Raw genomic sequence first — 66,258 nt, forward strand, 5'->3', positions numbered from 1 at the left:
TGAGGTAAAGTAATTAATTGTCGGACTGTCTGCCATTAGTCATGATTTGTAATGTGTGGCGGAGTCGGAAAAATAATGAAGTCTTAGTGACCCTACTCCCATTAAAATAATAAATTATTGAAAATATGAAATGTTTTCTGGCAGGTCCTGAACCCGTTTTATGGGAGGTAAATGTCTGTAGTTTAGGGGAGGTCCTGGACCCTAGGGTTAATTGTCAAATGTTTCAATGTTATTGATTAAATTGTTTTTCATGATTAGATAATTTGTCAGTTCGGCTCGCTCCACCCGCATCATAGCAGAGCTAGGAGGTCATCAGAACTATGAGTTAAAGTCATATATCTATTTACCTGTCATGCTAAGATCTTACATGATAGTTCTGATTAAATAATTTAATATTTTATTTATTTATTTAATCACTATTCATATATGTTTTATTTACTGCATTATGGTTTTGTATTTTCGTGTTGACTCGAATTGAGACGGCTGTAGAACATGCTACTTGATGAGTTGCATCAGGACCGTGTATGCACCGGTAGGAATCTGAGACATATAGTAAAAAGGGTAAATTTTAAAAGGTAAATTTAAGACTTGCCCTGGTCGAGCATTGCTCTCTGGGCTGAGTAGAGTGAGTTTGCCGGAGTAAAGGTCCCTGGTCGAGCATTGCTCTCTGTGCGCCAGCTTATTTGGAAATCTAAGTGACCAGACTAGACTTAAGGACTCTGGTCGAGCTTCGCTCTCTAGGCGCCAGTCTTATTAGAGTAAGAGAGCCGAAAGGCTAAGACTAATAGTGGTAATTAAGTGACCGGACTGGAGTTAAAGACCCTGGTCGAGCTTCGCTCTTTGGGCGCTAGTTCTGTTAGAATGAGAAAGTCGAGATGTGAGTGTTGGGTTTAGAGTTCTGTTGAGATACACTGTCCCGTGGTATGAAATAAGAATCTATTTTATTTTATTTTGCAGAAGCATAGCATGACATGTATATTTACTTTTAAATTAAGTAAATATTTTATTGAAATGTTTATATTCATTTTTGGGATATATGATTTTAACTCACTCTCGAAACTGACAGTCTCAATTTCATTGTTTTTCAGGTGATTGTTAGTCTTCCCGCAGTTCTTATCTAGCAACCCGCCTTCTTCATCATCGCGTTGATATAATTAATTTTGGTATGTTTGATTTGTAAAATTTTAGATTCTCTACAATATAAATTTTAGACTTATAAGTTGTAATTTTATATAAATTTGGGTCTTGCCTAATTATACTGGCAGATCGAATTAAATATGTAGAATTTGATGGTTAAGGTTAATTGTGAACTAGTGCTTTGGATTGAGTCCGAATTTTAACTTGATTGAATTAGTGAATAGTCAGGCTTACTACGGAATTTGGTAGTCTTAAGCCTACCCATTCCCTAGTGCCAATTACGGGCCCACAGATCGGGTTGACCTAAAATTATATATATAAATTATACGTCATTATCTACCTGTTTCAATTTTGACCAACACTACGAATTGGCCCAAATAGCTCTCAATTGAAAAATTTATAGCTAAATTGACAATATTAAAAGCTTTGGCTAAAATAGCAAAATGTCATAAATGTTTAGATTTTTTAGACCATTAGGCTCAAAATAAAAGTGCAAAATTTAGTAATCATTTATGTTATTATTCCTTTTCCTCCTCTTTTTTCAAATCTAATCAATTCTTCAACTCTCTATCTAATAAATAAGATTTTCTGACTACTCTCGGTGTACTGTACTCTATAGTTGGATGCATAATATATATATATATATATATATATATAATAATTATATAGAACTTTAAATATGTGTTCCCCTTTTATTATCTAAGTGTAAAGTTACATATTACTTATCTAGTGCAATACACTTAGAGTATCAAATAACTTTTAATAATAATAATAATAATAATAATAATAATTAAATAAATAAACCAAACAAATTCTAAGAAACATGTGCAATCAAAACTCTGCCTATGCACTTCTTTAAAGTTGTTTTTGCCATCAAATTTGGGGGTTTTTCTTTAATTAGAGTATTTAGGAAAAAAATTCTCAATTTAAGGTAAAGGCTAAGAAAATTGTATTTTTTGAGTAGTTTGAGAAGTAATTTTCAATTTGGGGTAGAATTTTGAACACTTGGACACTGTCCACAAGTGAAAGTGGCGGAGAGGGGCAATCTCTACTTGAACCGATGGACAATTTAAGACAAAAATTCAAAAAAAAAACATGTCCACTGATTCAAGTGGCGGACATGGTTCAAATATATATATAAAAAAAAAAAACCATAAACCAATTCAAGTGATGAATATATTTCAAATGTAGAAAATAAACTATGGTTTAAAAAAAACCTTATCTACCAATTCAACTGGTGGATAGGTAACAATAATTTAATTTTAATAAATTTTAAGAATTTTCTTCATAAAATTATATTATAATACGTGATTAAAATTATTATAAGTAATGAAGATATAAATTTAAAAAGAGAAAAAATATATATATAATAAATTACTATTACGACATGGTTAAATACTGTAAGATAACTATTAAATTAAAATTAATTATTACAAAAATTACTTATTTATAAAGATTCTAAAATATGATTAAATTTAATTTAACTATTACATAAAATGGTCAAGTACATACATAATAACAATATTTATATATCACAATTTTTTATGTGGATATTTGATCTTGGTCCTTTGGCTTTCTAAGCATTCAGACGTCTAGTATCCATCTCAATAAAAGAAGGATCGCATGATTGAATCGGATAAAGACCATCATGAATAAGTTCAACATCATCGACAATATTTCAACCATTTACATCAGTGGGATCTATATATTTATCAACTACGACCATGGTATGAAACTCTTTTTTACTGGTGCTACTTCCTTCGCCTTTCTTTCATTTCATTATAAAAATATAACTTACTAATTAATTGCAATAATAGTATGAGTTAAATATTCAGTTTACAAATATAAAATTAACTTAGCAATACAAAGTAAGATATATAAAATAATATAACAATACTCAAACAAATAGAAAATAAATTAAGATCTACGACATATCCTAACATTATGCCTAGTTTGACCATATTTGCTACAAAAACTAGTCCTTGCATCTTTCGCATTTTTTCAATCTATTTATTAAGAATCCTTTTTCTTTTTAGTCTCCCTTTCTTTCTCTTCCATTCAGGGTTAGGCACTGAAGGGAGTTTACTAGATTTTTTCCAGTAATCTTAGTGCCCAAGGCATATGAAATCAATGGACCAACATTAAAGTGCCTCTTATAGATTGTACCATTTTCCAATGAACATCTTGTAATCAATTCCAAGTTTCATACATGCGACAATTGCATATGAACATGGTATTCGAATTTGTTTAAATTTGCCCGCAAGTACAAGTTTGTTCTAATAGGTTAATTGTTTGATTATATTCGTCTTTCCTTTGCGCATTATTATAAGCAGTAGTAATCGAGCAGACCTGAGTCTCCCTATTAAATGTTCTAACATGACAACCATTTGCCTTTTACACATGATGCTCTAATACCTCGAGGCAATAATCGGTGTATATACAGCCTTAGCAATTGTGTCACGACCCGATCTATGGGCCCGTGACCGGCACTAGGAAATGGGTAGGCGTAAGACCAACGAAACCCGTAGCAAGCCTAAGTCAATCAAAGTATAATCCAAATTATGTACTTTATAATACTATTTCATAACTAATTTTTAACCATAATATATTATTCAGTCTGCCAGTATAAATAGGCATCACTTGAATTTACATGCCATTGCAAAATGCTAAGCTTTGAAAATACTACTGCAGAGAATCTAGAATTTTAAAAATCAAACACACCAATAAAATCAGTTACAATAAACCCGAAGTCGGGCTGCTAGAGAAAAAGAATTGCAGAAACTAACAAACACCTGAAAAATAGTTAAATTTGAGACTGTCAGTCTCGAGAGTGAGTTAAAATCATATGTCCAAAAATGAATACAACCACTTCAATAAAATATTTTTTTAATCAAATAAATATTAGGTCATGTAAAACGCGTGTCATGCCATATGATTCAATATAATATATTTTTCATGCTACGGGATAAGTACTTCAGCAAAACCCTAACCCCAATACTAACAGCGTTAGCCTTTCGGCTCTCTCACTCCAACAGAACTGGCGCCCAGAAAGTAAAGCTCGACCGGGTTCCTTAACTCCAGTCTGGTCACTTAATTTCTAATAAAGCCAACGCCTAGAGAGCAATGCTCGGCCAGGAACCTTTAATCCGCACTCAAACTCTACACAGCCCAGAGAGTTGAACTCGACCAAGGAAGTCTTAAATTATTCTTTTACTACATGTCTCATATTTATACCGGTGCGCATGCGGTCCCGATACAACTCATTAAGTGACATGTTCTACCGTCGTTTCATCCCGAGTCAACATACAATTACAAAAATAATGTTGTAGAGAATAATATATATGAATAGTAAATAAATAGATAATTTAAATCTTTAAATCATTCAATCAGAATTGCTACATAAAATTTTAGCATGACACATATATAGCAGAGTAAAGCAGAAATATGATCTTAACTCATAGTTCTAACGACCCCTTGCTCTGCTCCTATGTCTCGGGTGGAGCGAGTAGAAATGATGGATTATCTATTTATGGGAATAATTTTTAATCAATAAAAAAATATAACATTTAACAAATAACCCTAGGCCTAGATTTCTATAACTGATTGTGTAAGAATTTCGGCTCAGATAAATTCTACCAAAAATTCAACAGAACCTCCCCTAATTTACGGGCGTTTACCCCCCGTATAATGAATCCAGGACCTGCCAGAAACACTTCTAATATTCATCAATTAATTAATAGAAGTTGGGCCACCAAAACTACATTATTTTTCCTGACTCCGCAACACATCACTGGTCACAATTATTGGGAGACGGTCCAACACACTATTATTTGGACAATCAATCCTCACATAATTTTTTCTGGTATACAACACAATAATTAATCAAATAATTTTTAATTAACAATCTCTAAAAATCAACAGCTAGAGAATTACCGAGACACTTGATAAGTCGGTCGACTCGCCTTCAGCCGTAGGAGTTGGATCGATGGTCCAAGTGCGCCTATGGACTTGAGACAACACGCAGACGATGATTCTAGCACCTGATTCTCCGATCCAGTTCCCGATCATCCGGAGAAAATCATAGACAATATCTACCGTTGATTTTCAAACGGAGTCCGATCGTGGTAAAATTAGTGTCGTTGGAAAGCTTAAGATGATGGGAGTTCATCCATGAACTCTGATCAACAATATCTCATCGGAACTTACTGGAAAAGCCTAAAATCCCGACTGCCTGTATAAAATTTTCTTCACCGGACAAGCTTTCCTCCGGCCACCAATGCCGTTGCTGTTGCCCCCAATAGAAAGCTCACGCCTAGATGAATTGATCGCCACCCCACTCCGCTGCCATTACCGCCAAAGACGCCATGCACGGTGTAATACTCGAAATCTTTATTTAATAGTGTTATTATTAATAATAGTTAATAAATGAGTTTTTATTTAAATTAATTTTAGCTTTATTTTTGTTCGGTTTAATTGGGATGATTTAAATACAATTTTAAATTTTAATATTAGACAAATCAATGAGTTATTTCTCTATACCCAATTAGTTAAAATTTTAAGAAATTAATTAAGTAAAACTATTTTAAGAGTAAATTATATTTTTGGTTATTCCAATTTTTTCCTAAATATATATATAATTATATATATTGGGAGAATTTGTAAATGATGTTATTATAAAGGAAATTTTTGGAAAAATTGGTATTTTAATTAACTAGTGGTATTAAATTTTAAGTTGGAAAATATTTAGTAAATTGATTATTTAATTTAATTGTGTTAGGACTAAATTGGAAAATTATTTTTGGATGAGGATTAAAATTATAATTTTATTAATTTGGGTTTTAATGAAAATTTGCATGTTTGGTATTTTTGTAATTAAATATGTCTGCAAGGGCATTTTAGTAATTTTATATTTAAAAGCAATGATATATATGTAATTATGTATTTTCAATAATTCTAATTGGGCTCAAATTAAATAGTTAAGGGCTTAATTGAAAGGCTAAAAGAAGTTTAGGGGTTAAATTAAAATTCTGCAGGGTGAAATTGTAAGTAATTAAAAAGTTGAGGGATCTAATTGTAAGGAGGAAAAGTTCAGGGGCCTAATGTTGATATGGAAGGAAAAAGAAAGAAAAGAAAGAAGAAGAAGAAGAAGAGAAGAGAGAGATGTCGGGGGGCCGCCGGGAAGAGAGAGAGAGATAGAGAGTCGTTGTATCCTTCGTGGATGACCCATGAGGCGCAGTAGTGGCAGGCTCGGCCCAAAGACGTCGTTAGGCGAGGGAGCAAGGAAGCAAACCGCCTCCGTCGTCGGTTGTCGCTGATTTTATTGGCGATCGACTCCTCTTGAGGAGAGCTTCCTTTTGGAAGTGGCGGTGTCGATAATGGTAGCCGGAAATGGAAGTTCGCGATGGAGAGAGAAAGTAGGGGCAGCCGGCATTTTCCGGCTTTTCCGGCGAGCTTCGACGGAAGATGGACGATTGGAGGATGAATCCCGACTCTGCTCAGCTGAAGCTTCACAATGGCACCGATTTCGTGGCGATCGAACTTCATTTGCAAATCGACAGCCGAGATCGTCCACAAATCTCTCAGGATGATCGAGGGTCGGATCAAAAAATCAGAGCGGGGATCGTGATCAGCACGTTGGTCCGAGTCCGATAGTGTGTTCGGATCGTCGATCGGACTCCGGCGGCCGGAGGCGAGTCAACCGAGCGATCAAGCATCTCGGTAATTTTCTCTGGCCCTTCAATTTAAGAATTCTTTGGTTTAACTTATGCTTATTAATTTGTGTTGAGTATTAGATGATATTTGTGAGTTAAAAATAATTGTTTGACTGACTGCCTACCATAGTCGTGATTTTGTGCTGTGTGGCGGAGTCAGAAAAATAGTAGTCTAGGGACCCGACTCCCGTTGTTTTGAATTGTTGGATATTTGAAGTGTTTTTGTGGCAGACCTTGGACCCGTTTTACGGGAGGTAAATGTCCGTATTATAGGGGAGGTTCTGCCGAATTTTCGGTAGAATTCTCCCGAGTAGAGATTCTTAGACAGTTAGTCCTAGGAATCTAGACCTAGGATTAATGATCGATTGTTTCAGCGTTTTGATAAATTATTTTTCGTGATTAGATAATCCGTTTGTTCGGCTCGCTCCAATCGAGGCACTAGAGCAGAGCTAGGAGGTCGCCAAACCTGTGAGTTAAAGTCATATATCGGCTATGCACGTGTCATGCATAAAATTTTAATTTGCTATCGTGATTATTTTATTGCAACTTTAATTATTCATTTAATTAATATTCATATGCATGATGCTTTTTAATTACTCTTTATATATGTTCTTCCTTTATCATCAATTTTATTATTGCACGATGACACGGGATGGGACGACAGTATAACATATTAGTTTGATGAGTGTTCCGGTGTAAATCCGAGAGTGATAGAAAAGGGTAATTAGGTAAAACTTTAAAGAAAGAAAGGTTAGGACTTGCCCTGGTCGAACATCGCTCTCTAGGCTTAGTAGAGTGTGGATGTCGGAGTAAAGGTCCCTCGTCGAGCATTGCTCTCTGGGCGCCGACTTATTTGGAAATCTAAGTGACCAGACTGGAGGTAAGGTCCCTGGTCGAGCTTTGCTCTTTGGGCGCTAGTCTTATCGGATAAGAGAGTCGAAAGGCTAAGGCTGAAAGTGATAATTAAGTGACCAGACTACAGGTAAGGTCCCTGATCAAGCTTGCTCTCAAGGCGCCAGTTCTGTTGGAATGAGAGAGTCGAGATGTTAGAGTTGAGGTTAGTCGAGACGTAAGTGTTGAAATTGATCGAGATGTTAGAGTTGGGATTAGAGTTCTACTGATGTACTCCGTCCCGTTGTGTGTGAAATTATTTTATTTAGGCATGGCATGACACTTATGTTTTGACATGATTTATGTTTATTTCAATTAAATAATTGTATGATCGAAGTATATGCAAATTTTTTTAGATATATGATTTTAACTCATTCTCGATACTGACAGTCTCAATTTTACTGCTTTTCAGATCCGTGACTGTTAGTCTTCCCGCGACTCTCATCCAGTAAACCCGACTCCTTCATCATCGGGTGATATATTTTAATCTGGTATGTTAAATTGAAAAAAGAAATGTTAGATTCTCTGCAGTAGTATCAATAGGGGTCTCAGTGATAATTTTCTATAGTTTCGGATCTCGCCTAATTCTTCTGGCAGACCGATTTATTTGTGTAAATTTAATGTTATGATAAATTGTGGCTTTAATAATAGAAAAATTTGAGATGAGAATTAATTGAGTTAGTGAGTGTCAGGCTTACTAGGGATTCGGTGGCCTTAACCTACCCATTCTCTAGTGCTGGTCACGGGCCCACGGATGGGGTCGTGACAAAGTTGGTATCAGGGCTTAGGTTTAGTTTTCCTTCGACCTAGGTTAAGATTGTTTTTCTTGGTACTGCGGAGCTAGGATCAAGTCTATCTTGTTATTTTCTTTGACTCCAGTGTATCAGCTTAGAAAATCTGTCATTCTTTTTCCGTGAGCTTATTTTTGATGTTGTGTTAAGGATGAGCCTTGTAGCGATGGGAAGATCTGAAGCGCGATAGACTAGTGCCGTTTTCTTTTAGTAATTAGTGCAGTCTGGCCTTGGATGTTTCGAATGTTGTGTCGATGGTGGGTACCGCAGTCATAATTAGTACAAAGCGTGGTGGCAAATGTGTCATGAACTACATCATCATTGCATCAAGCATCGCCTTAATGAGTAGCGCCAAAGTTAGTGTGTGGGAAGTCGAGCAGAGGTCAGGGCTTTTATGGTTGAGTTTTATGGTTGTAAGAAGCTTAAGAAAGGTGGTAGAAGTGTTTTCGGACGCTCAGAATCCAGAGGAAACCTAAGCGAACACTGTTATTTTTCTAAGTAGAACAAGGGTTTTTAAATACAATGTTGCGCCCAGTCCCGAAAGAATTCATTATGGCATTTCACCATTAGGCATGCACAAATTCATTTTAGGGCATGCATCATACATCGTGCATTGCAATCCTTGGTGATAGGGGCATCATCACCCTAGTGCGCGATATTGTAGAATTTTATATAAAGAAAATGACTAGAGATTTTACGATTTTATAAAAGTATTTTTCAAGATAATAAAACTTTTACCAGTAATGATAATAAATAAATCTTTCAAGTAAATTGTGTTAGCTTGGGAATTCTCTGGATGACGAGCTGAATTATTGTAGGAGCGAATCTGTAGGCCCCATGTTTGATTATAAAGGAGGCTTCTGGATTCTTGTCGAGGAGGAATCTCGTGTTAGGATAGCATGGTTTTATGTCGGTTATCGCGGCCAGATGGGTGATATGATGTGGATGATGTGATGTGGATGTTAAGGATTTTCTGTACGTGCAAGAGGCACGTCATTAGGAAGTAAGTTGGTGAATGGATTTTTGGCAGGACCAAAGTTAGTCCAGATCTTTTAAAGGAGGTTCTTTTTTCTTGCAAGCGGCTGAAGACAGCTTTCAGGAAGCAGAGGGTTGTGCGAACCTAGAGTGGGAGCACGTGGAGATTGTAATAGAGAAGTATGTAATCCTAAAGCGTCTTTTATGCCAATGCAGTTTGGTAAGGAAGTAAAATTATGGGGACCCTTGGATTTGTTGGCAGGTTGGTGAGGTGGCACGTAAGTTGGACTTGCCGCCAAGTAATGTTCTCCGAGGTCAAATCCAGTTGTTCGTAGGTCTGAGTTGAGGAAGTGCATTTTCGATCTTTTGCTCGTGTTGGACCCTCAGTGTGTAGAGGTAAGCGAAGGTTTGATTTCCAAGGAGTAGTCAGTCAGGATAGTGAACTCTCAGGTTCGCCAGTTTTGCTTAAGGGTTTTATCGACAGGTCTTGTGATTGAGTTTATTTTCTGCCGAGGAAAGTTTCTGAGAAGCCGAGTTGGAGATAAGAGATTCTTATTCTCTTTAGTTTCAGTCTTAGTGTGAGCCCCTTTTTCTTTTAAAATTCGAGGACAAATTTTTGTTAAGGGGGAGAGCATGTAATACCCGAAATTTTTATTTAATAGTGTTATTATTAATAATAGTTAATAAATGAGTCTTTTTTAAAATTAATTTTAGCTTTATTTTTGTTCGGTTTAATTGGGATGATTTAAATGCAATTTTGAATTTTAATATTAGACAAATCAATGAGTTATTTCTCTATACCCAATTAGTTGAAATTTTAAGAAATTAATTAAGTAAATTATTTGAAGAGTAAGTTATATTTTTGGTTATTCCAATTTTTTTCCAAATATATATATATATAATTATATATATTGGGAGAATTTGTAAATGATGTTTTTATAAAGAAAATTTTTGGAAAATTGGTATTTTAATTAACTAGTGGTATTAAATTTTAAGTTGAAAAATATTTAGTAAATTGATTATTTAATTAATTGTATGTTATGACTAAATTGGAAAATTATTTTTGGATGAGGATTAAAAGTATAATTTTATTAATTTCGGGTTTTAATGGAAATTTGCATGTTTGGTATTTTTATAATTAAATATGTCGGCAAGGGCTTTTTGATAATTTTACATTTAAAACCAAGAGTATATATGTAATTAATTATTTTCAATAATTCTAATTTGGCCCAAATTAAATAGTTAAGCGCTTAATTGAAAGGCTAAAAAGAAGTTTAGGGATTAAATTGAAATTCTGCAAGGCGAAATTGTAAGTAATTAAAAAGTTGAGGGACCTAATTATAAGGAGGAAAAGTTCAAGGGCCTAATGTTGATATGGAAGGAAAAAGAAAGAAAAGAAAAAAGAAGAAGAAGAGAAGAGAAAGATGTCGGGGAGCGCAGGGAAGAGAGAGAGAGTGCTAGCTACTTGTCCTTCCGTGCACGACCGGTGAGGCGTGGCAAGGCTAGCTGGATTCTTAGTCAGTCAGTCCTAGAAATCTAGATCTAGGATTAATGATCGATTGTTTCAGCGTTTTGATAAATTATTTTCCGTGATTAGATAATCCGTCTGTCAGCTCGCTCCAACAGAGGCACCGGAGCAGAGCTAAGAGGTTGCTAAACCTGTGAGTTAAAGTCATATATCGGCTATGCACGTGTCATGCATAAAATTTTGATTTGCTATCGTGATTATTTTATTACAATTTTAATTATTCATTTAATTAATATTCATATGCATGATGCTTTTTAATTACTATTTATATATGTTCTTCCTTTATCATCAATTTTATTATTGCATGATGACACAGGATGGGACGACAGTAGAACATATTAGTTTGATGAGTGTTCTAATGTAAATCCGAGAGTGATAGAAAAGGGTAATTAGATAAAATTTTAAAGAAAGAAAGGTTAGGACTTGCCCTGGTCGAACATCGCTCTCTAGGCTTAGTAGAGTGTGGATGCCGGAGTAAAGGTCCCTCGTCGAGCATTGCTCTCTAGGCGCCGGCTTATTTGGAAATCTAAGTGACCAGACTAGAGGTAAGGTCCCTGGTCGAGCTTTGCTCTTTGGGCGCTAGTCTTATCGGATAAGAGAGTCGAAAGGCTAAGGCTGAGAGTGATAATTAAGTGACCAGACTGGAGGTAAGGTTCCTGATCGAGTTTGCTCTCTAGGCACCAGTTCTGTTGGAATGACAGAGTCAAGATGTTATAGTTGAGGTTAGTCGAGACGTAAGTGTTGAAATTGATCGAGATGTTAGAGTTGGGATTAGGGTTCTATTGATGTACTCCGTCCCGTTGTGTGTGAAATTATTTTATTTAATCATGGCATGACACGTACGTCTTGACATGATTTATATTTATTTCAATTAAATAAATGTATGATCGAAGTATATGCATATTTTTTTAGATATATAATTTTAACTCACTCGGCTTTTCGGATCGTTAGTCTTCCCACGACTCTCATCCAGTAAACCCGACTCCTTCATCATCGGGTGATATATTTTAATTTGGTATTGCTAAATTGAAAAAAAATCTTAGATTCTCCGCAGTAGGGGTATCAGTGGTAATTTTCTGTAGTTTCGGGTCTTACCTAATTCTTTTGGCAAACCGATTTATTTGTGTAAACTTAATGTTATGCTAAATTGTGGCTTTAATAATAGAAAAATTTGAGATGAGATTTAATTGAGTTAGTGAGTGTCAGGCTTACTACGGGATTCGGTAGCCTTACGCCTACCCATTCTCTAGTGCCGGTCACGAGCCCACAGATGGGATCATGACACACGGTGTCAAACAACTCATAGTTATCCTTGCTATTCTTTTCAACAATAGCAAAGGCAGCTGGTAATATCTTGTTAATACCATCTATTGTTTTAACGGTCAATAATATACTCCTGTATTTCCAAACAAGAATGTACTGTCAATATATAATACAAGCTTATGATGCTTGAATCCTTCAATGCAAGGCTTGTATGACCAAAATATTCTCTTAAAGTGTTTGACGCTATGAATGAGTTAATTATTGACGCATTACTCCTCTCTTTCAATGTCCTATACATACCCCCTATTCAAGGTTACTACAGCGTGCATGAAGTCATAGAGTTGCTTGCATAACTCATCCCAGTCTCCGAAATCATTAGCAATAGCCTTTTGCTTCGCTTTCCATAACTTCTAATATATTGCTCTTATACTAAATATTTATGCTAAATGTGCCAATATAGCTTTCACCTTGATATATGGTTGTTTGACTAACATATTTTGATTATATCCTGATATTAAAGTTGAGTCAAAATTTCTGTGATTTTATGATTCAATAGGAGAACTACATGTGTGTGGCCATTATATCTAGTAATCTCCCAAAATCCACTTAGTTTCTTTACTGTTACATGTAATTTTCTTGTGTAGCTTTTTAGACAATTGTAAATTATTATAATGGTGTTGTTTTTCGCTTTTGCACTTTGAAATTGTCGACGTATTCTAATTGAGTATATTTTTGTTGCTGCTTTAACAGTATCTCTTGATTCAAAGAACATCCCAATATGAAATTCAGAAGACGAATTCCACAACACGCCATCTATATCCGATTCATCACAAGGGACAATCATCTCTTCTATATTGGCACTTTTAAACCAATTCGGAAAAGTATGTTCACTCATAGTTTCGAAGCTTGGTGAACTTGTAATGTTATTGCCGTATTATCATCATCTTCTTCATCCTCATCATAGTAGTCTTCTTCATCGTTCTTATTTGCAGTTTCATTTTTATAATTACCATCATCCTTTTCCTCCTTATTATCCACGTTACATTCAGTATTAAAATTTTGATCATTATCAAAATCGTCATCTACGTCCTCACCCTTATTATCATTCTCATTCTTAGTTAAGCTCTGACTATAACCGCCCATTTCACGCAAATTACGACATGGAGGTTCAGCTGGTTGTACTGCTTGTTTTGTAGATCTACCACCATTATATTCGACAGATAACTCCACAAACTGTAACTCCGAAAATTGATTAGCAGTGTGATGGATAATCGCAAAATCATCTTCCCCCTAGATTTGATATGTTGTAAATATCATATTCTCACCATAATTAAAAATTGGTGCTCTAAATAAAATATTAGTTATTTCAGCATTGCAAGTGAGTTACAAAGTATTTTTTATGTTGTATAGTAATACAATAAAATTTAGCTCTTCATTCAGCATTACCATTTTTGAATATCCATTAACAAAATATGTATTCATTGGAGTATAAATGATATCACCATCCTAATAAATAAGTAATGACGATATATTGGACATTATTTCTGTTATGTAAACTTTTATAAATATAACTATACTTTAAAATATGCTTCAAATATAAATACTTTCAAACATAATAAACTTTATTAACATGAAAATTATTACAAATCCATCCTATAGATAGGAATTAATTTTTTTTTTAATCTTTCCTTATCTTTCTCGAGCAACTCATAATTCACCTTTGGTAATATAGGATATTGTGATATATTTCGCTTGCCAATAGAATAACTAAATGTCTTCCTTGCTACCCAATTTACACACTCTTTAATAAATTCTTTAACAAGTCTTCTATAAATTCATCTATCTTCATAGATAAATTTATATTTTTCACTGTCCGCCCTTAAACTTCCTTTCTAAACAATCTCTTATATACAATTATTATTTTCTATAATATAATTAACTAAACGAGTCAAATGATTATTATTGTCCTCAAGATTTTAATATTTTCTAACATAATAATTCTTGCACTTTTCTTCGTAGTTCACTAGTACGTATAACCATAGGAACTCCAGTAAGCCATATTATAATTTTCTATATCAATAATATAAATATAATTAATAACATAATAAATAAATAAATAAATTATTAAATAAAATCTAGACTAATTATTAATTAATTGCAACAAATAAAAAATTCAACTTACACATAATTCTAATATGATTTATGTTATAATAATCCATTTTAATATAATTTTTAAACACAAATTAAACTACTCATTCAATAAGAACATTAAAATATCAAATATAACAACATAATATCTAAAGAACATACTAAGTAAAATCTCATACCATATATGACTATTTCTTTTAGAACTAACAAAGACCTACAAAAATTACAAATATTATTTAAACTTGCGTAATTTCTTATTCAATTATATCACAAAATTATTATATAATAACATACTAAAAATTAATAAAAAAATTTCTATACAAATTTTAAATATCATCATACTTATTCATAATTGCTTACTCATCTATTTTTAAATATTATTACGAAAGATAATACATTTAAATTTGACTGCAAACATTGTACATTTTATCATACTGACAAAATATTTTATTCATTCATATCCAAATATCATTATATAATAATAATAAAAATAATGCAGTAATAATTATCCTTATAAAACTTCAATATTATTATACTGCAAAAATATTATATATGAATTAATTTATCTATATTTAAGATAATTTATCATTATTTTATTGTATATAAATAAAATATTTAAATTATATTATTTGACTTTAAATATATAATATATATTATATTATTATTATTATTATTATTATTAGTTTTATATCGTTACTTTAGCTTTATAAAATTACAATAAAACATAGAAAAAGTTATATAACATAATATATAATAATACACAACAATTTATAGTTATTTCTACCACAAAAGATTTATAAAATTACAGTAAAATATTAAAAATTTATAAATGACAAATTATATAGTATACACAAATATAAACATAATAAATAAAAATAATAAATTTAATTTAAAAAATTATAAGTATAACTTTTTACCTTATATGACAACTTCTTGTATATCTTCAATAGTACTTTCAAAATTATAAATATTATGAGTAGAATGATATACTAAAAATTTTAAAATAAAAAAATTTAAATATTTATAAAAATATTAATACTTACAATTATTATCTTCCTAAAGCAATAAATATAAAAAAATTTCTTCAACTCCACTAAAAGAAAGAAATAAAAAAAAAAAAGAAACTTTAAAGAAGAATGAAGAAAATTTTCATTCTTCACCAACCAAAGAAATAAATTAGAGTAGGAGAATTTATGGGTTGAACATTAACTTTTATTTTTAAAGTTTAAATAGAGTGTTGCATGCATAGACACTAGCTGGAATACTATTTTTCTATATCACTAACATTTAACATACACACTGCACAACTACACGACGCCGCCTGCACTTATACACACCTACACACTGAAAAAAAAAAAAAAGATTGAGGGATTAAATTGAAATTCTGCAAGGCGAAATTGTAAGTAATTAAAAAGTTGAGGGACCTAATTATAAGGAGGAAAAGTTCAAGGGCCTAATGTTGATATGGAAGGAAAAAGAAAGAAAAGAAAAAAGAAGAAGAAGAGAAGAGAAAGATGTCGGGGAGCGCAGGGAAGAGAGAGAGAGTGCTAGCCGCGGCTGTGTCCTTCCGTGCACGACCGGTGAGGCGTGGCAAGGCCAGCTGGATTCTTAGTCAGTCAGTCCTAGAAATCTAGATCTAGGATTAATGATCGATTGTTTCAGCGTTTTGATAAATTATTTTCCGTGATTAGATAATCCGTCTGTCAGCTCGCTCCAACAGAGGCACCGGAGCAGAGCTAAGAGGTTGCTAAACCTGTGAGTTAAAGTCATATATCGGCTATGCACGTGTCATGCATAAAATTTTGATTTGCTATCGTGATTATTTTATTGCAATTTTAATTATTCATTTAATTAATATTCATATGCATGATGCTTTTTAATTACTATTTATATATGTTCTTCCTTTATCATCAATTTTATTATTGCACTTATACGACGCCGCCTGCACTTATACACACCTACACACTGAATCCTCAAATTTGAGTAATGTTATGGTTGTTTGGTATCATGTTGTGTTTTATGTTTATTTCAATTGTGAAATTCTAGTTCATTTTTATTTTCTAATTGAGATAAACAATTGCCGCAATGAAGGCAAAGTATAAAATATAATTTGATTTCTTTTGTAAATTTTTCAGAATAATTTATTAACCATTTCTGCAAAACTGATCCTACAGTTAAAAATGTTCTAGATTATTGAAGGAAGCCAAGCTTTAAAACACATTGTAAGTAGATTTATTTCATTTTCAATTCTGTAATTTATTTGTTTTGTTTGTTTGTTTGGTGTGGACTGGAAAAATTCTCTGTTTATTTCTTTGTTGGACAATTAAAACATGTGCTTATTTCTGTGCCACAAGTTATTGGTCTTTAATTCTTTCTTTTATTATTATTATTATTATTATTGGTTCTCCCGCTTCTGTTGCTAGGATAAATATAGTTGGAGCAGTGTCAAGTTTCAGCATGAACAAAATGTCGGCTCAAACTTTGGCAATTTCGAATTTAAACCCCAATACTACTCGTCACTTGGCGAGTTTTCATCCGAATATTTGGGGAGATCGCTTTCTTTCATGTGCTGCTGAATCCACGGTAAAGCTTATTTTCTTATATATATATATATATTTGTTTTAAAACTGTTTCCTCATGAGCATTTACAGGCTTATAATCCGGCTTGAGCAAGATCACGGATTCCCATTTCCTCCTTTATAATAATAATAATAATAATAATAAAATATTTCCGATCATGGGATGATAGTTGGACGGGTATTTTTAGTATCCAATCCGACTAAATCCTAATAGAACGAATTCAAATAATAAATAATAAATTTGAGATGATTTGAAATTTAAATTTACTAACTGTATTAAGTTTAGTTCGAATTTAGATTTAAATCCATGGTACTCATTACGTGAATATAATTATATTAAAATTTATTATATTATATTATATATTTTTATTATTTAGAATATTATTTTATATTTTTACTAAATTTATGTTCGGATAGTATTAATATATTGAATGTTTAATGTTGAATATTTAAATTTGATTAGTCTATATTTTTATTTCTTATTTACATTGATTTTTGTTAATATATTCTAAAATTTATTTATTGTAAACGGATTCAGAACGGATATATATTTAATTATCCAAATATTTATATAAATAAATAGCGTACCACTATCTATTTAAATATTTATAAATATCTTTACTAATAAATTAATTTAAATAGATTTTAATTGGATTCATATAGCATGCGGGTATTTTTATTCGAGTTTGGAATGGGTTCGGATGACAAAGACAATTTCTTAAACGGGTTTGAGATGGATCCAGATATATATATATATATATATATATATATATATATATATATATATATTAATCAGATTCGAGTTCGGATATTTTTAAATGAATGGATATCCTGTCCATTACCAATCCTATTCCCATGCACATTGATGTATCATTCAGAGGTGTTCTTATAACTAAGGTCTCTACATTTTACATGCTTTTAGAGATTGTTTTGATAAATTAATAATGTTTCTATAATTCCGAAATATGATATAAATCATTTAATTTTACATTTAATTTTATTTTTGTATAAAATTTAATTTAATTTAATTTTAATTATTTAATTTAAATTTGATTATAATTCTATTAGATATTAATACGACGTGATGATTTCATTTATGAAGATAATTGAATTAAAATAGAATAATTTTAAAAAGTAAATTAATATTTTTTGACAAACCAAATTAATGAAAATTTTAATTACCATTCGTATAATTCTCTCATAATTGGGTTTGCATAGGATATTTGTCACGACCCCACCCGTGGGCCCGTGACCGGCACTAGGGAATGGGTAGGCTTAAGGCCACCAAAACCCGTAGTAAGCCTGACACTCACTGATTTAAACAAATCTCATCTCAAATTAATATTAATAAAGCCACAAATTATCTTAAATGCTACATTTTACATAATTTAATCGGTCTGCCAGAAGAACTAGGTGAGACCTGAAACTCAGAAAATTTACAACTGACACATCTACTATTACTACTGCGGAGAATCTAAGATTTACCAGTTTACATACCAAATCAAATACATCACCCGATGATGAAGGAGTCGGGTTACTGAATAAGAGTCGCGAGAGGACTAACAGTCACGGAAAACAATTTATCAAAACGCTGAAACAATCGATCATTAATCCTAGGTCTAGACTCCTAGGACTGACTGTCTAAGAATCTCGACTCGGGAGAATTCTACCGAAAATCCGGCAGAACCTCCCCTACAACACAAACATTACCCCCCGTAAAAACGGGTCCAGGACCTGCCAGAAAAACACTCCAAATATCCAACAATTAAAACAACGGGAGTCGGGTCCCCAAACTTCACTATTTCCCGACTCCGCCACACAGCACAAAATACGAGGCAGGCAAACTGACAGACAAATATTTTTGACTCACAAAATCATCAAATACTCAATATAATCCAATAGACACAATTAAACCAAGAATTTCTAAAATTAACGGGCCAAAGAAAATTACCGAAACGCTTGATCGCTCGGTCGACTAGCCTCCAGCCGCGGAGTCCGATCGATGATCCGAACACACCATCGGACTCACAACGACGCGCTGATGACGATCCCCGCTTCCGATTTTTTGATCTGACACCCGATTATCCGGAGAGAAACGGAGCCCAATCGCCACCAAACTGGTGCCATCGCGAAGCTGGAGCTGAGGAGAGTCGGGATATGTCCTCCGATCGTCCATCCTCCGCCGGAGCTCGCCGGAAAAACTAGAAAATCTCGGCTGCCTCCTTTTTCTCTCTCCACCGGATCTTCCGTCTCCGGCCACCACAGGCCGCTAAAGAAAGCTCGCCGAGAGCCGATCGCCACCCGACTCGGCCGCCAACAACGCCGCTTCGCTCTTCCGCCGCTCCCCCCTGCTGCTGCCGCCGCCCGCCACCCGCTGCATCCCCATCTCTCTCTTCCGGCTCTCTCTCTCTTGCCTCTCTCTCTCTTCCTTTCTTCTTCCCCGATTTCTTTCCCTTCAATATCGACATTTGACCCCTGAACTTTTTCTTATTGCAATTTGGTCCCTCAACTTCCTTAATTACTTACAATTTCATCCCGCAGAATTCCAATTTGACCCCCAAACTTCTTTTTAGCCTTCAATTAAGCCCCTAACTATTTAATTTGGGCCAAATCCAAATTATTGAAAATACACAATTACAAAAATACCCCTGACCGACATATTTATTTACGAAAATACCAAACTCACAAATTTTCATTAAACCCTCACAAAAATAAAATTATACTTTTAATCCTTATTCCAAAATAATCCTCCAATTAAATCCTATACACAATTAAATTAAATAATCAATTTCCAACTCAAAATTTAATACTACTAATCAATTATAATACCAATTTTCTCAAAATTCTTTTATAAAAACATCCTTTATAATTTCTTCCAAAATTTTCCAATATATAATTTTACTTATATAAATATGCATTTGGAAAAAAATTTGAATAACCAAAATATAATCATTTCTCAAATAGTTTACTTAATTACTCCTTAAAAATCAAACTAATTGGATATGGAAAATAACTCATTTATTTATCTAACATGAACATTCAAAATTTGTATTTAAATCATTCCAATTAAACCGAATAAAAATAAAGCTAAAATTAACTTAAATAAAAACTCATTATTAAATATATAAAAAAAATTCCGGGTGTTACATTCTCCCCCCTTAAAAAAAAAATCATCCTCGAATTTTTAAAAGAAAGGGGCTACACTCAAAGACTGAAACTAATTAGGAACCTCTCATCTCCACTCGTCTTCTCGAGAACTTTTCTCGGCAAAAACAAACCACAAGACTCATTGACAAAACCCTTAAATAAAACTAGCGAACCTGAAAATCCACGATCCTCACTTACTACTCCTCGGAAACCAAATCTTCACTTGCTTCCACACACTAAGGGTCCAACACGAGCAAAGATCGAAAATATACTTCCTCAACTTAGACTTACAAACAACTGGATTTGACCTCAGAGAACATTACTTGGCGGCAAGTCCAACTTACATTCCACCTCACCAACCTGCCGACAAAACCAAGGGTTTCCACACAAGAAGGGCCAATTCTGATCCTTCCAAAAATCCACTCACCAAGTTTCCTTCCTAATGACGTGCCCCTTGCACGTATAGAAAAATCCTTAACATCTACATCACATCATCCTCGACATAACATCCATCTGATCGCATCAACCGATATAAACCATGCCATCCTGACACAAGATTCCCCCTTGACTAAAATCCAAAAGCCTCCTTATAATCCAACGTGGGACTTACAGCATGTTACATAGATGGAAGCATTGGTGTCCATTCAATTGTCAATGGATTCTTGAACATATGAACGATGATATTTCAAACCATAATTAAAAAATAAAATAAAAATAAACCAAACAAAGTCTAAGAAACGTGTGCATTCAAAACCTCTTTCTAAGCAAAGACTAAAATATTTTTGTAGATTTCTAGGTTCGTTTCTGTTGTTTTGTCGCTAACTCTGTCCGAACCTCAATCCAAAAGCAACAATGGTTAACGAGTGCAGTCTAAAAAAGTATGAAAAGAGATAGATAAAAATAAAACAGAAATAAAAATTATTTATTTTTAAAATAAAATTGAAAAAGTGTATAAAAATTTGTACTAAGAGTCTGAATTTTCAATTCTTGCTATTTTTATATTACTACAATTTGTAATTCTATTTTTTTAAAAAAGTTAATATATCTATAAAAAATCTTAAAACAATAAAATTATATATACTTTTTTATACTCGCCCCTTTTTAAAATAAGAATTTTAATTTTAAAAAGTTAGATTTTGCTACTCGTTTATCCATATATTATATGGCCGTTATTATTATTTTGATTATAGGATTAAATTTATAAATATAATTTAATAAATTTTTTAATATTTAATATTGATTTATAATATTTTTAAAAAATAATAAACTAACTACTTTTAAATGTCCTTAATTCTATTTTTAAATTTTTTTAGTGCAATAATATAAAATTTATTTTTAAAATATTTATTTTATTAATTCTAAAATTATATAAATTATATTATCGATATAATTGATATTATTTTTTAAATAAAAGTTTTTAAAATTATTAGTAAATATAATATTTAAAAATATTAGTTTCTATAATTATAATCATCATTTAATTAGAAAACTAATTGTTAGTTAATATAATATTAAAATATAATAATTAATGTTATTATTAGAATAATCATTATCTAATTAGAAAATTAATTATTATCTAATTAGAGAATTAATATATTATTTTTTAGGATTAGAATGAATATTTAATTAGGAATGTAATTTATTAATAAATAAATTAATAAAAATTATAAAATTATATATAAGTCTGAACTTTATGTGTCAAAAAAATAAATACGTATATCAAGACAATAATTTTATTTTATAAAAAAAGTTAATACATATATAAAAAAATATTTAAATATCAGAAATCATTATATATTTATAGTAGAACATACACGGGAATATTTTGGGTCCCATATCTCCTGATGCGGCTCTTCATGTCAAATTTCAGGTTTGCAAGTGTTTTAATTTGATAAAGACATCTTAGATCATTTCACTTTTTTAACATCTTCCATAACAAAAGAAATTAGAATTAATACCCACCTCTCCACTCTCTTTTTTCTTTATTATACTTCACCAAGATTTTGTTTTTGGACACCGCCGATTTTCTTTTTTATCCGGCGATTCAGTTGTCATTTTATTTATATTTTTATATTTTATCAATAAATTGATATTTTTTTAAATATGTTGTCTTATTATTATAATTTGCAGAAATTCTGAGCCTTACATTAATGGTAGTTGAAAAATCTTTTATCATTTTGCTATCTTGAAACGTGCTTTATATGTTGATTTTGGTTGTTTGGCTATTTAACATATGTGGCTTATATTATCTTAGCTTTATTTGTGGATATTCAATAATAACTTAGGTTTTCTAGCTTTACATCTCCTTGTTTGTTTTTGTTTGAGATTAAAAAATTCTTTTGCATGAGCATGTCAAAAAAATTATATTAGATTTTTGGCAAACTCATTATTAAACTTTTGAATTTATTTTATTAAAATTTTAGATCTGATTTTGATTTATTAAGTTTTTATATTTTTATTAAAAATTATTTAAATTTTAATTAAAATAAATAAAAATAGAAAAACTTACTAAAATAAATTTTAAAAGTTTAATAAAATTGAAAAACTCAAGAATTTAATAATACATTTTGTTAAAAATATTCTTTTAAAGAATTTTTATGGTCTTGGCAAGGCTGAGTTATAATTTATATGTGATGAATTTAAACTAATACCGGCAAGTGTACCAATCAAAATATAATAAAAGTGGTAAAACACTCTGAAAAAATTTGGCCTTGTCCGCCTTAGGAATAGCGGACTATTTCTTTTTTTTATTTTTATTTTGACCATAAGTGAGAAATTTTCTTTTTCAATGACATTAAATTAAGAAAAGAATCCTCAAATTTGAGTAATGTTATGGCTGTTTGGTATCATGTTGTGTTTTATGTTTATTTCAATTGTGAAATTCTAGTTCATTTTTATTTTCTAATTGAGATAAACAATTGCCGCAATGAAGGCAAAGTATAAAATATAATTTGATTTCTTTTGTAAATTTTTCAGAATAATTTATTAACCATTTCTGCAAAACTGATCCTACAGTTAAAAATGTTCTAGATTATTGAAGGAAGCCAAGCTTTAAAACACATTGTAAGTAGATTTATTTCATTTTCAATTCTGTAATTTATTTGTTTTGTTTGTTTGTTTGGTGTGGACTGGAAAAATTCTCTGTTTATTTCTTTGTTGGACAATTAAAACATGTGCTTATTTCTGTGCCACAAGTTATTGGTCTTTAATTCTTTCTTTTATTATTATTATTATTATTATTGGTTCTCCCGCTTCTGTTGCTAGGATAAATATAGTTGGAGCAGTGTCAAGTTTCAGCATGAACAAAATGTCGGCTCAAACTTTGGCAATTTCGAATTTAAACCCCAATACTACTCGTCACTTGGCGAGTTTTCATCCGAATATTTGGGGAGATCGCTTTCTTTCATGTGCTGCTGAATCCACGGTAAAGCTTATTTTCTTATATATATATATATATTTGTTTTAAAACTGTTTCCTCATGAGCATTTACAGGCTTATAATCCGGCTTGAGCAAGATCACGGATTCCCATTTCCTCCTTTATAATAATAATAATAATAATAATAAAATATTTCCGATCATGGGATGATAGTTGGACGGGTATTTTTAGTATCCAATCCGACTAAATCCTAATAGAACGAATTCAAATAATAAATAATAAATTTGAGACAGATTTGAAATTTAAATTTACTAATCATATTAAGTTTAGTTCGAATTTAGATTTAAATCCATGGTACTCATTACGTGAATATAATTATATTAAAATTTATTATATTATATTATATATTTTTATTATTTAGAATATTATTTTATATTTTTTACTAAATTTATGTTCGGATAGTATTAATATATTGAATGTTTAATGTTGAATATTTAAATTTGATTAGTCTATATTTTTATTTCTTATTTACATTGATTTTTGTTAATATATTCTAAAATTTATTTATTGTAAACGGATTCAGTAAACGGATATATATTTAATTATCCAAATATTTATATAAATAAATAGCGTACCACTATCTATTTAAATATTTATAAATATCTTTACTAATAAATTAATTTAAATAGATTTTAATTGGATTCAGATAGCATGGGTATTTTTATTCGAGTTTGGAATGGGTTCGGGTGACAAAGACAATTTCTTAAACGGGTTTGAGATGGATCCAGGATATATATATATATATATATATATATATATATATATATATATATATATATATATATATTAATCAGATTCGAGTTCGGAAATTTTTAAATGAATGGATATCCTGTCCATTACCAATCCTATTCCCATACACATTGGTGTATCATTCAGAGGTGTCCTTATAACTAAGGTCTCTACATTTTACATGCTTTTAGAGATTGTTTTGATAAATTAATAATGTTTCTATAATTCTGAAAATATGATATAAATCATTTAATTTTACATTTAATTTTATTTTTGTATAAAATTTAATTTAATTTAATTTTAATTATTTAATTTAAATTTGATTATAATTCTATTAGATATTAATACGACGTGACAGTATTTCATTTATGAAGATAATTGAATTAAAATAGAATAATTTTAAAAAAATAAATTAATATTTTTTGACAAACCAAATTAATGAAAATTTTAATTACCATTCGTATAATTCTCTCATAATTGGGTTTGCATAGGATATTGAGGATGATATGGAGCAACAAGTTGAGAGATTAAAGGAGGAAGTGAAAAAGATGATTGCTTCTGCTGATGAACCCTCACAAATTCTCAATCTGATTGATCTTCTCCAACGATTAGGTGTGTCTTACCATTTTGAAAAAGAGATTGAGGAAGCATTGCAGCAAGTGTTGAATATGAACAGTGATTCTGACAAGGATGATGACCTTCATAGTGTCGCTCTCCGATTTCGATTACTTAGAGAACAAGGCCTCAATGTCTCTTGTGGTATGTTCTTTCCTAGGAAACAGGTCTCAATGACCTTTACAGTTATTACATCAGTAACATGTGCTTATGTCGAATGGTGAAACAGATGTTTTTAACAAGTTCAGGGATCGAAATGGGCACTTCATTCAGACGCTCAAGACTGATCTCCAGGGAATGTTGAGCTTGTATGAAGCTGCACATTTCAGAGTCCATGGAGAAGGCATCCTTGACGACGCACTTGCTTTCACTACCACTTATCTGGAGTCCATAGTCCCCAATTTAAGCCCTCCTCTTGCAGCCCAAATCAGTCGCACCTTAAGGCAACCGCTGAGAAAGAGCTTGGCGAGAGTGGAGGCAAGACATTTTATCTCCATTTACCAAGAAGATACTTCCCACAATGAAGTACTACTAACCTTTGCAAAGTTGGACTTCAACCTGTTGCAGAAACTGCACCAGAAGGAGCTAAAATATATCTCATTGTAGGTTCCTTGTCTCTCTGGTTCAATCTCTCTGCCTAAAACATTGTCCCCTGTCAGGTTGGGAGGGTTAATTATTATTCTTCTCGGTACCATCATCTAACTTTGGCTTTTGTTTTAAGGTAAATTTGTGACTTTTCAATAAATTCTAGATTAATTTATCTAATTGGTTTTTACATAAAAATATTTTTATATTATATAAAAGTTATTTATGTAAATCTAATTCAGATTTTATAAATTTTTATAAATAAATAAATAAAAATATTAAAAAATTATTGTAATTGCAACATTTTAAATTTTATTTTATTTTAAATTATTTTTGTTTTATATGGTAGGCTAAAACATTTTTGCTGATATGGCACTAGATGAAAGATACTTTAATAATATGTTTTATGTCAAACCTCATATTAACATGCACATAAGAGATATTTTATAAATGTGTTTTTTCATTAAAAATCCCGTCCCATTCCACGTAAGAAAATCTTTTAAATGGGCGTTAAAGTGGTGTTTGACATGGAGTATATTTTTAGAATATCTTAAGTCACAAAAATAAATCATGATTCTAAAAGTGATTTTTGCCTCAAATAAAAATAAATCTTTATTTACTAAAAAAATAATTAAGAAAATAGTATCATTTTAAAACAAAAGTTCAAAATTAGATAAGGGTGGGCAAAATCAAACCGAAATTGAAAAACCAAATGAACCGATTAGTTTGATTTGGATCGGTTATTTGGATTTAGTTCGGTTAAAATGGGACGAACTAAATAATATATTAGTTTGTTTCGATTTTTATTCAAAAAAATTTAGTTATAACTGAATAAACTGAAATATCTATTAATATCTAAAAATATAATTTACTTGTTTTTATATAAAGAAAAATAATTTATTTCAACTTCAAAAAATAAAACATTTAGGTTTGATTCAGTTTTTAAAAAATAAAAAGAAAATCAGTTTAATACAAACATTCTGTATAAAAAATAAAATAAAAAAACTCAAAAAGTCTAAACTGATTAACCGGACTTCCAGTTTTTATGGGGTGGATGATTACTGATTTATGTTGCATCATGTCAATTTTAGGTGGTGGAAAGATTTAGATTTTGTAAACAAGCTCCCTTTTACACGAGACAGGGTCGTGGAGGGTTACTTTTGGATATTGGGAGTGTATTTTGAGTCTCAGTACCATCGTGCCAGAATGTTTTTAACTAAAGTAATCAATGTAGTATCAGTAATAGATGATATATATGACGCGTACGGCACACTGGAAGAACTTGTAGTCTTTACTGATGCAATTAACAGGTTTGCTTTACTTATCTAATTTATAAAAGATTAGATTACAAGAAAACTTCTAAAGAAGCAGCGTTTTTATATTGGATATGTTTCGGACATCAAAATTTTTTAAAAAAAAACTTTTCTGAAATAAAAAAGAGTTTTTAATTTTTTATTTTTTTTGAAATTCTTAAGAAACTTTTAGAAAGCTTTTGAGAAATTTTCAAGAAGAGAAAAATAAATAATGAAGAATATTGAATGAAGTTTTAACATAATTCAAAAAGTTATTAAATACTGGATTTGATTCAAGATATCACATAACATTTGGAAATTCATCTTCTAGGTGGGATATTGATTGCATAGACCAACTCCCCGAGTACATGAAAGTGTGCTACAAAGCACTCTTAAATGTGTATGAAGAAATCGAAAGGGCATTATCAGAGCAAGGAAGATCTTACCGCCTTCATTATGCCAAAGAAGCAGTACTCATGTCTTCCTTTGTTGAAATTTCACATACTTATTAGCATAAAAAGTAAAAGTGCTTATGAATTGTTTGATAAATTTTCCCCCAGATGAAGAAGCTTGTCCAAGCATACTTGGTTGAAGCCAATTGGATGAACAAAAATTATGTACCAACAATGGATGAGTATATGAGCATTGCTTTGGTATCTTGTGGCTACCCTCTGCTTACAATTACATCTTTTGTTGGCATGGGTGATATTGCAACAAAGGAGGTCTTTGAGTGGGCTTCTAATGACCCTAAAATCGTGAGAGCTGCATCTATCATTTGTAGGTTGATGGATGACATTGTATCCCATGAGGTATGTGGTAATTCATTAATCTAACATATGTGCATGAAGATGTATTTTATGCAGTCGCGAAAGTAGAACTTTAATTTAGAAAGTCGAATTTAAATATTTTAAGAAATTTATTAGAGCAAAAACCGAAATATGAATAAATAAGAAAATTTTTAAGAAATTTAGAGGGCGAATAAAGAATTTTAGAAATGATATTTAATTTTTTGTTTTTAGAAGTTTAAGGGGACGGCGGCTCCGTTTTCTCCTCTATGTTCACCACTGATTTTGAGGTATTTATATTTATAGGATAGTTGCCAAATAAATTATATATTTTGAACTTATTTCTAAATTTAACATGTAATAATTGTAAAAATAATATGTAAAAATTATTAAAATTTGACAATTAAATACCTAAATTTTTAAAAGTTACAATCTGATGTGTAAAACTGAAAATTATTAACATTTAAGTGTCTGGAATCGGTCACCTATATAAAAGAAGCTGGATAATTAAAATTGATATGTGCTCTTATTTAAATTTGATAATTAAGTCTTTAAATTTTTAAAAGTTACAATTTGATGTATAAATCTAGTAAATATTTTACTTTAGTCATTTTTATTATGATTTATAAGAAGATACTAACAATTTAATCTCTTATCCATCTCTATTCCTTTGTTTTCTCTTTGTCGTCAGTTGTAACGGTGGAAACTTGAAGGCATTTCAAGCATTAGCTTTTTAAGATTTCAAACACAAATAGTAGGGAAGAAATTTCCTATGAAATGTCTAGAGATGAGTTAGAACTCTAGCACTATTCAATTTTATTTCCTATTACCAAAATTATAGCCAAATCGACGATTTTAATTAATAATTTCGCCAGAAGCTAAAATTAGAATTAATGTCACAGGAGATTTCTAATATTTAAAAATTAAAAAAAAAAACATGTGCTAGTTTTAAAGTAAATGAATAATACTTGATTTACTTAGTAATTAAGCCTTATATGTGTCCATGTAAATTTAAAAAGGAAAAATGAAATATCTTCTTAAGAAGAGAGAAATAAGACTTATATATTATAAGCAGATACATTATACTGAATAGATGAGTGCCATGTAATTTGAGTATTTTTACTTGAAGTTTGAATGATTAACACATATCTCAATCAAATGTATTATTAATTATCAGTTTGGTATATAGTTAAGACAAAATCATTTTGTCAATTTTATTATCCAAGTTGTCTTTCCTTTTAATACAAAAAAAGTGTATCAATTTTTGCAGTTCGAGCAGAAAAGAGGGCATGTTGCATCTAGTGTTGAATGCTATATGAAGCAAAATGGTGTCTCAGAGGAAGCAATAAGAAATGAATTCAATAAACAAATAGTTGATGCTTGGAAGGATATAAATGAGGAACATCTTCAACCAAACAATGTACCAATGCCTTTCCTTACAGGTGTGGCTAATTTTGCTCGTGTTATTGATTACTTATACAAGGATGGAGATGAATACACGCATGTAGGAGAACTGATGAAAGGTTCCGTTGCGGCTCTATTGATTGATCCGGCATAGATGTGAGCTTGATCACTCCCAGGTTTAATCTAAAAATTTATACATATCCCAATTTGAATAAAATCTCTTTCACCTTGTAACATTTAGTAGGAGTGAAGATGCATCCTATGTTATTCAAGGTTTGTTTTTTCTATTTTTTTCCTTTTAAAGTTGTCTCTTGGGTCTCTGCATCTTTGTAATCAATGGGCTTTGGGTGTTGGGTATCAAATCAATAAAACATAATGAAATTTGTTACTTAAAGGGGTTTTATATATATATATATATGTATATCTGCTTCAAATATTGAGCTGCTTGATCAAAACATCTTCCCATGATTAATCTTAATGGCAGCAGCGTTGAATTGTGACTATTGTAGATTAGATTCGTGTTTCTTTTTTTTACGTCAGCTTCGTCTTTCTTTAAGTTAGTTATATTTGATAATATATTATCAAAGCTTCATAAGATCAAACGCATGATTTCTTTCATATTTTAGAGGAAATTGAATTAAAATTGAGACTTTTTTTTTTAATTCACAGTAAGTTTAATGGGAATATGCTATACAATAGGGAGTTACTATCTCCTTACACTCGCCATAAATGTAAACATTCATCTAGTGTTGAAGTAAAGATTTAAACTCAAAAATCTATACCTCTCAAAAGCACTACTTTACCATACGTAAAGGTCCTGCCCAATACATTTAAAATTAGCTAGATTAACTCTGAAAAAAGATATATATGAAATTTGATTTGTTACGGTAGTTGTAAATTGATGGTGGTTATTATAGTGGTGGTAGGTAAAGAGGATTTTAGCAAAGATAAAATCTCATTCCTTAATCCAAATGGAGAAGGATTCTCCTATAAATACATATACACAATAGAGATATTTTAGGAAAAGAAAAACTAAAAGGAAAAGAAAAGAGCCGGTTAATAAACGGTGACCATGATTCTAGGACCACTAATATGAAATGAAATAAAAAAAAAAACTAGTTGTTGGTGATATATATGAAATTAATTGTTTGTAATTGTGTCAATTTCTAATCTTGTACCATTGTCTTGATTTTTGAATCATTATGGAAGGAGATCATGAACTCCAAGCTTGTCACACAAATTCTGAGATGTAGCTTTGGCTAATAGTTTAATAAAAATGTTGGTTATTTGCTGAGAAGATCGAATAAATCTTGTAACTAAATTTCTATAAGCAACTTTATCAATTACAAAATGGTATTCAATGACAATATGCTTAGATCGAGGATGGAAAATCAAATTTATAGTCATAGATAATACATTTAAATTGCTCGAGAATAATTGCAAAAGTTGATTCAATCTAACCCAAATATCTAGTAGAATGAATATAATCCAAAAAAGTTCTTCTGTAGCTACTACTATAACCCTATATTCTGCTTCTGAATTAGACTTAGAAACTATTGGTTGCCTCTCTAAAGACTAAGAAACACAATTGCTTCTAAGATAAATATAGTAACCAGAAGTACTTTTCTTGTTGTAGGACATCCACCCCAGTCAGCATCACAAAATTATATAGTTTGAGAGAGCTTTATAGAGTGAACTAGAGACTGAAATGTAGTCTGCCTTTAACATATCAAAGAATATTCTTGATTGCTTTGAAATCATCTACCATTGGATTTTGAAACTTTAGGTATATCTTGTGCAAAGCATGAATACTGTCTGGCCGGGTGTGAGTTAGATAGAGGAAAACTTCGGCTAGACTTTCTACATGACCGGTTTATTGTACTTTCATAGCCATAGGAGTATGGAAGTGAGAACTTGCTCCTAAACTGTAATACCCGAGATTTTTTTTTAATAATAATAATATTAGTAATAGTTAATAAATGAATTTTTATTTAAGTTTATTTTACTTTATTTTTATTTTTATTTGATTTAATTGGAATAATTTAAATAGAATTTTAATGCTAGACAACATAAGGGAGTTATTTTGTATATCTAATTTGTTTGATTTTTAAGAAATTAGTTAAAGTAAATTCTTTGAAAAATGAATTATATTTTCGATCATTCAATTTTTTCCAATGTGAATATAGAAATTAATTTATATATTTAAAAATTATGAAAGAATTAGTAAAGAATATTTTATAAGGAATTATTAGGGAAATGGCATTTTAATTAGCTAATGATGTTAATTTTAATTGAAAAATATTTAGCAAATTAATTAATTAGATTAATTGTGTGTTAGAATTAAATTAAAAATTTATCTTGGAATAAGGATTTAGAATATAATTTTATTAATATGGGGTTTTAATGAAAATTTGTGTGTTTGGTATTTCTATAATTAATTATGTCGGTAAGGGTATTTTGATAATTTCACTTTTAAAAGTAAGGGCAATTAAGTAATTTTCTATTTTCAATAATTCTAATCTGGCCCAAATTAAGTAATTAGGGGTTTAATTGAAAAGCCAAAGAAAAATTTAGGGGTTAATCGAAAATTTTATAGAGTGAAATTGTTGGTAATTAAAAAAGTTGAGGGACTAAATGGTAAAGAAGAAAAGTTCAGGGACTAAATATCGATAAGGAAGAAAAGAAAGAAAAGAAAGAGAAGAGGAAGAAGAAAAAAAAAAGAAGAGAGAGGAGGGCATCGGCCATCGTTGGCGGCAATGATGGAAGTGGCATTTCCTTTTATAAGGTCTGTATAACTTCTAACCAAAAGATTCATTCTTTATGAAAAGACGCAATGGAAGCAATTTAAATTTTTTCTTAATTTCTACCGAGGATCTTATTGATTAAATAGACATAACATACAAAACAAGCAAAAGATGGAGAAGGCTTACAAAGGGACTTTTCAGCCAATCCAATGGGTGCTTCTTGCTTTATTGATTCTTGATTCTTCAAGGATGGTTGATGCACTTTAAAGCTACTCAAGTGATCAGCCTCTTTTGGTGATCCACACAAGCTTCTAAGTAAAGGTCTCACTGAACTATTTTTAGAAGATTGAGAAGAGATATTGGAGATTGAATGCTACACCAACCTTCTTCCTTAACCCTTTTTTATATCGCCCCACATGCATCCTTTTCTATATGCCTTTAATCAAAGTTCTTATAGGTTTAGGATTTTTACAAAATTTTAACTTACTTTAAGTTGGGCTTTGTTATCCTAAATGGACTTTAATTAATATAAGAGCTAATTCATGAATAATAACCCATCAGAGGCCCTTTATACAAAGCTCATTAACTCTTAATTAATTAATCTTTGATTAGGCCAAATATATATGAGCTTAAGTCCAATGCTTAAAGCCTCACTTAATCCTCACTTAAAGCCTATTTGTGCATGACTAAAAAGGCTTCTAATATGTTGACAATAAATATGGATTATGAATTAAACTCCTTTAATTCAATGTTAATTCTCTAATGTAATTTAATCCATATTCATATATCAAGATTGGCATCTAACAATGCATAATGACCACCCAAATATGTAACAATGATTAAAGTTCTTTAAGCAACCTTTGCAATGAATAATCTTATAATGTAATTTAATCCTTTCATTGTACTTTTGTACCAATTGATACATATAGCATGGATGCAAGTGTCAACTCTATAATTGAACCAATCATATTTGTTCTTGATAATTGCATATAACATCGTGAATAAGATTTATGAAATAATTTTCTTAATCTTCATTCATATAACCTTGGCCAAGGATTTTCATAAGCATATCAAAAGTCATCAAGATAAGGTCCTATGACATACTATTTTCACAAGAGTATAGTCCATAGACACTTAGGGTAAATTTCATTTGGACTACTCAGTGGGGTCATGTTAATGAACTTATTCTTGTAACAAGCACCCATATGCTTATCTCAGAATTCATATTCCTCAATCTTTTGAAACAAATTGCTTACTTCATAAGTAAGTGATAACGCATTATGGTAGTCTCGAGTGTTTGATCAATATCCAATGATCAATATCTAATTCTTGATCAAACATCAAATATAAATTAAATTTAAGAACATATGTAATAAGAACCTCATCATATAAACTCATTTTATAATTTTTCTTATAGTTGTGTTTATATTCTGTTATGAACCTATATGAATAGATTATACGAACCACTTTTCAGTTACAAATCCGTATAACATTAATATACAAACTCTATAGCAAATTGAATTCAAACCCTAGAATCAACTCTATATCATATTATAAATGATAATTAGGAATTAGAACTTAAAGAAAATCAAGCCTTTAAACCCTAATCCTAGCACGCCACAAAGATGGATCAAATCTTTGATGAGTGTTAAATGCATTCAACAAGAATACAAGAATTCAAGCAAGATTGAATAAACAAACATCAATTTAATTATTATCTAAAAAAATCTTAGAATGAATTCAGCTAGGGTCTATTTTTATAGACTAAAACAAAACCCTAGAAGACAACTTAAACATGAAAAGACTAAAATATCCCTTCATTAAACAAAGTTCATTCTATTCTTAAGTTCATGGGCCATAGATTTCGTCCTTGCCTTGTTCTCTTTGGATTTGGACCTTAATAAGATTTTATAAGGTCTAATCTTGATGCTCTTCAATAGTTATTGATGATAACCCATGTAGCACAAGGAATCCTACTTCAACAAAAAATCTTAATTCCACTAAAGATCCTAATCCAGCAAGGAGTCCTGATGACATCTATTTAGGAGTTATTTGTTTCCTTGTTTATTTAGGAATCTTGACCATATCTTATTCCCTTTCTTTAAGGAGTTATTTGTTTCCTTGTTGATTTAGGAATCTTGGCTGTATATCCTAGTCATTCTAGGATTAGGATTATTTTGTTTAAACTCTATAAATAGAGCTATGTAATTCGGCAAAAGCATATGATTAATTGAATAAAAAAAATTTGTTTTTACTTAAAGAGTTTCTTTAAGTGTTCTTGAGATTAAAGCTTATTGTTTAAGTTTTGATTTCACTTCTACCTTAATTTAATTCTATTAACTTGTTATTTTTAGGATTAATTAAGTCATCTCATTATAGCTATTGATCTTATTTCTTTATAAATAAGGGTGATAGTTCCGCAAATAACTTTTGACAAACCTTATAAGTATTAATCTTGGCATGTAATCTTCTCTTCCATAGAAGGTTTACATCATTTGGTATCAGAGCTAGCTTACAAGGTTTGGTTACGTATCCTATTTGTTATCTTCGTTGTTCTTCTACTCACATACTCTTTTATTTTCAGATTTCTCTTCATCTTATTCTCTTCGTCAATTTGTTTGTTTAAAGTCTTCGAGATGTTCTAGATAAATTGGTATGTGATATCTTTATTTTGTTATTTCATTTTCTTTAGTTTGCTTGATTAAAGTTTTCGAGATGTTTCAATCAAATTAAGCTCTATGTATTTTGTTCTTGTTTTGTTAAAAAAAAAAGTTTATGTGTGGATCTAAATTATTAATCTGAAGTAAGACTTAAAAAAAAGAGTATAGAAAGCAAGATTTGAAGCTTATTAAAAAAAAAATTGACTTAATCAAGGTCAAAATTCAAAGAAAATAAGGTTTGAAGATATCACATAACCTTCTCTTTTCAATTCCTTTTCCTATTCTACTTTTCCTTAATTTTTTCCTATTCAGTTTCTTATATTCTTCTTTATCATTCCATTATTCTTTATTTCTTCTACTTCCATCCTTATTCTTAGTTCGTTATTTTATTATCATTTTCCTCTAATTCATCTTTAGCTTAATTAATTTATGTTCTAGCTTGTTAATTGTGTTTTATTAAGTTGGTTGTGTTTTTAACTTTTACAATTTGAGTTAATTTTGAAGGGCACAAAGATAAACTCTTTCTTTAATTGAGTGAAACACGAGGGTAAATGTCTTTACTTTGAGTGTTAAACACGTGAGGTTGTGTGTAAGATATGTTTTGTCAGGAGGAGTTTGCTAGAGGACGTCGAGATCTTCTTTATCAATCTTATGATAGATTGTGGGGATGAAAGAATGATGATTATTATGAAAAGTGTTTGCAAAATTTTATAATCCTAAACCTAAGCCAAAGAAGATAGAAAGACAATCACGTCAAGATTTCATTGATGAACTTTCAAAGGATATAAAATCTTTAAGGAGTATCCTTAAAAATAATTTTAAAGATTTAAAGGGATTGGAGCATCTTGAAGATAAAGCTGAGTCTAAGCCATCTTTAGAAACTAAAATTTGATGATATAGAAAAGGTAAATTGCTCTACTGAAGTCAATAAAGATACAAAAAGCATAATGAATGAAGATGGTGAAAAAGATAGTAATTTGCAACTTTTGAGCGAAATCCAAAATGAAGAGATCATTATTGAAGATGAAGCAAAAGTTAAGCTTGTGAATGATGAAAATGTTTTACTTGATGCCATTGAGCCAATGGAACATGTTGATTTTATTGGCATTGAAAGTATTATTTGTTCTAAAGTTCCTCTAACAACTTTTGTGAAAGACCTGCATGTTGATAATGAGTTAGTATTGTTCTTTGAGATTATACGTTTGCTTTTTTCACAATATTCGAGCAAGATTTGAGGATGAATCTTTTCAAAGAAAGAGGAAATAATGAGAACCCATGTAGCACAAAGAATCCTACTTCAACAAAGAATCCTAATTCCATTAAAGATCCTAATCCAGCAAGGGGTCCTGATGATGAGAGCCCATGTAGCACAAGGAATCCTATTTCAACAAAGAATCATAATTCCACTAAAGATCCTAATCCAGCAAGGAGTCCTGATGACATGTATTTAGGAGTTATTTGTTTCCTTGTTTAGACCATATCTTTTTTTCTTTCATTAAGGAGTTATTTGTTTCCTTGTTGATTTGAGAATCTTGGCCGCATATCCTAGTCATTCTAGGATTAGGATTATTTTTTTTTTAACTCTATAAATAGAGCTATGTAATTCGGCAAAAGCATATGATTGATTGAATAAAAAAATTTTATTTTTGCTTAAAGAGTTTCTTTAAGTGTTCTTGAGATTAAAGCTTATTGTTTAAGTTTTGATTTCACTTCTACCTTAATTTAATTCTATTAACTTGTTAGTTTCTAGGATTAATTAAGTCATCTCATTATAGCTATTGATCTTATTTCTTTATAAATAAGGGTGATAGTTCCACAAATAACTTTTGGCAAAACTTGTATCTTGGCATGTAATCTTCTCTTCCATAGAAAGTTTACATCAGTTGTGGACCTTGTACCTTCAAATGGATTTTCTTTGTTGGCTTATGCTTGGAAGAAGCCATTTAAGGCTTGTTGTAGTTTCTTGGCTCAAAATCTTGTTATTGGACCTTATGGCAAGTTTGACAATCCTAGCCTTTCTTATTTATTGGTCCTTTTCATTAAGCCCATTATCTTTATGCTTTAAGCTTGATCTATTCATAACACATTTCATAGTATTCATCTCTAATGGTTTGAATTATTCCTTGATAATACCTGACTACTCGTACTATTAGAGTCGAACAATGCGTTTAGTATAATTGCATGCCTTCAGTTGTGATGTATAAATTAATAAAGATCATCTAAAGACTCTTTGTCTTTTGGACATACTCTCATAAGCTAAAAATAATTTACTAATAATATTTTCTTATACTCACAAATGCACAAAAAAAATTAATTACAAGTTTTGAATTTAATTTTAAAAAGGTCCTCGTAGAAAAATGAAATTTAAATGAGCATTTAGTGAATTGTTTTGAGCAAACAATCCCAACATACAGAGACTTCTAGGTTTAATAAAAATATTATTTGAATAATCTTTTTTCCTACTGGTAAATATAATTGTTGTCAGTTTAGGTATTTATCAAATAATTAGTAAGTACAATTACTGTTAGTTTAAGTTTTTATCAAATAGGTGATGCTTGAGTTGGTTTAATTAATATCAAGGATTGTAAATAGGTTTAAAGAAGATGAAAAGCTTGCAAAACTATATAATGAGGATTAAGACTAATTAATGGAAAAAAAATAAATGAAGAATTTAGAGGTGTAAAAAAATTCAAATTTAGATCTTGTTGAGGAGCTTGTTGGGTGTAGGAATGGACCTCTTCTGTAGCATTCCATTCTTCATCAAAGGTGTGAAAGAGAACTTTAGAATTGAAATTTTTATGTTTGGCTCTGATGTGGTTTTCATTTACAGAGAAAGAAAATTATTCTTTAGGCTTAAGAATTGTTGGATGTATATAAGTTTGGCTTTTAGCGAAGTTATACACATACAAGAGGGGACATTTGTTTACACTATAATTTTTTAGTAGATAAATAATTAATAAGTCCAGTTCAAAATTAGGTCCAATTCTTAATAAAAGAATTTAATTAAAATACTGGATAATAATTATTTTAGATAGCAGTTTCTTGACACGTAGGAAAAGAGATTCAAATGGAAAGTTGTTTAAAATTCCTTTTATAACAGTTATGGAATTTAGCTTCATGGTACGCACATGTGTTATATGGGTTGCTGATTTCAAGTTACAATTTTGTCCTTGATGGGAGTTATGGAAATATAGGAAATAAAAAAAAAAAAAAAGAAATACGATGACAAGGAAAACCAACACAATACAAACAAAAATCAGATAAATTCAAGAATAATAATTTTCTTTTATATTTTCTTTATGCAATCAAATTATCTTTATATCCAAGTAATATTATTCCAGTAATTTTTATTTATAATTTACAGTAATTTTATAGCCATTAAATAAATCATCAAACAAATTGTGGCTAAAGGTATTTGAAATTGATAATTATTTTTAGAAAAAAGTCAAAAAGTATATTCAAACAAAGATTGTGTAACACACGTGGCGCACTCACAAATCCAAATCTGCAGTCTTAGGAAACAAAAATTTACTTTAAATCTAATTATTCTTATCCTAATCAGTATAAAAGTAAAACATGCACTATTTTAATATAATTAATTAATAAAATTCTTAAAGAAATAGATAAGATTTAAAAAAAGAATTATAATTAAAAAGAAATAGACATTATTTTAAAAATATTTTAACTTCAAAAAGGAAATGCTCATACTAGAAAATTGTTATATATCAGTAAATTAAGAATGGGTAATAATTTTAAAAAATAAATAATTGATATAAATTTTATTATATAATTATTTTTATTTTATTGTACAATTATTTTTTATTTTATTTTAAACTATTAATATAGTATAATGAGATTTTCTTAATTTATTAATTATTACTATGCAGATATTTTTTAAAATGAAACTTATAATATTATAATTATAATTTAATATTATTTTTAATTCACCCAAATTAGAATTAAAATTTTGTATAACTACAAAAAGTTTAGTATCAAACATTTAAAAATACAATTGAAATAGAAAGAGAAAGAGGTGGGCCTTAGGCTAACTCATTGAGGTTTTTTAATTACTTATAAATAATTTTATGCAACTTCAACAGTTTGAATGTTTTGACATCTTATTGACTGGATTGGCTTTTCTACTAGAAAAATGTCGGCCACATTCTAAAATTGATCACTTTTTAACGTCTTTTAACTTTCAGTTGATCAACTTTTAACGTTTTAAATGTAATTTGATAGTTTGTATTTTTCATAAAATTTATATTTTTTTATATATGTAACTACATTTTTATATGTTATATATCTAGTATTAGTATTAAGTATTTTAATATTATAAAAAAAAATAAATAAATTAAATTAAATTGCTATTAAGAATATAGAATAATTTTAATTTTAGTATCATAATTTTTTATTTTTTCTATTTTAATATTTAAATATTTTATTTAATTATATGTTTAAATAATAAATTTTAGAGGTTTTATAAATTAAAATAATAATTTATTTTATTTATATATAAATAATCTAAATATCTATATTTATCGTTACTCATAATTTTTTTCATATTTTCTCTTTTTTATATTTTAACGTTTTCCATTTTCTATTAATTTTTTTAATACTAAAAAAATAAAAGTGTTTGATTAATTTTTTTATTTTTTATTTAATATTTTAGAGTAAAAAAATGTATTTTATTTTTATTTATTTTAGATGACTGTAAAGAATAAAAGAAATAATTTCTAAGTTTTTTATTTTTTTATTTTGATAAATGAAAAAGAGAATTTTATTGTCTTTTTTTCTTTAGTTTTTTTATAAATAAATGAATTTAAAAGAAAACTCTAAAAAATGAATAGAGAAAAGAAAAGAAATAAGAGAAACAAAGAAAAAGAAAGAACAAGTCGCCACGACAGCGGACTCAGCTTTTGGCCACCATTTTTTCACCACGCATAGTATAAGCGCAGCGAAATTTAGATTTTTTTTTTATTTTCTACCACAGTTAATTTGATCGGCCAACTACTATATGAGGAATTGATGGCCCACAGCAAACTGGGCTTTCATTTATTAATGATTTTTTAATCTAAAATAAATAAAGACTAAATCTCTGTATTATTTTTAAAGTTTTCCCTTGTGAACCTTCTGATATATCTTTCAAATGATGATTTTATCAACACTTTCCAGATTTGACAACTCTAAATCTCATAGCAAAGCTCCTCGTATGAAGCAATTGTGAACACACTCCTCTCATTCTCTCAACACAGGTTAGTGTGCAATCTGGATTCAGCTTAGAGTTTTAGGGATTTCATTTTAATCTTGAATTTTACTTTAGATTTTTAGGCTTTCGGTTTAGAATCATATTTAAAGAAGTAATTTTGGACTTTAATGGTTTAAGGATTGACGATTTTGAAATTTTAGGATTTCGCTGCTTAAAATTGTAAATCTCTGAGGTTTTTCTTATTGCTATATGAAGTTCTGAATGCTAATATCTTTAGTTATTGAGGTTTTTGATTACTAATTTCTTTAGTTTATCATATACTTTCTTAATATTTATTTAATTTCTCAAGTTTATAGACATATAATGCATTTTTAAATTGGCAAGTATAACAACAACAGCTCCACAATTCGTGTTAAGAAGCTCACAATTGAACAGCCATGAGTCGTCTCAGATTGGATTGAGATTCTTGGTGATGTATCTGATGGACTCCTTCCTTTTGTAGCTGTGAGTTTATATATTAAAATAGGAAAAACTTTATTTTTATATATTAAAATAAATAAAACAAGTCTCTGTTTTTATTTATGCTTAAATTCAATTTGTTGTTCAAGCAAGAGGTCATCATGTCATGACCGTCTCTCCCCATTATGACCCGTATAAGGATTCTTAGGATACATGTGTCTTGGTTAAGGGAATATTAGTCTTCCGTCTTTCAATCGGTATCCCTGTGAATGTCATGTTTGTAATCTCTCCCATTTGCAGATTAAAGTTGGGGACACAATTAAAGCTGTTCACTTCTTAGTTCTTACACCTCTACAAGAGAGGAGTTGATCGTGTCTTTATGAATCACCTATTGTTCCTTTAGAAGGATGGATACTTTCTTTTTCTTTTTCCTCTTAACTACTCTTTCTTTGTTCCCAAGCCCAATAATCAAATAGAATTTCCAATCATGTACTACACCTCTCAAACTATAATTGCTAGAATATTTAGGCATGGGGCTAAGCTGGTTGAAAAATGTATAGCTAAAGAGCAGGGTTTCATTACCAAGACAATCAACTTTGCTTTAGCTTGTTGTGCCTAGTAGCTGTAAAATGTGCATGCATAGCAAAAGAATAAAAAGTGCATTGTTGGTTACAATGTGTAGCAAATAGTAGTTGAACAACTTTTAGTATACTTTGTATAGCTAGCCTATTGATATTTGATTTTTCCTGTTATTTTCAGGCTACTGTAGAAGTCCCAAGAGTTCTGAACTTGAACAGCAATAAAATTGCTTAGCACTATATGGTATTCTCCTCTTCCCTAAAGTATTACATTTTTAATTTCCTTATGAGAAGGTATCCATCTTAAAGCATACCTTTGCTGTGTTAAATTCTTAATGCTTGAGAGAATGCAGTCTTCATTACAGGTTTTTGGTTTTTTCGTTGTAGCTGTTTCGTGTTATTTTGTTCTTACTTGAGAATTTTATTTTAAAATATTTTTAGTATTTAAATTGAATTATAGAACTCTCTATCTATCTTATTTTATTTTTAAAGAGGTGAATTTTTTGCTACAATGTTATTGAGTGTTCTTTTTTTTCAAATTTGTGTTCTTTCACTTTTTAGTTTATGAAATGCTTAGGATATGAGAGTTTTATAGAGTGAATAACATTTATGTATATACTAGAGAACTTTTTTGTTTGATAAAATATTTGAACTTCCCACATTACTCTTCTATTAATGAAGTGTAATTTCTGAAAATCTAAGTCTGAGTTAAATTTGGATAGAGATGAAAATGTGGGAGCTTATAAGTACTTAGTTCTTTTCCTGAAATGTTTTTAAGTACACATCTCTTTTCATCGAAATAATGAAGTTTGTTGTATTAACTTGCAGATTGGAGTTTTTTCTGATGATGAAATGCTTGATTTGTTGGATTTGGTGTCGTCATCTAACACTTCAAATAAGGGCTGTGAGTTAATAAAATTCAGGATTGATCCTATGCAACTTGCATCACAAATGGCGAACCTCATAAATATCAGGCATTGCTAATGGTGTAAATGTGGACTATTGATATTGATATTGATACTGTATACAAGACCTATTATATTGATATTGTTCAATTTTTTTTTATTTATTTTTTTTAATCTGTAGCAAATTAATGGATAGATTCAAGTAAAGGAAATGAATGTGCGAGTGTATAGGCAGATGATAAAGATTGAATTAATACTATACCTCTCATATTACTCATTTTGCCATAATAGTATATGTGTTTAAGTTACATGACATAAACATGGCCATACTCTTTAGTGTGGAGAAATAGTGGTCATGATAAAGAGTGGCAGATTAGACGAAAATAGGCACCCCAAAGCAGGATAAAAGTGTGGATGTGTTGCTCCCGACACAGCATTTAGCCACGCATATGGCCACGCTTTTGCTTGCCCCTCATTAGTAGGGCTGAGCACGGATCGGTCTAATTCGGTTATTTATAAATCACCAGTACCATACCAAATTTCAGTTATTTTAAAATTGAAGGTACTAGTACCGTACCAAATATAAAATGATCCAATATCGTATTGTACCAATTTTACGGTTTAATATAGTTCGGTGTGGTGCTATTTTCGGTTCTAAAAAATTTAAAAAATATAATTTTAATCTCATTTTTAATCAAATATATTTAGAGAAAATATGATTACCAACCTAAAAAAAGTAGCATGAAAATTTGAATTAAAATTGCAATCACATTCTTGAACAACCTGTTTTGCAATTCAATCACTTGCAAATACAATAATTCATTCAATATTCAAATACAAACCATTAAAATATATATTACTGCTAGCATAAAAATATTTTACAGATGGTAATCATTAAAATAAATAAATTTACAAATTTTATGTAGCACTAAAATACATGTCCAAAATTAGCAAAGGAATGTTATTACCTCCTATCAAAATTAGCACTCCACATTTAATCTTGGCATAAAGGACTCGCCAATCTTAGGATCTTGAATAATTTCTACAATAAAAGTAAAAAATTATGTCAATAAGACTTAATAGCATCAACAATAAACATATGTAAAAAGTAAAGAAATGTTACATGACTCTATGCTTTCAATATCCTCTATTGATTCTTCTAATTGAATAGGTTTATTTAAACTTTTAAGCCAATCTTGACAACAAATGAGGACCTCCGCTGTTGTAGGAAGTAAAGAACTTCTATATTATTAAAAGATGTTTTGACAATTTTTTCTCAAGTTTTGTTTGATCCTTTTCAAAAAAAAAAAATTTATAAATATAATTTAATATTTTTTTATATTTTAATATTAATTTATAATATTTTAAATGTTAATAAATTAATTATTTCTAAATATTTAATTTTTAAGTTTTATTAGTATAATAATATAAAATTTATTTTTAAAATATTTATTTCTTAATTTTAATATTTATATAAATTAATACTTTTAGTATAATTAATATTATTATTCTTAAAATAAAAATATTACATAATTAAAAATTAATTTATTAATAAATATAGTGTAAATAATATTATATTTATATAATAATATCTTTTATAATTTTTACTAATTTATATAACTTTTTATTAAATTAAGTAATTTTTTAATTAACTTGTCAAAATTTCTAGATTGTAAATAAATTTTAAATCTAGTATTATAGTATGTATACTAGATTACTAGTATCAATATACTATGTGACATATTAATATATATAACTTATATTTTTTATAGAGTATAAAGTATATTATAATATTATAGTTATTTTTAATATGTATTGTTTTTGTATTTCGATAACAATTACTTGAATTATATAAATGATAAATATAAAATATTTTTTTATAGAGTATATGTATTTTTTTTAATATATGTATTATTTATATAATATAAATAATTATTTATAAATATATATAAAAAATTCGGTTCTACGGTTTGGTCCGGATCAGTACAAGACGGATTAATTCTGGTATAGTTACGATACGGTTTTTACTAAAGAACCAGTATCATACCGTAATAGTAAAAAAATTCGGATCGGTTCAATTCGGTTATAAAAACTTTCGGTTTTTTTCGGTTCTGGTACTTTTCGGTACAGTTATTCGGTTCGGACGGAAATCACCGAAATCCATGCTCAGGCTTATTCATTAGTGTGGCTATATTAAAGAAAATGATTACAATACCTACTGTTATAGTGCTCGTGAACCCTTTAATTTGGAAAACCGTAATTTGGAAAACCAGTTCGATACACCGTATCAAACTTTTTAACAAATTTAAATACTTAATTGAAAAAAAATATATTAATTTAAATATTAAATTTAAAAAAATTAAAAAATTAAAACATCAAATTTGTAATTTTCTTTTAAAAATACTTAAAATTTATAAAAATAAAATTCAAAAATTAGATAAAAAAATTAGAGTATTTAAATAACAAACTTTAAGTGTACAAGTACGCATCCTGCCAAAAAAAAGTTATCTTTTTCTTTGGCCATTGCATATGCGCAGGTGCGGAACTACTGAAAGGGAACAATCTTGCAAGAAAATAGCTTCCAGGGTAAGCATTCAATTATCAGCAGATGATAATATTGAATTGATAATCTCATTAACAGCACAAAACAACCATATTTGGTAATAATTATAAACGCACAGCTATAAGCAATCCTGCCAATGACCAACTATTCTGCTATCCCTACTTCTTCAGTAGCAACTTCAAAAGCTATTCTCGGCTATCAAAAGCAAAATTACCACAATGTTCATCATTTCCCTTCATGTACAAGATTGAATAAGCCGCAATCTTTTTTAACAAAAATGAAATAGGAAGACAACAGATCAGGTGGACGCCACTGCCGGTATCAAATCAGTAACTGATAACCTGTTGAGTGAAACTACCAACGCAGGGCCCAAAAGTTTACCCAGAAAACTGAAACCCTTCCACCAACATGGCACTTGAAGCTCTCGCTTGTGTTGATAAGAAGCCATAGCTGTCCAGCAATTCCAAGAGTAAAGACAGTTCCAAAGAAAAAGAGAAGCTTCTTTAATCTTCAAGTTTAGTCTAACTATGCTAGCTTGAGCTGTATGTTTCTTCATACCAATGCAGATTGAACTTTCTTCAGTTCCTCTCCAGGCTCAGTTGTTTTCCTATGGTGTTATTCCAGGAACATGAGGAACAGCGGGCTTAGGCTTCTTTGTTCTTTCCACCAATATAGCTTGAGTTGTTAGAACTAGTCCAGCAATTGATGCAGCACTCTGAAGTGCACATCGTGAAACCCTACAAGGATCTACCACCCCTGCGTCCAAAAGATCTTCGTATTCACCAGTCATTGCATTGAAACCGATTCTCCAGTCTGAAGATCTTATTTTCTCCACAACAACTGCTCCATCAACCCCAGCATTAGTTGCAATTGTTTTTGCAGGTACAAGAAGTGCCTGCCATACCGCATCATAAAACTTGTATGGGTGATGCAATTTCTTCAAACAATTATTTAGGAGCTACTTTTTAAAACTTCAATTGTAGGAGCAGTTAAATAGATTTGAGAAAAAGATAAAAACAGTCATTAAACTTTGCATTTAGTTTTACTTTGGGAACAAGAATTTTATTTATTGCATTCCAATCATTCAACTTCAAGTCTGGTTACAATTTAGTCATCTTACAAATGATAGATTGACGCGTCACATTTCTCTCTTGATTACTCTTTTTCAATTAGCTGTTTTTGTGACGTGCTAATTTTTCATTTACAAAGGTGACTAAATTAAACACGGTTAAAGTTGAATGATTGAAATGAAATAAATTAAGATGTTTATGACCAAAATGAAACTGAGTGCAAATTCCAATGACCATTTATATCATTATCTCAAAAAATTACAACTACATGTCTTGGCAGATTTTTCAACTTAGATTAATTTAGTTCCTATCTAAGGCACCTTCTACTTTAGAACTTTTCCAAGCCAAAAACTGCACTTTGAGCCTATTTGACAAGAGCACCTAACCTAATCAGTAAATGCAGAACAGCTACGAGTGATGAAAGGGACTTCGGCCTGAGCATGTAATTTAACATATAACAGGCATACATCATTTCATAAGCATGACGTTGCAATTTTGTCAAAATATAATAACCCTTGTGTGCTACTCACTCAAAGGCAACTTGCGCATATTAGAAATGCAAAACTACTATCTGAGAAAGAAAACTGTAGATAGTACACATTGACTATATTATATCATTCTCAAACAAGTCCGCAGACAATAACCAATATTGTCGGATGAACTATTAGTTGAAGGAAAAGAAAATAAGCAAAGAGAACAAACCTTTGCCACAATGTCAGCACCAATCTGCTCATTTTCATCTTCCATTGAATCCTGTATGGTGGAAATCTGCTCTGAGAGATGTACATATGCAGCACCACCACCAGGTACTATCCCTTCATCCATGGCAGCATAAGTTGCATTCTTTGCATCCTCAATCCTGAGTTTCCTATCTTCAAGTTCTGTTTCTGTATGCGCTCCTACCTGAATTGCGTGTCGCATTTTTATTAACAGCCAAATAAAAAAGTCAAACAAGAAACTTAACATCAACAGTCTCACTATAAAATTTCCTCTCATGTTTATCATTTGTCATACAACTTGCAAAGGAAAGTTAATTAATTCTCTCCTTTTAACTTGACTAACTGAAAGTCTAAGATCTTAATGTGAGACAAAGTTTCCCAATACTTTGTTGTCTCGTCTTGCAAGCAGTCCACCTCCAAATAACTCAGTTTTTGTGAGTAGTAAAATTAAATTTCCATAGAGTTTAAGCATACCAGCTTCATTTGTTTTGCATAAAATAACTTGTCAGCAAACATACTGTGAAAACTTTAATTCTTTTTTAAAACAAATTATTTTTCATTATTTGTTTGTAACAATGAAATCACACCTGAAATCATTTTTTGGTGTTGAAGTACAATTGAAATTTCTCCAATAAAGAAGACCCTGAAATTATCTGAACCTATAAAAGCTCCATATTTCTTCATTTATATTAAAATTGAAAGAAAACTACACAGGAGTAATCATAGTGGTTGACAACGGCAGACAGTAATTTCTGATGGCCGCTGCCATCAATGATGAACAGCAGTGGACTAATGGGTCTGCAGCTGTGTGGTTTATCTTTTTAGGTTTCTGCCCATGAAATGGTTTCTCCTTTTGAAAATGAGAAGTCATTTTCCTTAAAAATGAAAAACTTTTCCCTTTGACTAGGAAAAGAAAAATCTTCCATTCACAAGTTCTCCTGTGCACCATACACTAGCAACTCTGAAAAATGGTTTAGAAGATAATTTTCAAGGCAAATGTGCCTTAATGTTGAAAGAATGACCAGATTTCGAATGTTCAACTAAAATAAACATTAATTGCAAAGTAATTTGTGTCTCTTTCCCTCCATTCCTACCAGTTTAACATGTACATCTTCGAAAATATAAAGGTCACCAAATTCCTTTTCTCTGCTCCCAATTTATAATGAAGGCGTACCAATTTTCTATTTCTTTTATCTCTCATACATGCCAATATTATCAGCAAAAATGAGCTTATCAACATTATGCAATTGGACACTTCTATAGCATAAACAAATTTCATACACCATGAAGTGATTGATGCACAACATATAGTCTCACTAAGAATTTCGCATAACTGGAATTTTTCCACAAGATTGCAAAAGCCAGATTTTTATTGTAGGCCAATCTCAATTATAATAGCTTTTGAATGCCATTTAGATTGGAGGCAGAAAATACATATTAGCACAGAAAAAGAAATAAATCATATAGGGAAACAAATGGGAACCCTCAGTTAAATTGGATATTAGATGACTAGAAACATCCAGTCCAGGGTACCACTAGTACGCCTATTGTAAGGTTTTCATGAACTCCCATGTGGTGATATGGAAGCAACTAAAGGTCGTTAGGGACTTCAATATGACTATATGCAAATGAAAACTGCTTTGAAGGCATATCTTTAATTGGTGAGCCACAAGGGGACAACAGGTGCCTATCATCAAACGAGCTTCTACATGAAGACCAGAACACTCGTGGACAAATCAACCAGGATCTTTTAGGACACTCCTTTCAGTGCTGATGGTGGTGACTGAGGAGGGATGGTGATTGGCAGCTGTTACACTGTATGGGAAGTGGTCAAAAGTAGTGAAAACTCAAATATTCACATTGAATTTCTTTCTTTGGAAACAAAAGCTAGCTATAGTCATGCTACCAAACAGCCCTAATAACACAAGCTGTGCAGATGTTTCACACCAATCAATTTTTTACCTAGACAGAAGGTTCCTTCAAAGCATTATGCAAGGCAGGTCTACAATGGCAATTATTATGTTTACACTATAAAAAAAGACAAAAAGCAAATCAAAGTTGATAAGACATAATGCATACTATCTTTAGAACTAGAGTTGTTGAACACAAAATGATCAATCCTAATCATGGCACATTATTTAGTGCCTAATATTAACACTTTCAGACTAAGTGCAAGCATACTCTAAATCCAACTGCTAAGCAGTTCGTGCAAAAGATGCATATACTATAAGATTTATCCATTCAGCACACAGAGCCACACCATTCCTCGGAAGTGGCGTTGCACACTAGCTTATCATGATACAAACCTTGATTAGAGCCACGCCACCAGACAATTTGGCAATTCTTTCTGAGAGCTTTCTTGACAAGTATTTATTATCTGTTTCAGCAAGGTCCTTCTTCATCTGAAGAATTCTAGCTTGAATTTCGGCTTTGGTAGAAGAGTCAGCAACTATGGTTGTTGAGTTACTTGTTATGGTAACTTTCTGTGCAATGCCAAGTTGATCTGAGGTTGCGCCCATGAGAGTCAGACCAAAATCTCCAGAAAGAAAATCGGCACCTGAAATCATTTAGATGAAATCAGTTATATAAGAGTAGATGCAGGGAAGGTTCCTGCTATATATAGCCATGACGTAATGACGAACTTGACTTGTAATTAAGCGATATCTTATATTTGCTGTGAACATAATGAGGTAGCTGGTCAAATTTCTGATTGCACAAGCATTTAAAACTACTACCCCAAGAAATTGACAGGAGAGGAAGCGACAGGCAAAGAGGTGTTACTATAAGATTATCATTAAGGAATTTCTGAAAACTGACAGCCTTGGGTCTGGAGAAGAAATTCATGTTATACAATACTTGCAAAACTCCCTTTTTCTTTCAACAGAAACATCTGGAAAGAGATATTAATAAGATAAGGGATTATTTACAGAAGGAGGGGGTGTTATTTAAAATGGCAGGTCAACCCAAAAGTATCCATTTATTTTAGTGTATTTTTGGGCCAAAGAGTAAAATCCCAACAGAAGCAAAAAAAATTGAATAGCCAACTGAACTGGATTAGATTATTATGATTCAATAAATTCAGTTTTAATGATAATTTAGATTGGTTAGATTTTAAAGCAATTTTGGACCAAGTAAACCAAACCGACTGAATGCTGCCAATGGACTGACCAAATTTAAGTTAGAAAGCAAGATATGAGTTCACCTGTCATAAGGGCAATGTCTTGCAATAAAGCCTTCTTTCCCTCTCCAAATCCAGGGCATTTGACAACAGCAACATTCAATAAACCTTGCATTTTGTTCACCACTAGTGTTTCCAGTACCTGCTTTGACATATCCTCAGCAAAGATTAACAGTGGGACACTCAATTGCATAGTCTTTTCCAACAAAGGGACGATTTCTTTGACAGTTGCAATCCGTTGATCAGTTACTAGTACCCTGGCATTGTCAAACTCTACCAGAGATTTTTCCTGGTTTGTTATGAACTGGGGAGACATGTAGCCCTTATCAATCTGTAGAGCAACAGCAGCAAACATAACAAAATGAAAAATAAAATAAAAATTCTGGAATAATATGATGTTCACGCACGGGGAATCAAAAGTAAAATCAAAAGATAGAGTGAAAAGATCCGCAAAATGGATGTAGCATCTAATCATCTAAAACAATTACAATTGGAAATGTTTATTCTTTTAGACCAGAGATGACGCATTCTCCTGAAAATGTACTAGTAAAGGCACTTTAAGCTTGAGTGCTAAAATACATCTACACACTAAAGGCTAGTGCTGTTTCTAAAGAATGTTCTTTTATACCAGTGTCCTGATTATGAACGAAGTAAGCAGCATAGCATACATGTTATTTTCAATTACAAATAAACCAATCTGCAGCACTAGCATAGGCAATGCAAAAAATTTACAATCTCATGCATTTATTTTCTTGGACATTGAGAGACTATATTACATTTTGACTATGAATGAAACTGATGTGAAGTTAAAAAAAATTTCACCAAGCCTGTGTATATCTTACCAGATGTCCAAACAATTATCAAAACCAGAATCAGTTTTAGATTTCAATTGCCAGTAAATTACCTTCATTCCTTCTTCTATGATCACATAAGTTTCAGAGGTCGAAGATGATTCAATTGAGATTACTCCATCATTGCCAATCTTGTCAATAGTCTCCGCAATTAAGTTCCCAACAAATTCATTATTCCCAGCAGAGATGGAAGCAACCGCTGCAAAATACGAGGAAAAAGAAGGGGAGGCGAGGGGGAGAAGAATTTCAAGATTTGTAAAATCAACTTTAACATTTTAACTAAATCCAACTACTGGTGAAGGAAAGACCTTTAATGTTATCCCTTCCTATCACTGAAACACTTTTCTCCTTCAAGACTTCAACTAATTCTTTTATAGTCATATCTAATCCTTTCCTTAAAGAAACAGGGTTGGCCCCAAAAGCAACTGCTAACAGGCCCATTTTGATCATTGCACGAGCCAAAATGATTGCAGTTGTAGTACCATCACCAGCCAAATCATTCATTTTATTTGCAACCTGCAGGCGAGCATTTTCGTTTTACATATTTATTGTCTACTTGCACTACATATTTATGAATACTTTTATGGAGGGGATCATGTAGCAACCGTGAATAACCTCTTGGATTAGCATTGCTCCAGCATTCTCCATTGTATCTGAAAGCTCTATGGCTCGAGCTATTGTAACACCATCGTTCACTACTTTTAATGTCTTAGAATCAGAAAGAACAACATTACGTCCTGCACAATGTTGATTAAAACATATGAATAACACATATCTACTTAACAACATCAAATATCAGCTAAGCCTGAGAAGCTAAAGGGTCAATAACCAAAGAAGTACCAACTCTCATTGAAATTGTGGCCACTTCTTCAGTAATGCGTTATTATAGCCTATAATTAATTATTAACAAACTACACAAAGCATATTCAACATCCCTACAAAGCCAAATTATATTAACTATTGCATTAAGAAAAAAAAAAAGATTACATGGAGAAACACAATATAGAGGCAATTAAACATCAAAAAGAGATGGGTTTTTTGAAAAGAAAATTGTAACACTATAACATACAAAAGAAAAAAAGAACCCATAAGGTTGGTTGATACCTCTAGGTCCTAAGGTGACAGAAACAGCGTCAGCTAGCTTATCAATTCCAGATTGCAAAGCTTCTCTGCATTCTTTGTCAAAGCAAATCCTTTTGGGCCCTGCTTTTACTACCAATTTACTTACTGTCCTTTTCTTTCCATTAAACATCTGCAACAAAATTTACACGCACATCAAAACGCAGCAAAAATGTTATAGAAAAGCATACATAGTATTATTAGGATTGAGAGACTTACAGAGAAGAAAGGTTTTATAGAAAAAATAATTGGTGTTGATACAGAAAGACAAAAAGACATTCCCTTTTCCTTATTATTAGTTCAGAGTTATATTTTCACATATGAAGAACGAAAAGCGACGAAGGGTTTGCCTTCTCTGCAACTACACGAGTCTAGCTCTAGCCATCACCACGAGTCTGTTCTAACTCTCAACCGGCCCGGTTACAATCGGTCCTGAAATGGTTAATTCCCAATTAGAAATGGCAACGTTTTACAGGCCCGTGGACTCGGATTTGGATAAAATCATTTTAAATTTAATTATCTCAGATTCGGTTCTTTTTTAAATTCATATAATTTCAAATTTCAATAATGTCGAATTCAGATTTGATCGAATTTCTATCAGTCCGGATTCATATTTTTTTAGTTTTACTTTTTTTTCATATTCAAATCATTATATGTTCAGATTGAGTCGTTCAGATAAAATTTAATTCATGTTGCCTTTAATTTTATATCAAATTTAGATTAAATTTTATTATTAATTTATATAATTTATCTTTTAATTTTATAAAATTTATCCAATAAAATTTTATATTTTTATTTCTAGTTAAATATTTGAAGTTCAAATTTTTCTATTAGAATGGAACTTCTTTATGCATTGGCTGCCTTTTTGTTAAATTATTATTTTTATTTATCTTGGATTATTTTTAAAAATTAAAAAAAATAATATAATATAAATTTTATTAATTTTAAGAATAATTAACTTAATTATTTAATTTACTTAAGAAAGTATTGTAAATTAAAAAGATTTAACTTCAAAATGGTGTCAATATCGATATTTTATTTAGTTAATTTTTTATTATTAATTAAGTTTCTTGACTTTTATAAAAAAAATTTATGATTATTAATTTAATTTTTATACTTAAAGTATAATTATATTTTCAGTTTTAGATATTTTTTTCATAAATATAATATAAAATAATTTTACCTTTTTTCTTTAAAAAACTAATAGAAATTAAACTAAATTACAAAATACTTAACTTCAGTATTTTATTTAGTAGCTTTTAATGTTTTATTTTTTGATATTATATAGATAAATTCAAGTTAGTTATTTTATTTAATGATTAACAATTTTTAATATAGTAAAATTTTAAAAATAAAAATTTAGAGATGATATTACAAAAAAAAAGATAAATTATATTAAGAAAAATAGTATTAAGATTAGTTATATATGATAATTAGATGTCAGCAAAATATTATTTTTATTTTAAATTTTAAGGTCATTTTGGATTTTGAATGTAGTTTTATTGGTTATAAGCTCGAGTATTATTGGGTCTTAGATCGTGTCGGTCTCGAATTTCAATAATTTCAAGTTCAAATTATTTTTGATTTTTTATCTATTTTTGGGCTTGGGTTGTTTCGATTTCAAGTTACTTGAATTCATATCACTTTGGTTCAGGATTGCTTCGGGTCTGTGTCATTTTGGGTTCGAGCAGTTTCGGTTTCAGGGCATTTCGAGTGTCTTTAATATTGTATTAAAATTCATATTCGAACGGGTCGGATTAGGTTTCCTGGATCTGACAAAATTCTGTCATCTCTAGGCAACAAGTACCTAACCATTTCAAAATATCTAAATCCAATCCGATTAAAATATACTTACCCAAATCCATCCTAAATTCATCTAAAAAATAATTTTATTATCCAAACTGTTTCTAATCCAGAGAATATAATTGCATACTACCCGAATCAATCTACACTAGATTAATATGTAACTCTTAATTTTATGGATATTTAACTCACTAACGAGTATCTTAGTTGTTAAAATAATTTATGAAACAAATGTAATCTTATTTTCTTTATTTATACCAGCAATACAATAGAATATAAATATACTAATTATAACAAGGGAAGTAAATATTTAAGCTATTTATTAGGACTAAATCTATCTTGATTGATTCCTATAGATAGTGCAACATATTCCATGATATTAGTAAGAATCTTGTTATTTGCTTGATTCTAAAGTTGAAAAATGGCAACTTGGATAGAGGCTTCGTGAATATGTCTATAATTTGATTAGTGGATGGGATATACCAAGTTATGAGAGCACTAATAGCTACTTTTTCTAGAACAAAGTGGTAATCTATTTCGATGTGTTTTGAACGGGGATGAAAAACTAGATTGATAGTCATATATAAAGCACTTTTATCGTCACAAAAGAGTTAGGGGTGCCTTGTTCAATTTTATGCCAATGTCACGAAGGAAAAAAGTTAGCCAAACAAGTCCAGTTATAGTTAATGCAAGTGCTTTATATTCAGCTTTGGAACTCGAGTGAGAAACTGTTGATTGCTTTTTTGAAGACCAAGATATGCAATTTGCACCTAGATAGATGCAATAACCAGTAGTACTTCTTCGTGTAGTAGGGCATCCAGCTCAATCTGCATCATAAAAGCCATAGAGAGAGTGCTTTAAGTAGTATACTTGAGTCTAAAATGTAATGTACATTTAAGATATCTAAGTATCCATTTTACCGCTTTCATGTCGCTCAGAGTTGGATCTTGAAGCTTCTGACATACTTTGGTCACTGCTTGAACTATATATAGTCGAGTATATGTAAGATATTGTAGTGCTCCTATTAGGCTATGATACTCGGTTGCATCAATAGGACTTGAATCTTGAGAGGATGGTTGAGTTTTGAGAGCCATAGGAGTATTAAAGTGCGAGTTAATAAGAAGCTTGGCTCGATAAAGGAGTTCCTTTGTGTATTGACTTTGCAAAAGAGTGACTCCATTGGGTGATGTTGAACCTCTATTCCCAAAAGCAAATTTGGAACTGAGTTGTATGATCAACTAGTGAATGAAGTTATCATTGTTACCTGTAAGCACGATATCATCAGTATAGATTAGCATGAGTATAACAATATTGTGTTTGTGAAAAATAAATAATGATTGATCAGCTCTACTACATTCAAACCCAATATGAATTAAAAAATCAGATAATCTATTAAACCAAGCTCTCAAGGATTATTTAAACTCGTAAAGAGATTTGTTTAATTTGCACACAAAGGTAGGATTGGTCTGGTCCTTGAAGCCTAAAGGTTGTTCCATGTACATGGTTTTTTGCAAACGTCCATGAAGGAATGGATTTTTCATGCCGAGTTGTCTCATTTTCCACTTTGATACGATAGCAATTGCAATCATTAGTCTAATGGAGGTAACTTTGATAACTGGACTATAAGTTTCTTCATAGTCCAAGCCTTCCACCTGTGTATAGCCTTGAGCTATAAGACACACCTTGTATCTTTCAATCTTGTTATATTCTGTAAAATTTATTATGAAAATCTATTTAGACGCGATTATATTTGTGTATGGAAGCTGAGGAACAAGTTGACAGATGTTGTTAATATGTAATGCTTGTTTTTCTTGTTCTATAGCTTCTTTGCATAATGGAATATAAAGAGCACCTTTTATATGATTTTGGAACATCAATATCACTGCATGTAATAAGAGCTAATTTGTTCAGGTGGTTTGTGAGTTTCCTGATGTATTTCTAGAAGAGCTACCAGGATTGCCGCCCAATAGAGAGATAGAATTCTGCATCGACGTGGTACCAGGTACGACACCTATTTCTTTACTGCCTTACTGAATGGCACCAGCCGAGTTAAAGGAGTTAAAGGAGCAGTTACAAGACCTCCTAAATAAGGGTTTTATTAGACCCAATACATCTCCATGGGGTGCTCCTGTTCTATTCATGAAGAAGAAGGACGGTATGTTGCGACTCCGTATTGATTACTGGCAGCTGAATAAAGCGATGATTTGTAACCGATATCCACTTCCTCGTATTGATGATCTATTCGATCAGCTACAAGGAGCTGTATGCTTCTCCAAGATTGATTTGCGATCGGGATATCACCAGTTGAGGATCCGTGAATGAGACGTTCCAAAGACGGCATTCAGGATGCATTATGGGCATTATGAGTTCCTGGTGATGTCGTTTGGACTCACAAATGCTCCTGCAGCTTTCATAGATTTGATGAATCGGGTGTTCAACAATTCCTAGATCGTTTTGCCATAGTATTCATTGATGATATCTTAGTGTACTCCATAAGCAAAGAAGAGCACCTGTGGTATCTGAGGATGGTACTTCAGACATTGAAGGAGCATCAGTTATATGCTAAGTTCTCCAAGTGTGAGTTTTAGTTAGCAATTTTTGCTTTTCTAGAACACGTTGTGTTTAGGGAGGGTATCCAAGTAGACCCCAAGAAAGTGGAGGCGGTGACTGACTGGCGGAGATTGACCATGGTGACTAAGGTGCGTAGTTTTTTAGGAATGGCAGGCTACTAGATTCGTGCAGGACTTTTCGAGGATAGCAGAACCTTTGACTAAGTTGACTCAGAAGAATGTCAGGTCCCAGTAGACTGACGTGTGTGAAAGAAGTTTCCAAAAGCTGAAAGATTGTTTGACTTCAGCTCCGGTGTTGACCTTACCCTTTGGGACTAGTGGATTCACAGTGTATTGTGATGCTTTCAGAGTAGGTTTGGGTTGTATCCAGATGTAAGATGGTAAGGTAGTGGCTTATGCATCCATGCAATTGAAGAAGCATGAACATAATTATCCTACTCACAATTTGGAGATGGTAGCAGTAATTTTTGTTTTAAAGATCTAGAGGCACTATTTCTATGGTGAGACGTGCGAGACTATAAAAGCTTAAAGTCTATTTTTCAACAAAAGGAATTGAATCTTAGACAGAGGAGATGGTTTTAGCTTCTAAAAGATTATGATTGTAATATTCTCTATCGTCCAGTTAAGGCAAATGTTGTGGCAGATGCCTTGAGCAGGTAGTCGGTAGGTAGTCTTGCTCATATTAGTGCAGAGAAGAGACCTTTGACTAGATAGTTGAACGAACTGTACGACCAAGGGGTTGCAGATGGATGTATTAGAATTGAGAGCATTGTTAGCACATTTCAAAGTTAGGTCTGTGCTCGTTGACAGGTTAGCTCAGAATCATAACCCACAGTTATGGAAAATCTTAAAAGAAGTTCAGCAGGGTCGAGCTAATGATTTTATTATAGATGATGATGGTACTCTCATGATGGGCACTAGGCTGTGTATTTCCAATGTAGATAATCTTAGAAGGGAGATTTTAGAAGAGGCTCGCTATGCAACTTACAGTGTGCATCTAGGCTCCACCAAGATGTATCATGATTTGAAAGAAAATTATTGGTAGAATGGAACAAAGAGGATGTGGCAGAGTTTGTCTCCAACTGTTTGACGTGTCAGCAGGTCAAATTATAGCATTAGAAGCTGTCAGGGTTATTACAACCTTTCCCATACCAGAGTGGAAATGGGAAAGAATTACTATGGATTTTATTTCGGGTTTACCCAAAACTTCGGCTGGTTATGATTTTATTTGGGTGATTGTGGACTGATTAACTAAGTCAACGCACTTCCTTCCAGTAAAGACTACTTATTCTGTGGCTAAGTATGCACAAGTGTATCTGGAGAGAATTGTCAGTCTTCATGAAGTTCCTATTTCCATAGTGTCTGACAGAGGACCGCAGTTCACTTCGAGGTTTTAGAAAAAGCTACAAGAAAAGTTTAGTACCAGATTAGACTTGATGTGCATAAAATACACACATCTAAATGGAGTTTTTAAGATTGATTTTATGGACATTTGGATGTGAATTGGTCCCAACACTCACCCTATGCATCTGTTTGTGTGCATTAGGTCCAAAAGAGGTCAAAGGATGATAAAGGAAAGAATTGGAGCATAATTGAACGCCGAAGCTGCCAAAACAAGCTAAGTACGAGCATGAGGAAGCTGAACATGGCCGTGTTGGTTTCAACACTGGCCGTATTCCCAACACGGGCACCAACACGACCGTGTTGGGTGCATCAAATATCAAAGAAAAAGAAGTTCTTAGGGAGCACGGCCACAAAGAGTAACACGGCCAGGAACACCAGCCCGTGTCCCCAAATACGGCTAGGGACACGGCCATGTTGGCGGCGATAGAGGGAATTAATTAAAAGAATGAAGAGAGAAAAAAAAAAGAGAAGAGCGGGGGAGAACGTCCCAAACCCTAATATTTCTCTCTCTAAGGGTTTTCTGAGTTGGAACCAAGGAAAAAGGAGACTTGGATCAAGGTCTCAATCGGATTCCCTTCAAAGATTGAAGATTGGGCGCGGTTCGTTGATTGGTTTTCAAATCGAGCAAGAGGAACAAAAATCGATTCAATTCGAGCAAGAGAAATTGGGGTTGTTTACTCTCATCCAAGGGTGTAATCGGGTTTCTCTACCTTTACTTATTGTTGTAATTGAATTCTTGTAGATTTTGATAATGAACATGAGTAGCTAGATTGATTAAATCCATTAGGATTTCTTTACTATGTTGGCTTGATATTATATTATTGGATTGTTTGGGTTAGTTTTGTATTCTTCTTGCTTTCAGTATTAATAAGATAATACATTATTCATAAGACGTTGTGAATTGTGTGTTTAGATTGCTTTGTGTGATTGAGAAGTCCATTTGGCAATTGGAATTTTGAATAGCAAGAACTGGTTAATAATCACTTAGAGATAAGGATAATTAACTAGCCGGATTAAGAATTAACAAAGCTTAATAGAGGCGGATTAAAGCTTAATGCTAATTTAAGAATCAATCGTTAAGAAGAGATTCTAACTTGGTTTAGAAATTCGGTTATCTCGAGAGAGAAACTGAATTCGGTTAAGAATTCGTCCACGGGTAGCATAATTAGACTAACCAATCCTTTATCTTTTGTTTGATTGCCAACTAGTTTAGGTTCCCTTTGGGTTTGCTTTCTTGTCTTGGTTATTTTAGTTATCAATTACTCCTGCATCTCCCTTAGAATTTAGCTTGTAGCTATTAGTTAGTTTAGAAATCATTCATCACTCATTTTAGGTTAATATAACAAAGAACAAATGAGTAACTTTGAGCTTTCACTTTCCCGAGGAATACGACCTTGATACTCGCCATTAGTGCTAGACTGCATCGATAGGTACACTACCTTAGATTGTAGCTAACACAAATAGCACACATCAAGTTTTTGGCGCCGTTGCCGGAGAATGTTTGAAAACTAGAGTGAAATTTGACTATTTGTTAATTTAGCCATTTTTTATTTATATTTATTTATGTTTTGTTTGTACATATTTATTTAGTTGAGTTTATGATTCAAATAGTGGATGATAAGGAGGTTCAATGCTAAACTCTTTGTATGACACGTTGGAAAATGGGATCAGGAACCAAGAGAATGCTAAAAATTGGGATACCCGTGCATATTTAGAAGCTCGAGTGGAATCGTTTTGCAGGGCTACCAATTAACTCTCCACTCCTATCCTTTCATCTCAAGTTTTTTGTGAATTTTGTTGTGGTTTACATTTGAGTAATGATTGTCCATTATATAGTGATGTTGCTCATTGTTCTTATAACTATGAACAGGTGAATTATACGGAAAGTTGGCCAAATGACTCGTATGGAAGCACCTACAATCAAGAGTTGAGCATTCATTCACCCTTTGGATGGAGCTTAGATGGCCAAGAACCACCAGAATTTCAGCAGCCTAATCTTACACCATCAACTCAAGGTGAAGAGTTAGTGTCAGAGGAGCTGATGACAAGGTTTATTACAAGTCTTGAGGATAGATTCCAACAAACATAGAGGATACTTGAAGATCAACAAGCCTCGATTAAAAACATAGAGCATCAAGTAGGCTTAATCTTCAAGTTACTTGTTGAAGAGCAATTGGGAACTCCATCAAACGCTACTGAATCCGAGGAACACTTGAGTGCCGTCACTTTGCGTTTAGATGAGAATTTTTCTGGGTTATCTATTATGTTTGACGTTGATGCTTCTGTGCAGGATGACTCTTTGAACATGGAGATAGAACTAGAAAAGGAAGAGGCAAACATGATCCCTCTGAAAGACTACCAACAGGAAAGTACAGTTGATGATGCTGAGTTGCAGTTAAAGGAATATTTGGCGGATTTTCTACAAGTCCCTTCAATGATGGAAGATGAGCACGAGTTATCCAATGAACAAGTCTTGGAGGAGCTCGACTTTCTTCTAGCAAGTGAACCAAGCCAAGGACTAGAGAAAACCATCGATGTTCCTGAAGAAATTGCCCAACCGTCGATCCTTCCAATTGGTGAAATTTCAGCTTTCAAATTGGAAGAGCCCCTAGAGCATCATGACTACATGCAATTATACAATGAGTGAGTTTTGCCCATCATATTGGCAGCTTGCTTGATAGTTAGGAAGAGAAAATTAACGATTATCCCTCTAAGCGAATACTTGAAGCCATTTGCTTGGAAGAAGGATGGATGGTCGTCGATCACGCCCGTTTGCTTTTCACCATGAGTCCAGCTAAGAAGACTCATCACATCAAAAAGAAGCATTTTTGGGAGGCACCCCAATTTTTATCTTTAATCTCTAATATTTAACTTTTTGTTTTGAAACATTTTTTTAGTTTTATTTTTCATATTTTATTTAATTTTTGTTTCAGTTTCGATTTTAATTCTTCATTTTATTATTTGCAGCCACTCATCTACCACAGACTAGCCAACGCCCTGATATCCCTGATGATGCACCTCTTTTCACTATGGAGCCATAGTCAGGGCAGTATTAGTTCTTTTTCCTTTTTCATTTCTTATATTTTGTACACTGGGGACAGTGTGTCCTTCAAGTGTGGGGTGGGTGATATTTATCCCATCTCAGTTATTTGTTTATTCTTTGTGCAATTTTTTGTAAAATTTTAAAAAAATTTCACTTTGTTTCGATGCTCTTACTGTTGACTTGCTTTTGAAATCCTGTTTATGTCCATGTGATCGGGTAAAACCGATAGTGTTGAGTTTTGCAGAAGAATGTAAGATAATTAGTTTGAGTTTAGCACTAAGTTGCTTTGGTTTATTTAATTCTGTTTTGATGATTTTTGTTTGGAACCTACTCAAAAGCACACTTGTGAGAAATTGAGCCTAAATTGTAAGCATACACTTTATATGCTTGTATTTATTTCTTGTTGAGAGTGCCAATTACTGTCTTTACTTTTAGAACTTGCTCGGTAATGCTTATGAGGACCACAAGGAGAGTTTAACACTTTGGTATGATTGAGCCACTTAGGTTTTTCATTCGTTTATTAATTCTGTAGATAACCCCTTCTTTCACTATTTTTTTTATCATATTCCATTACCACTTAGTTTTATTCTGCTTTGGGTTATGATTTTGCACATGAGTTGTTTTTATTGAGAATTTTTATCTTGGGAATAGTATGGAATTTTATAGCAGCTTTCTTCAATCCAAAACAAATTCACTCTATTATGTGAATGTTCTTCCCTTATGAAAAAAAAGAGAAAAAAAAAAGAAATAGAAGAATAAAAGGGAAAGGTGATGAAAAGAAAGAAAGTAAGTGAGCTAAACATTTTGACTTGATACCTATTTTCCACCTTGGACTATTGTCCATTGTTTACCCCTTGTGATCATTGTGGCTTGTGTGCAGGTCATGTATTTCATTGCAGAACACCATAGGTTCAACTCTTACCAAATTTAGCTACCCCTACCTAATCCCCATTACAACCCTTATAAAGACCTCTTGACATGGTTGTTGACTCTCCATAAGTGGTAGGAGTAGGATTTAAGAGCAAGCATATAGTAAGTAAGGCAGTAGTTGATGCATTGAGTGATTAAACACTATCCTTTAAACACTTTGAGTGATTTAGAGTGAATCGGGTGAGGAGTTGGTTTTGAATAATTTTGTTGAGACAGTATTTTGTGAATTATTGGCATTGGTTGTGATACTTGAATTGATTGCTTCGTTTCTTTTTGTTTGACTTACGCTTATTAAGGATATGTGCAGGAGCTCTCTAGCTTGTCTGTCAGTTTAAGTGTTGTTCCTTAGTGGTTTATTTTCCTTATTGTACTTTTGATTGCTTAAGGAAAAGCAATGAGCTAAGTGTGGGGTTATTTGATGTGCGTAAAATACACACATCTAAATGGAGTTTTTAAGATTGATTTTATAGACATTTGGATGTGAATTGGTCCCAACACTTACCCTATGCATCTGTTTGTGTGCATTAAGTCCAAAAGAGGTCAAAGGATGATAAAAAGAAGAATTGGAGCATAATTGGACGCCGAAGCTACCGAAATAAGCTAAGTACGAGCATGAGGAAGTTGAACATGGCCGTGTTGGTTTCAACACTGGCCGTGTTCCCAACACGACCGTGTTGGGTGCATCAAACATCAGAGAAAAAGAAGTTCTTAGGGAGCACGGCCACAGAGAGTAACACGGCCAGGAACACCAACCCTTGTCCCCAAACACGGCCAGGGACACGGCTGTGTTGGCGGCGACAGGGGGAATTAATTAAAAGAATGAAGAGAGAAAAAAAAAAGAGAAGAGCGGGGGAGAACGTCCCAAACCCTAATATTTCTCTCTCTAAAGGTTTTTTGAGCTGGAACCAAAGGAAAAGGAGACTTGGATCAAGGTTTCAATCGGATTCCCTGCAAAGATTGAAGATTGGGCAAGGTTCATTGATTGGTTTTCAAATCGAGCAAGAGGAACAAGAATTGATTCAATTCGAGCAAGAGGAATTGGGGTTGTTTACTCTCATCCAAGGGTGTAATCGGGTTTCTCTACCTTTATTTATTGTTGTAATTGAATTCTTATGGATTTTGATAATAAACATGATTAGCTAGATTGATTAAATCCATTAGGATTTCTTTACTATGTTGGCTTGATATTATATTGTTGGATTGTTTGGGTTAGTTTTGTATTCTTCTTGCTTTCAGTATTAATAAGATAATACATTATTCATGAGATATTGTGAATTGTGTGTTTAGATTGCTTTGTGTGATTGAGAAGTCCCTTTGGCAATTGGAATTTTGAATAGCAAGAACTGGTTAATAATCACTTAGAGATAAGGATAATTAACTAGCCGGATTAAGAATTAACAAAGCTTAATAGTGGCGGATTAAAGCTTAATGCTAATTTAAGAATCAATCGTTAGGAAGAGATTCCAACTTTAGGTTATTAGGTTTAGGAATTCGGTTATCTCGAGAGAGAAACCGAATTCAGTTAAGAATTCATCCATGGGTAGCATAATTAGACTAACTAATCCTTTATCTTTTGTTTGATTGCCAACTAGTTTAGGTTCCCTTTGGGTTTGCTTTCTTGTCTTGGTTATTTTAGTTATCAATTACTCCTGCATCTCCCTTAGAATTTAGCTTGTAGCTATTAGTTAATTTAGAAATCATTCATCACTCATTTTAGGTTAATATAAAAAAGAACAAAGGAATAACTCTGGGCTTTCACTTTCTTGAGGAATACGACCTTGATACTCGCCATTAGTGCTAGACTGCATCGATAGGTACATTGCCTTAAATTGTAGCTAACACAAATAGCACACATCAGGACTTCAGTATAACTTTTCACCCCCCAACTGACGGACAGTCAGAGACGACAATTCAGACTTTAGAGGATATGCTTTGGATGTGCGTGATAGATTTTAGTGGTCAATGGGATTGATATCTGTTAATTGAATTCACGTATAACAACAGCTACCATGTGAGCATTGAGATGGCACCTTATGAGGCATTGTACGGCCGAAAGTGCAGATCTCTTGTATGTTGGGAAGAGATTGGCGAACAGAAGTTAGCAGGACCAGAGTTAGTTTAGATCCCCTCAGAAAAGATTCCTATTATCCACGAGCATCTGAGCGTTTTGTGAATAGATAATCCATCCATCCCGCCAGCTCCACCTGAGGCATAGGAGCGGACTACGGAGCACGACAGAACTGTGAGTTAAAGTCATATAATCGTTGTATCATTGGCATGTCTAGATTTAATGCGATATCTAATGATTAATATTTATGTATGAATATCATTATCGTTATTATAAGTAATTTCATTTAATTGATAATCATCACAAAATATATTAATATTATTATTAATTAGTTTACCTCGTTATTTACGATATCTTTAATAATGTTATTTTAAGACTACTATTATTATCACTACTCATAAACTTTTAATTCTCATTGTGTTATTTAGTAAGTTATGTTGGCTTGTGATTATTTTATTTACGACTTTTTTTAAAATGTTGTGATTATGACATTGGGATGAGGTGACAGTAGAACATACCACCCGATGGGTCACATCAAGACCACGTGCACACCGATAATAATCATAGGCAGGTAACAAAGGTTATTTTTGGGTTTTGCTCTGGTTGAGTATAACTCTCTAGGCTGTGAAAGCTTGACTGCCAGAGTAAGGTCCCTGATCGAGCAATGCTCTCTGGGGGCCGACTTAATTGAGAATCAAGTGTCCATGTTGGATGTAAGGATCTTGGTTGAGCTTCGCTCTCTGGGCGCTAGACCTATTGGAATAAGAGAGCCGAAATGCTACTAGTATTTTGGGTTAGGGTTCTGCTTAGCCACTCATCCTTTAAGTCTTTAAATGTATTTCTTTTCTAAATTATGGCATGACTCGAATTTTAATACATAATGACATGATATACTAAGTTAGTGAATATTATATTGGCATGACTCGAATTTTAATACGTAATGACATAATATACTAAGTTAGTGAATATTATATTGAGGAGATTGCAATAGTTACACGGTTATGTGATTTTGACTCAATATTGAGGCTGAGTCTCAATTTTATCTTTTTTAGGTGACAGTTAGAGTTCTTCGTCGTCCTGTATTTAGACAACCCGACTTCCTTCTTCATTGGGCCTTTTTGTAAATAATTTATACTTTCATATTTTTAGTTATTTTATATTCTAGACTTTCCGGAGTAGTATTTTTTATTTGTTATGTTTATCCTGGTCTATAACAGACGTGAAATATTATCAATGACCAATTAGATTTGTGTATGGCATTTCAGACAGGATTAATATTATGTTTTCATATGCACTTTATTGGATATCATTTAATAAGGCTTACTACGGGACTTGGTGGTCTTAAGCCTATCCATTCCCCAATGCTGGTCACAGGCCCACAGATCGGGTTGTGACACCCCAATTAAGGGGACTTGGGCTCAATACGAGCCTTCTCACAGATAGTACTAATAATGATGGGTTGCTATAGACTAAGTCATGCTCTGAATATATTATTTATTTATTAAGCTCATAGCCTTAGAGTTTTGTCCTTTATAAGAAAAGGCCCTCAATGAGAAGAGGTGGTGTCACACCTCATCTCACGTAGCCCGAGATGGATATTTAAAACCAAACACTTCCTAAAAGATTTTCAGTTTAGTTGAAGTATAACATACTTATATTTATATGTAATAATGTATTTGAAATCATAATTATGAAAAATAGATAATTCTTTTTAGTATGATGTTTCATTATAACGACTATAACTAGAAATGCCTTTATTAAACATTATTAAATAAGTTAATATACAAAGTTTACCTTTAAACATTAACTTTATAACATAGATTTTTACATGTACGTAACTACTATGGTATGGAACAAGGATGAACATTTATGTACAAGTTACAATAAGTATATGTATGACTCCTCAGACGAGAAATGTTGGCCAACCTTACTCTCGCCTTTAATCATACTTACTAGCTTAACCACCCACTATCAAGCTTTGCTTCCTAAACAAAATTTATAAAAAGAGTAGAATGAGTATAAAATTACTCAGTGAATAGATATATATAAGCATAAAATAATTTAGATAACTGTAAGTAGAAGAAAACCACATAATTATATGAAATATATAACATTGTGAATCAAATTCTTGAGGCAATTAATCTTTGTCAAGCAAGAAAACACCACTATAGAAACAGTTCTAAGACTCATGTAAAATAGCAATACTAATTATCAACATTAAATACTTCAAATGGTATAAAAATTCTTATAGATTTTAACCATCCTTACAACGATTATTACCAATCAACCATAATTCAAAATTTCACTGTAATACCCAGAATTTTTCTTTCATAAATATAATATTAATAATAATTAATAAATAAATTTTTATTTAAATTAATTTTACTTTATTTTTATTTGGTTTAAATTGGAATGATTTAAATGGAAATTTAAATGCTAGACAAATAAAGGAGTTATTTCTATATCCAATTAGTTTGATTTTTTAAGAAATTAATTAAGTAAATTCTTTGAGAAATAAACCATATTTTTGTTATTCAAATTTTTCCCAAATGTATATATATATATATATATATATATATAAATTAATTCCTGTATTTGAGAGTTGTGGAAGAATTTGTAAAGGATATTTTGTAAAAGAATTATTCGGAAAAACGACATTTTAATTAGCTAATGGTATTAAATTTTAATTGAAAAATATTTAGCAAAGTAATTAATTAAATTAATTGTGTGTTAGGACTAAATTGAAAATTTATTTTGGGATGAGGATTAAAAGTATAATTTTATTATTATGGGGTTTTAATGAAAATTTGTATGTTTGGTATTTTTATAAATAAATATGTCGGCAAGGGTTTTTTGCTAATTTTGCATTTAAGAGCAAGGGTATATATATAATTGTTTATTTTCAATAATTCTAATTTGGCCCAAATTAAATAGTTAGGGACCTAATTGAAAGGCTAGAGAAAAGTTTAGGGGTTAAGTGGAATTTTTGCAGGATGAAATTGATAGTAATTAAAAAAAGTTGAGGAACCAAAAGGTAAGAAAGAAAATTTGAAGGACCCATTGTCGATATAGAAGAAAAGAAAGAAGAAAGAATCGGGGAGAGAAGAAGACGAGGGGGAAGAAGGAGGAGGTTCGTCCATGGCGGTAGGAGAAAAAGTCCGCTGTGGGGCACGGCGAAGTCCAAAGAATGCGCAGCCGACCTTAGCAGTAGGGAAAAAAAAGGAGCGTTGTGGCTGTCGGCGCCATTCCAGCCTTTTTCGACGTCCTTTGGCGGCAAGGTCGGTCTTGTTTTGACCGGTGAGTTGAGGGCTTCCTTTTGGTGGCGGCGGCGTCGGCTTTGGTGGCCGGAGGAGGGAGTTCCGATGAAGTGG

General features: G+C 31.5%; 2 protein-coding genes and 1 long non-coding RNA gene across 6 annotated transcripts; 2 read left to right on the plus strand and 1 right to left on the minus strand.

Annotated features, from left to right (window-relative positions):
- The first annotated feature begins 23,442 nt into the window (after positions 1-23,442).
- On the plus strand, positions 23,443-29,411 carry LOC8277206 (probable terpene synthase 2). 2 transcript variants are annotated; one of them, XM_048372568.1, is made up of 7 exons: positions 23,448-23,594; positions 24,828-25,095; positions 25,181-25,553; positions 26,628-26,846; positions 27,160-27,298; positions 27,389-27,637; positions 28,884-29,411. In XM_048372568.1, exons 1-7 carry the CDS (start codon positions 23,469-23,471, stop codon positions 29,169-29,171), a joined length of 1,662 nt encoding a protein of 553 aa, XP_048228525.1. In that variant the 5' UTR covers positions 23,448-23,468; the 3' UTR covers positions 29,172-29,411. The 2 variants fall into 2 exon arrangements, with proteins under 2 accessions (XP_048228526.1, XP_048228525.1); XM_048372569.1 differs by lacking the exon at positions 26,628-26,846 and having other exon boundaries at positions 23,443-23,594.
- A 10,033-nt stretch (positions 29,412-39,444) lies between these two features.
- LOC107261976 lies at positions 39,445-41,743 on the plus strand. The gene is made up of 3 exons (XR_001535896.3): positions 39,445-39,673; positions 40,846-40,908; positions 41,493-41,743. It is a non-coding gene; the product is annotated as an uncharacterized LOC107261976 (long non-coding RNA).
- A 2,413-nt stretch (positions 41,744-44,156) lies between these two features.
- On the minus strand, positions 44,157-51,543 carry LOC8277205 (chaperonin 60 subunit alpha 2, chloroplastic). Of its 3 annotated transcripts, XM_002528125.4 has the most exons (9): positions 51,289-51,525; positions 51,055-51,202; positions 50,566-50,687; positions 50,259-50,466; positions 50,004-50,149; positions 49,124-49,430; positions 48,228-48,478; positions 45,905-46,105; positions 44,157-45,027 (listed from the first exon to the last, which is right to left on the minus strand). In XM_002528125.4, exons 1-9 carry the CDS (start codon positions 51,346-51,348, stop codon positions 44,740-44,742), a joined length of 1,731 nt encoding a protein of 576 aa, XP_002528171.3. In that variant the 5' UTR covers positions 51,349-51,525; the 3' UTR covers positions 44,157-44,739. The 3 variants fall into 3 exon arrangements, with proteins under 3 accessions (XP_002528171.3, XP_015580263.2, XP_025014734.2); XM_025158966.2 differs by lacking the exons at positions 44,157-45,027; positions 45,905-46,105 and adding an exon at positions 47,274-47,736 and having other exon boundaries at positions 51,289-51,543; XM_015724777.2 differs by lacking the exons at positions 51,055-51,202; positions 51,289-51,525 and having other exon boundaries at positions 50,556-50,689.
- Positions 51,544-66,258: the final 14,715 nt, after the last annotated feature.

Source organism: Ricinus communis, chromosome 4, assembly GCF_019578655.1.
Source record: "Ricinus communis isolate WT05 ecotype wild-type chromosome 4, ASM1957865v1, whole genome shotgun sequence".
Lineage (NCBI taxonomy): Eukaryota > Viridiplantae > Streptophyta > Magnoliopsida > Malpighiales > Euphorbiaceae > Ricinus > Ricinus communis.

What these genes read in the sequence shown, in the direction of transcription:
- LOC8277206 (XM_048372568.1), top strand. Translation starts at nt 23,469, where the DNA reads ATGAACAAAATGTCGGCTCAAACTTTGGCAATTTCGAATTTAAACCCC. An exon ending in CATGTGCTGCTGAATCCACG is followed by an intron (nt 23,595 to 24,827) that starts GTAAAGCTTATT and finishes GGGTTTGCATAG; the next exon opens with GATATTGAGGATGATATGGA. An exon ending in TTTACTGATGCAATTAACAG is followed by an intron (nt 26,847 to 27,159) that starts GTTTGCTTTACT and finishes TTCATCTTCTAG; the next exon opens with GTGGGATATTGATTGCATAG.
- LOC8277205 (XM_002528125.4), bottom strand. Translation starts at nt 51,348, where the DNA reads ATGTCTTTTTGTCTTTCTGTATCAACACCAATTATTTTTTCTATAAAA. An exon ending in TCATAGAAGAAGGAATGAAG is followed by an intron (nt 49,431 to 50,003) that starts GTAATTTACTGG and finishes GTTGCTCTACAG; the next exon opens with ATTGATAAGGGCTACATGTC. An exon ending in GTGGCGTGGCTCTAATCAAG is followed by an intron (nt 46,106 to 48,227) that starts GTTTGTATCATG and finishes CACGCAATTCAG; the next exon opens with GTAGGAGCGCATACAGAAAC.